The sequence below is a fragment of the Amblyomma mixtum genome, chromosome 4 (assembly GCF_055824585.1).
Source record: "Amblyomma mixtum isolate Tamu chromosome 4, ASM5582458v1, whole genome shotgun sequence".
In the NCBI taxonomy this organism is placed as follows: Eukaryota; Metazoa; Arthropoda; class Arachnida; order Ixodida; family Ixodidae; genus Amblyomma; species Amblyomma mixtum.
The window spans coordinates 2,715,166-2,787,254 of NC_143015.1; the positions used below are offsets into that span (position 1 = coordinate 2,715,166).

General features: G+C 48.4%; 2 pseudogenes; one reads left to right on the top strand and one right to left on the bottom strand.

Moving 5' to 3' along the window:
• The first annotated feature begins 27,536 nt into the window (after positions 1 to 27,536).
• Positions 27,537 to 37,592, top strand: LOC149345496 (uncharacterized; annotated as a pseudogene).
• A 19,934-nt stretch (positions 37,593 to 57,526) lies between these two features.
• Positions 57,527 to 63,041, bottom strand: LOC149345497 (uncharacterized; annotated as a pseudogene).
• Positions 63,042 to 72,089: the final 9,048 nt, after the last annotated feature.

The window sequence follows — 72,089 nt, forward strand, 5'->3', positions numbered from 1 at the left end:
AGCGTTAAGCCCGCTCTGTATCGGAAGGAAACCAATGTGGATTGGGATAAATTCAGACAGATTAGAGAACGAGAAGAAATTGGGGATATTGAGTGCATTCAAAATTGGGCGACCCAATGTAAACGAAGCCAGCGAAGAAATTAAATGCGATGCTCTGCTTGAGGCGATGGATGGAAGACTATTCGGAATGCTCAAAAAGAAAGAAGAGCTAACGAAGGTGCTCAAAAAGCACAAGTGAAACCGAAATCTCAGGATAGATATAGCCAGACACAACGTCAAAATAGAAAAATACGCCCGGAAACTCGAGTCGCCACGTTGCGATAACAAATGGGACAAGATGGAGGGCACCAAGAATGGGGCCAAGACCTGGTAAGTGCTCAGGTTCCTGATAGACCCCAGTAAGTCCAAAACGGCTGCCAGCATAGAACAGGTGAAGGCGAGGAATAACTTTAAAGGTGCGGACAAACAGCTCATCGAGAAGCTCATGTTAACGTAGCTCCCACCGCCACAGCGCATTACAGAGATTGCCAAGGACCGGCTAACAGCGAGCTTGACGTGCCCACAACAGTGGCAGAAGTCAGAGCGGAGCTGCACGGGCCTAAAAAGACGATCGGCCCCCGGGCCGGACCTCGTTAATAAAAAGATGCTCGGCAATCTGTACGACGATGCGATCAGTGCCCTAACCAGATATGTAAATCAGGTGTAGGAGAGTGGTGAAGTACCCCAAGAGTGGAAGAGGGCTAGATCACCCTAGTCCACAAGCAGGGAAAAACACTTGGCTTAGAGAATGTCCCCCCAATTTCACTAAGCTCCTGCGTAGGCAAATTACTAGAGAAAGTCATTCTGAGGAGGCTAACGAAATACACTCAGGAGAATGATGCGTGGCCGGCTGAATTGGTCGGATTCAGGCCCGGCCTCTGTACGCAAGATACCATGCTCAGACTACATAACGATGTAGTCAAAGACTTCTGGAAAAAAATACGAAAGCCATTCTGGGCTTAGATCTCAAGAAAGCTTTCGACAACGTCAGCCACGACGCCATTCTCGACGGACTTGCTTAGCTTAGAGTAGGCGAAAGAACCTGCAACTACATTAGATCATTCCTGCGAGACAGGACAGCAATCATCAGCTTTCAGGGCTTAAAATCGGTGGAATTCCCGCTGGGTAACAGGTGCACTCCGCAGAGGGCTGTGCTATCACCCTTCCTTTTTAAAATCGGAATGAGGAAGCTCCCCCTTAAGCTTGGGCATCTCGATGACTTAAAACTAAACATCTACGCGGACGATGTGACCGTCTGGATCTGCGAACGGAACGACTGGTACATGACATCCAGGCTCCAAGAGGCAGCAGATATTATCAGCAAACATGCTGAGGACGTAGGTCTATTCTGTTCGGCAGAAAAATTGGAGCTCCTGGTAATGACCAGCAGTAGCGGGAAGATAACTCCAGATATCAAAATTAAAGTCAACGGGAACGGAGTCCCGAAAGTAGACGACATTAAAATATTAGGTATGATTATCAACCACAGGAGTAGTAACAAAAGCCTGATTAAGAAATTAAAAGACCAGGCAGAGCTCGTAGTCAGAGTATTTAAGAAGCCGTCCAACAGAAGGCACACCTTGAGAAAAACAGCGCTTGCAGACAAAGGACCAGAACAAGAAGGACACACAACAAAGAAGGAAGTAAGCAAAAAGACAGCAAATTCGCCGGTACTAAAGATATTCAGATATGTCGATGATTATCTAATTTTTCTCGACTGTCCAGGCAATGCTTTCATGACCGAAGTTTCCAAGGTAGCTGTAATACCCTACATCCACCAAGTGTCCCACAATCTAAAAAGAATTGGAAAAAGGGCAGGGGTAGACGTTATTTTCTCTGCTCCTCACCGTCTTTCTAGACTCTGTAGGAGGGTCAATGGCTCTGGGGAAAATATCCCAGACTGCACAGTTAAGCATCGGGATCCGTTCGTAGCATGCTCGTCGGGTGTTGTCTATTCGATTCCTTTACCCTGCGGCAGGAAGTACATTGGCCAAACAGGCCGATGTAGTAACAAGCGGTTACTAGAGCATAAAGCTAATGCTGAGGATAAAAGGTCCGGTAATTTGGCCATCCACTGCCGTGATTGCAGTCCTTGCCGACGCATCTCCCCCACTTTCAAGGAAACAGATATTCTGGCGAAAAACTTAAATCAACTTACCCGAGAAATCAATGAAGCAGCCATTATTACCAAGCTAAAAGATGAGTGGGTTAGCACACCGTCAGTTGCCCTTTTAGACAAAAAGTGTGCATTCCTCTCTGCTTCGATTTGATTCAGTGCATTCTTTTGGTTTCATCCCGTGATGTTGAGTTGGCGCCCACTTTTTACGATGTTTTCCATCTTAAACTTTTCTGTAAAAACTTCTCTTATCTCACCTTAAGTTTTATCGCCCACACGTTTTTACGATTCATTGCTTGTTTTTAGAGATCTGTTGTCTATTCAATTTCATTTTTTAGTGACCACCTTTCCTGCTTGTTTTTATTCTCATCGGCTTCTCAGGTTGTTGATGTTATCTGTTTTAACGCTTTTAACTCCGTCATCTTCTAGCCGTGCCGGTTTTATACATCTTCCGCAGGCTTTTCCTGCACCTTTTATGCTTCAGTCTGTTCAGTTTTTAGTGCCTTCTACTTTGTCACCTTTCATCGTCTTTCGTTTAGCCGTTCTAAAGCAGCGCAGTTGTGTGTCCTTCTTGTTCTGGTCCTTTGTCTGCAAGCGCTGTTTTTCTCAAGATGTACCCCAACCAACTCGCCCAGCAACACACCTTGCTCAACAGAAGGCGTGGCCTCATGGAGGCTAGTAGACTCAGACTCGTAGAAGCTTTTGTCACAAGCAGAATCTGCTACGCGACTCCATTCCTAAATATCGACAAGACCGAAGAACGGGAAATAAACACCATAATTAAGAGATGCACGAAATGGGCTCCAGGGCTCCCCATAACTACTTCTAATGACATTATAGAGAAAATGGGGTTGCATAATGAGTGGAAAGAGCTAGCTGCGGTGGTCAGGATATCCCAGAGAGAGCGACTCGCAGAAACGGCGGCGGGTAGACAAATGCTCGACTGGGTAAACCTACTAGCTCCAGGGGAAGGCGGAAGTGTCATAGAAAGCATAGGACGAAAAATCAGAAAGCATCTATACGTCTCGCTTATACCGGAGAACATGCACCCCGTACACGATGAGGCGAGGAGGAAAAGCAGAGCTAAGCACCTCGCTAACAAATTGGACAAACTCCCGTCGGGATCGGTCGCCTACAACGATGCAGCGATCGGGAAAGAAGGCGACGTAACGTCGCTCGCCCTATTACACACCAGGATCGCCATAGGAATCGAAAGAAACCGAGATCTACCGCCGGTAGAGGCGAAGGAGATTGCAATAGCCATTTTCATTGCACGACCAGGCGTGAAACATGTCGTCAGTGATAGCAAAGCGGCGGTTAGGAATTTTAGCAGGGGTAGAGTTAGCAATCGTGCTGTCAAAATTCTGAACGAGTCATCTCTCGCAGAAAGCGTGACCATAATCTGGACCCCAGCACACGCCGGTCGCGCCGGCAACGAGGCTGCCAACATGGTTGCCCGCTCCTCGCTACCTCAGGGTGCTGCGGACGCCTCCGCAACATCTAAAAGCAAAGAAAGTATTGGGTACGTTTAGGGATGTAACCGACAATCTGAAGAAAGTCCAGAGGATATATCCGCCACCGGATAGATCCCTGAGTAAAAAGGAATCATGCTTTCATGCTTTGCAGTGTCATGCTTTGCATGCGTTTTATAGTAACCCCGGCGAAGTCCATGATAGGAATCTGTCTATTCAAGAAGCGAGGAAAAGGCGTTGGAGTGGGAAGATAGGCTTATCAGAGGAAGTGAGGTTCGGCGTCCGATACTATGAGGGACAGGCGAGATTGTAATTATTACGTAATGAGATGCATTCAAAAAACTTCAGAATGTAATTTTCTGTCTTGTCTTAGTCTATAACTAGTTAACTGATGATCAATAATTGAACGCTACCGTCAGAAATCTGTCTGATGGTGGTTATAGTGAAACCACCATAATGGTGGATTACTGTAGTGGTTAGCGTGGTTCCACCAACATGGTGGCCACATGGTGGATCTTGAATAAAGAGCGCGTACGAAGACGAGCACAAAAGACGAGAAAACGGACGACACAGCGCTGACTAACAACTGAGGGTTTATTGCTGAGGGTTTATTATAGGTTATTATATCACAAAACGTACTGCACAATTACGCGCTTCTGCCAACGTATTTTTACATACAGATAAAGGTGGACGATAACAACACACATGGTCTTGCGGACTTTCGCACTTAGAAGTTGGCAAATGGAGGTTAACTTCAAGAAAACGGTCAAAACGACCTTTACAAAAAAAAACAACCATTGCAATTCAAGTATGAAACTGCAGAACACACACGAGACCGCGTCCCCAAAAGCAGGTACCTTGGCGTAGCATTTTCGTCTAACCTAAAATGGCACAATACATGTTGATACCATACGCACGAAATCACTGCAAAAAATAGGGTACCTAAGAAGAAGTTTAAAAGGTGTGACTAAAGAATGCAAACTAAGAGCTTATAAATCACTGGTCAGGCCTTTTCTAGAATACACGTCAGTTGTGTGGTCACCTCATTTTGAGCGTGATCAAGTTGAGTCGGTGCAAAAAAAGGCAATAAGATTTATTTTTAGCCGCTATAATCGCAACTTTTCTCCTTCACAGCACTACCATGTGTAATCGCTAACTTCGCTAGACCATCGACAAAAGTGTCACCTACTTATCATGCTACACAAAATTGTGCATAAGTCCGTTTCTTTAGCAGCAGCCCTTTCATTTACAAGTCATTCTGCACGTGTGACCCGCCGGACCGATACTATTAACATTACACCATTCATGTCTTTTCTCGATTGTCATAAATTTTCTTTTTTCCCGCACACAGTTGAGATGTGGAATGAACTTGATGACTCGTTGCGATGCCTACCAACTGAACATTTTGTTAAACAAGTGCCTATTCATGTATTGTGATATTTTTCTATGTAACCATTCAGCAATGTCTCACGCTCAGATAGCAGTAGAGTCTAGCCCGGTTATAACGAAGTCGGCGGGAATCGGAAATCACTTCGCTATATCCGCTATTTCGTAATATGCGGACTGCGAAAAAAAATGCAAACATCGGCATGCCGATTTATTGGCGTTGAAAGAAGTCGTCCAGTGTCCCCTGGACACGTTTCGCGAGTGCGGACTTCGCTGAGGCGAAGCGGTCACGAAATATAAAAAGAAGCGGAACAAGACAGGAAACAGTGATGGCCTCAATGCGGGCGTCAATGCGGGCAGAAAACAAGTGACAATGGCGTCACGCGCTATCTCAGTAGCGTTCGCTGTGCTCCCAACCTGGAACAGTGCGACAATGCGCTCAGTTGTCCGTTCACCCGCTAGATCAAGTCGAATAACTCTGTCCTTATAAACCGCATACAACGATCCGCGATAACGATAAAAATGAGCCACGCTTCCAACATGCACAATGCTGCCGCGCTTTCTCCCTGCCTTGCGCACCGCGGCACCTACATAAAACAAAGCGCGCGCTGCCGCACCTCCTGCAGACTGCAGTCCAGCCGTGGCGCCGACTGCCTGGGAGAAATAGAGAACCGCGATTGGCCAAGACGGCCGCTCTCTGCGAGGTCATAGAAAAAAAAAATCGTCTCTGTTTTTTTTTTTACATTTTTCCCCTGCGCGGCGTGGTCTACCGCTCTACGCCGTGACGCCGCCGTTCAAGGACGGCGCAACACGAGACCGGCGTGCCACGCGATGCAGTGAAGCAACCGTTCGCTCCGCAGGAGAGCAGACGACGCCACGAAAAGACGCCGTCAGTGAATTTTGGTCTTATTTTCGCGGAAAAAAATCGCCTCAAGGACGCAAAAATGTGTTGATTGGCAGATTATTTTTCGGTTGGTATTAAATCTCCGTTATATCCTCGGACGCGCTCTTATTCACTTCGTTAAAACCGGACCCAAAATGTATTGAAAATGCAAACATGGGAATGGGAAATTGAAATCCCTTCGTTATAACCGCTATTTCGCTATAAGTGGCTTCGTTATAAACGGGCGAGACTGTATATGTAAATAAATAAATAAATAAATGATTATGAAAAGCTATATTAAATGCACAACAATGGCCTTCCCCTTATCGCTCACATTAATCCTGGCCTCAGCCAGGTGCGGCCAATTTACTGCTGCAAACTTTTCATTCCATCTGCCTAACTGACACTTGCCTTTTCTTAGAACCCATTCCGTCACCATGAGGAACCATTGGTTATCTTCTTTTCACATTATTACAAGATCTGACCATGCCCAAATTTTCTCCTCGGGTTCAGCTCAGATGTTGTGAACTCGCATTTGTTTCCTGACTCACTCCTGCTCTCTTTCTGTCTTTTGATGTTACATCTATCAGTGGGAAAAAAAATTAACAGGCCCTTTAATACACTACAAATTCAAGGGTTTTCTAGGACCCACAAAAATTCATGGACTCTCAAGGTCCTAGTAAAACAATTATGTTGTTCTAGTTCTTTTGGTTTGTTCTTTCTTCTTCTTCACTCGTTGTTGCTTGTAGTTTCTTCTTTCTTCTTAGTAGGTCCCGTTTCCCTGCTTCGCGCAATGAACCTCTCGATTCCGCCGGATTAACTGAGAACACTTATTTAATTAACACTTGATTGCAATAAAAAGGTACAGTACAGTTATAATGATGACAGCAGCATTGAAAAGAATAACCGAGCTGGGCCGCCCCTGGACTTAAGACAATCCGTCGTCCTAAGCGAGCATGCGGGAGGAAGTCCGTCTCCTACCCAGCTCCGACCCCAACTGCCGCCCGCTCAGAGCTCGCGGCCGTGGCTGGGCTGCTGCAAAAGCATGTATTCGTTCAGCGCTCTCATATTACCGAGGACGCTTTCCCCCGGATTCGGGGAATCCGTGTACCGCGGACGGGGCTGGGGCGCCGGCGCGTCTGGGCCTTGGTCCGCAAGGTTAGCATACCCATCCCCGCAGAGAAGCGCAAATTTACGACCAGTGGCTGCGACATACGGCAAGGAAAAACAACGCAAACCCAGGCACCTAACAGATGTGCGGGTGTGGTCTGTCGAAGGCGTCCGGAGCCCCGCACATGCGCGAAGCGGCGCCGTCTACGGGGACACACGGCGCCTTACATGTCGGTGCTAGAACGAGACCCAACTAAACCAGTTGCACACTCAGTGCTCACTCCACGCAAAGTGCGAGTTCACCCGCGGAAAGAAACATCTCAAATGCGGGTGATGAACGCGCGGTCCGTCCAGGGGGCCCGCTCCGCACGACAAACAACAGACAAACAAAAGGTCCGCCCCCGAAGGCACGCGGCACCCCGCCGACGCGTCTGTACGAAACACTGTACGAAACCACTGTACGAAACAGAACTCGAAAAAGCATACAAAAGACAAAAGTTTCCTCCCCGCCCGGGACGCCCGGCATCCCGGCGAAGCGGCTCGGGGCGTAACTGTATAAAAAACACAAGCAAAAGAAACGCGTACAAGCGGGTGCAAGCGACGACCTTACACGCCCCTTCTAAGATCGTTGCAACAACCTCACTGGTTGTTGCACACGATAAGTAACATACTAAAGGTCGTCGTCAACTCTACCCCACCGTCCAGCATGCAACTCTTATAACAAAACAATATAGGGCCTCCTGACATGATACACGACGATAGTCGCCACATGCGAGACGTATAACATCACATTATGCACCATCACACTAACATCACCATGCACTATGCACTCACACGAAAACAACCCTTGAAGTGGTCGCCATGCTTGCCCTCGGAAACCACAGGTGGGGACAGCTGTTTCCGGTGTTTAGCTCGATACTCGCTCCCCACGTGAGCGAGGCAAACGTGACAGCGCGTCAGCATTCGCATGAGCGGTTCCCTTCCGGTGGGTCACTGTCACATTGTATCGCTGCAGGGCCAACGCCCATCGGGCTAGTTTTGCGCCGGCTGGCTGGCTGGAGGTGAGATAGGCAAGGGGGTTGTGGTCGGACACCACATGCACGCGTGCCCCGTATACCCACGTGTCAAACCTGCGGAGCGCCCAGATCACAGCAAAAGCTTCCCGCTCGATGGTTGCCACCTCATTTGCGTTTCGTTGAACCGGTGGCTCGCAAAGGATATGGGCAACTCCCTGCCCGACTCGCTCATTTGCGCCAAGCAGGCTCCCGCTGCAAAAGCAGACGCATCCGCAAATAGCCAATACGGCTTCTCGGGGTCGGGGGTCGAGAGTATCGTCGCAGTGCAAAGCGCGGCCTTTAGCTTATTGAAAGCCTCATCTGCCTCTCGATTCCAGGGAATACAATTTGGCACTTTCTTTCCCGTCAGCGCGGTGAGGGGTCGAGCGATTTCCGCGTAGCTTTCGACGTAGTCTCTATAGTAACCGCAGAGTCCGAGAGCACTCCTCAGCTCGCGTTTTGTGCACGGTGTCGACAGCTCACTGATGGCGGCAACTTTTTCGGGGTCAGGTCCGTGCTGTCCCGATCCCACGGCGTGCCCCAGGTATCTGATGTGCGGCGCCGCAACCTGGCATTTTTGTAGGTTCGCTTTGAATTCCGCCTTGCGCAGAGCGCTGAGCACCGTTCTGAGGTTATCAAGGTGTTCCTCCCATGTTTTGGAGAAAACTGCTATATCGTCCAAGTATGCGCAAGTATACTCTTGATGTACTCTTAGCAGGTCGTTCATGGCTCTTTGAAATGTCGCGGCGGCGTTCTTCAGCCCAAACGGCATGACGCGCCATGCAAACTGCCCCATATGGGTAACAAAGGCTGTTTTCTCCTGGCTTTCTTCGGCTAGTGGGATCTGCCAATATCCTCGTTTGAAGTCTATTAGGGTAATGAATTCTGCACCACCTACGCGAAAGATTAGTTCCTGTTGACGTGCCATAGGGAAAGCGTCGTCTACAGTTCCAGCGTTTAAGGCCCTGTAGTCCACACAAAGCCTGAGTGAGCCGTCCTTCTTAGTGACACACACGACGGGGTGAGCGAAAGCACTCGAGGCTGGATATATGAGCCCTAAATCTAGGAGTTCATCCACCTGTCTAGCTACCTCCTTTTTAAGGAGTTCTGGCACGCGATACGCATAGCACTTTTTCGGGCTGCAACCCTCCCTGAGTACTATCTTATGTTCTCCGATGCGCGCCCTTCCGGGCCGCCCCTGAAACACATCATCGTACGAATGAAACAGCTCACGTATCTCCCGATCTCTGGTCGCGGTCAAATGCTGTGTCGCACTGGCCGGTAGACCACTACTGAGCTGTTTCTCAGGCTGTGGCGCACACTCAACTTCTCCGAACTCAGTATCCTCACCAAAAATAACGCTTGTGTGGCCTACCCTTGCGTGATAGGGGCGAAGATGGTTGGCATGCACAACCTTCCGCTTGCCGTCTTCCACCATTATCTCGTACGAATTTTGGCGTGGTTTCGAACTGACCTTATAGGGGCCGCACCACCTTGCGTCGAGCTTTCCATGGCTGTCCGTGCGAAACAAAATTACCTCATCGCCGACGTTGAACGTTTTTGCACGCGCACGGCGGTTGTAGTGCGTGGCGTAGGATCCCTGCTTCTCGGTGGCGGTCAGACCTGCCACTTCAGCCGCCGATTGCAACTGTTCCCGCAGTTTCTCCAAGTATCGGGCTGCCGGTTCTCTCAAACTGTTGGGAATATCTACCTCTCCTGCCCACGTTTTCTTTAGTATAGACAGGGGTCCGGTTGGGCGTCTCCCGTAGAGCATTTGGAATGGAGAAACTCCCGTCGTGTCATGCGGTACCTCCCTGTATGCCCAGAGCAGGAAAGGTATGCATTTGTCCCAGTTGCGCCTGTCTCTGTCGATTACATGATACAGCATGTTTTTGAAAACGCGGTTCCATCTCTCTATGGAACCGTTGCTCTCGGGGTGCTCCGCAGTAGGGAACCGCGGCGAGCTGCCGATTCTCTCACAGAACAATTGCGTCATCTGCGCCGCAAAATTAGTACCCTGGTCACTGCATATCGTCTCTGGCACGCCAGTGCGTGAGAAAATCTCGAGCAGCGCGTCACACGTTTTCCGTGCTGTAAGCGACGTCAGGCACACTACCTCTGGCCATCGTGTGTGAAGGTCAGTAACGCAAAGTGCGTATTTGTGTCCCCTTGCTGATGGGGGACTCAGCGGCCCGACCACATCGACGTTCACTACCTGAAAGGGGTACGTAGGCCGCGTGAGCGGTGTGATAGGAACTCGGTCTATAGTTCGGCGGTCGGATCTCATCTGGCACCCGTGACAGGTTCGGCAATGCTCGCTGATATCCGCATTGACTCCTGGCCAGTGGAAGCTCATCTTAATTCTGTTTGCTGCTTTCCTCTTCCCGAGGTGCCCTCCCCACGGGGACTCATGCGCCAGAATCAGTACTTCTTTCCTCCTTTCTCTCGGCAGCACTAGCTGTTCGTACACTAAGCCGGCAATTTTGTCTTTGTGGTAGAGCAGCCCATCCCGCACGAACATCCCGTGGCTACCCGCTTTGGCCTGGCGCCAGGCATCAGCCAGGCTCTCGTCCGACCGCTGCGCGTCGCGGAACACCTCATTCTCTTGTGCTCTTGTTTCCTCGGGGAGCAGCTCGCTCGCGGCCACTAGTACTTCCTCCGTTGCCAGCTCCGTCTCGGCGCTTGCCGACGACGGAGGGTCTTCGTCCCCCCAGCTATCCGCGCACCGCGTGTCGGCAATCTCCATTCTCTCCCCGGGCATCTCGTAAGCGTTGTTACGTGCCTGTTGAAGCATCTGCCAAGCCTCGGCGGAGAGCAAACAGTCTGCCTCTTTGGACGCCAGCTCCTTCGTCACAGCGCACAGCAGTGACGCGCTTTCTCTAACATGCCGATCCTTGCCTGCTGCTATGCTGAGTGGCACCCGAGCTAGTTTAGCTACTACTCTAGCACCAAAAGCGGCGACGAGCGTGACGTTTCCTACCTCCTCCGTTAGGTAGCTCGGTATAGCGCCCTCCTTGATCACAGTTATTTCAGCACCTGTGTCTATTAGTGCCCTCAGAATCACCTCGCCGCATCTCAAGTCGACGCACTCCAGAGAGGCTGGTCCCTCCGTCCTCGGATGCTCCGCGCCAGCCTGAATGTCCACGGCAGCACTCTGCTCGACCGTATTCATACCTGCGTCTCCATAGTTGTCAGCGTCGTTATACTTGCCCTGAGCTACCCTGTTTACGCTTTTCTTGTGGGTGTTACTAGTGGCCTGGTTTTTAGGGCACGACCGCGCAAAGTGTGGGCCACTGCAAATAAAGCACGCCGGAGACCTCGAAGGAGGCGGTTTTTCCCGCGAAGCTAAGGTCGCCTTTTTCGAAGATGCTGGCTGGTGGGCGCCTGAGGGGCTTTTGGCCGCGAATATTTGCCTCTTCCCCGAGCCTTTCCCCTCGCAATCCTCGAACGCCTCCACCAGCTTCGCTATCTCGTGAGGCTTTACCCAGCTATCCCCTTCCTCACGCTTGACATATTTGTATGCCTCGGTGCTCAATGCCTGCTTTATCTGATCTGCCACGTTCAGGGCAGCGAGGTCCTCGAGAGTCTTAATTCCCCGCGCCGACATGTAAAAGGCGTGGTAGCTCTCAATTCGCGAAGCAAATTGTTGCCAAGTCTCGTTTGGCGCCGGCAGCGCACTACGGAACTACCTGAGGTAGTCACCTGGGGACAGTCGGAGCTCGGCTAGAACGGTCTGTTTTACCCGATCGTAGCTGTCGAGCTCTTCGGTAGAGAGCTTGGAGAAAAGGTGTGGGATCCGCCCACTTACAAGAGGCAAAAGTAAGTGGCTCTTAACCTCGTCCGGCACCTTATATGAGCGAAAAATGCCCTCGATCTCCTCAAGCCATACCGGCACTTCTGGATCTTTTGGAATCTTGGTCAGCAATCTCTTTAGACGCTTAGCAAAATATGCAAGCGTCTCTTCGCGCGTTTGCCGCCCGCCCGCTTGCGAGCCCTGGGCTGAACCGGTTTGCAGCTCCAACTGCCGGGTTCTCTCTCGCTCGATAAGCAGCGTAGTTTTTTTCAACTCCAATTCCATCTCCATCTCCAGCCGCCGCATGGCCACATCCGAATCTGATGAATTACCTGCCCCCTTCGCTACTCCCATCACACTTTCTGTCCCCGTCAATTGATCTATGCTAGACTCTGTGGTGTTACTACCACTTTCATCTGTATTCATTTTTGCAACCACTGCACCGCTACGTAGGATCATACAAAGGACCTGTGACTCGCCTTAACGCCTCAACTCCGCGTCAGTGGGTTCCGAGGACCAGCAGAAAGACCACTCACCTTCCTACAGGAATTGCATGCCCTGTCGTCCCCGAGACCCCGCGTCTGTTGATCTTGCGTCTCTCCCTCCGGTCGAGTTTAGGCACAGTCTCCGTCCCTTGCCGCCCGTAGCTCTCGCTGCTTTCCGTTGTCGCTCTCGATGTGAGGCACGGCGAACGCGAAAGCACACCGCTAGTCCGTCAGCGGCCGATGTGCCTCTTGTGGTTTAATGGCACCGCTGGCTCAATCCGTTGTCCGTCGAGCCGGAACTCAGCGGCTGCTGTAACGCTAGTCCGTCAGCGCTAATGTGTCGGTCCGTCGACACACACTCAGAGCCGGTTGTTCCGTCCGTCGACCGCTGCGCTGGGAGTCGACGGCTGCTGCGTCGTCAGTCACTCAGCGCTGATCTGTTTTTCCCTTGAACCTTGAAGCGCTCAGTACCGCTGGCTCGGTCCGTTGGCCGCAGTGCTGGACGCCTCTTGTTGCTGCGTCGCTAGTAGTTCAGCAGTCCATGTGCCGGTCCGTCGGCACGGCAAGCACAGCTGGCTCGGTCCATTGGCCACTATGCTGTGATAATTCTTCAGCTGCTGTCCTCTTTCCGGCGGAGACGTTTCTCAGGCACGGTCCGTCGGCCCGATCGTCTTCGTCCTCGAAAGGCCTGATGTTCGCCGAAGTCTGACAGGAAACGGCGATCCTGTCGCAGGCTGCGCCAGTAAAACAATTATGTTGTTCTAGTTCTTTTGGTTTGTTCTTTCTTCTTCTTCACTCGTTGTTGCTTGTAGTTTCTTCTTTCTTCTTAGTAGGTCCCGTTTCCCTGCTTCGCCCAATGAACCTCTCGATTCCGCCGGATTAACTGAGAACACTTATTTAATTAACACTTGATTGCAATAAAAAGGTACAGTACAGTTATAATGATGACAGCAGCATTGAAAAGAATAACCGAGCTGGGCCGCCCCTGGACTTAAGACAATCCGTCGTCCTAAGCGAGCATGCGGGAGGAAGTCCGTCTCCTACCCAGCTCCGACCCCAACTGCCGCCCGCTCAGAGCTCGCGGCCGTGGCTGGGCTGCTACAAAAGCATGTATTCGTTCAGCGCTCTCATATTACCGAGGACGCTTTCCCCCGGATTCGGGGAATCCATGTACCGCGGACGGGGCTGGGGCGCCGGCGCGTCTGGGCCTTGGTCCGCAAGGTTAGGATACCCATCCCCGCAGAGAAGCGCAAATTTACGACCAGTGGCTGCGACACACGGCAAGGAAAAACAACGCAAACCCAGGCACCTAACAGATGTGCGGGTGTGGTCTGTCGAAGGCGTCCGGAGCCCCGCACATGCGCGAAGCGGCGCCGTCTACGGGGACACACGGCGCCTTACATGTCGGTGCTAGAACGAGACCCAACTAAACCAGTTGCACACTCAATGCTCACTCCACGCAAAGTGCGAGTTCACCCGCGGAAACAAACATCTCAAATGCGGGTGATGAACGCGCGGTCCGTCCAGGGGGCCCGCTCCGCACGACAAACAACAGACAAACAAAAGGTCCGCCCCCGAAGGCACGCGGCACCCCGCCGACGCGGCTCGGGGGTACCACTGCACAAAACAGAACTCGAAAAAGCATACAAAAGACAAAAGTTTCCTCCCCGCCCGGGACGCCCGGCATCCCGGCGAAGCGGCTCGGGGCGTAACTGTATAAAAAAACACAAGCAAAAGAAACGCGTACAAGCGGGTGCAAGCGACGACCTTACAGTCCTTAAGGGGGGACACTGGTCTTGAAAGGAAAATTTTATTAATTTAGTCATAGTTATTAAATTTACAGGGCACATGTATTTTTGTGCGCTGATTGTAGGTATTCATTTAATTTCATGTGAAACAATTCCTTGAGCACTTATGCACATTTTATGCAACTATTTTTCGGAGAATTTTCAAGAAAATTTGCTGCAGGAAACTCTCTGAAATGTATGCCATTGGGTTCTCTTGCAACCAAGGAACACAATGAGTGTAAAATTATAATCCTGGCTCTCATAGAACTCGACTAATAGGGTACTACTGAAGCTGCCACTTCAGAAACAGGAATACACACTTTCCTTCTCATTTCTGAAGCGACAACTTCAAAGCTCTATAACTTAAGTTCTATGATAGCCAGGAAGACATTTTCCCCCTTAATGTATTCCTTGGTATCAAGAGAACATAATGGCATACATTTCAGCGAGTTTCCCACAGCAAATTTTCTTCAAAACTTTCCATTAAATCCTAGCATAAGTGCTCAAGGAATTGTTTTACATGAAATTAAATGACATTTAGAATCAGCACACAAAAATACATATTCCATGAAGATTTCATAACTGTGAATTCATTAATAATTTTTTTTTCAAGACCAGTGTCCCCCCTTAAAAAAGAATGTTTACTGTCTAAGGATTTTCAGGGGCCTGAACATCCTCTGCCGTTGCCTTCTTGCGTTTGCCGTGGCGGCCAGCCTCAATGAAAAAACGCCGCAAGTTCTGGCGAAATGCGGCCAGCCTTGCTTGTTTTGGCACATCCGCTTTGGGGTGGGCGTCAATGTACCTCTGCAAAAAGTCTGAAAGAAAAAAAGAATAACATATATGTCCTCTACTTCTTTGTAAGTAGATGCAATGCATGAATAGTTCTTGTATAATAGCACAGAAAACAAATATAGCTGTAACAGCACAGGAAACACATAGCTCCTCCGTTTTTCTGCAGTACCAATTTCTTTTGTCAGAAAATCCGACAGTTCGGCATTTTACTGAGGATAATGTTACCATTTTTTTTCGTCAGTAAAATTTCGTAGTGCGGCATTTCGCGGCACTGCTGCCACTTCTCCGGCAGCAAAAGGTGCATTTATTGTTCACAGATTTGGATTCAAAGTTGCAAACCTTTCTCCCACCACTCTGATTCAAACTCGGGACTCTCTGATGACGAAATAGGAGAAAAATGTTGTAACCTTGGAGAAGTGCGGACTCCGTAATCGCTGGTGGCGAGCACTGGGATGCCGCCCAGCAGGAGCCAAATCAAAACTACCACCGGCAAGATCTTAAAGCCTCTATCAGTCGCCATTGCTTCATTTACGTTTGCATCAAAATTACGATGAATCCCGTACTCAGTTCTAACAATAAAATTCTCGCAAAGAGCAACAGCTCACAACACGTCAGCGACCTGTTCTCTGCACAATGTGCGATGCTTTTGAGGCATAAGGTGGCAGGTCTGGCAAGATAATCCAAGCGCTGAGGATTCCGCAGCAATGCAGACCATCATGACTGATGTGTAGAGATTGGTACATGCGGCCACATTTAAAACCTCTTATGACAGTCTTCATAGAGCTGGTTGTGGTATGTTGATGAAGCGAACACACCGAGTGGTGTGTTTGCTAACATGGAGGCGCATGGAACATTAGCTATCTACAGTTGTTTTCCTCGTCGCAGGTGCATACCATTGCATGAACTTCTTCCGACGAGCACTTAGGCACTTTGCGGTTGGTGTGGAAAGCACATAGCCACAAGGCACCAGAAAACATACCAAAACTCAGGTGGTCACCTGCTGCACTACCAATTACTGGTTTTCTATGGCTTTTAACATTCAGGCTGTCTTTGGCTTTTCTTCGCTCTTCTTCATGTGACAAAAAAGCACTAGTGGTTTCAAAACAAGATCTCTAGTACTTTTCAATACTTAAGAAACATGTAACCTTCATGCATGTTTTTCGGCGTCAGATTTGTGGCTGTGGAATCTTTTTGCCTATTTTGCCATCACACATGGACACGTGTACTTGCGAGACTGGTCTGTGGCAGCAATACATTTATTTTAGTTTGTGCTCTTGTCCAACTTACGCAAGCCTTGTTTCCAGTAAGAGTGGTGTTTTTGTGATCAGGCAGCGGTATTCTATCTATACATGCCAACTTCAATTTCTCTTCAATGTACTTTTAAGTTTGCTTGTATCTGTAGAATACCGGTTCCTATTCACAAAAAGACAACCCTTACTGAAAACAAGGCTGTAATAAGGGAAAAAAGAGAAACCAATAATACAGGTATCGCCATCACAGGTCAAACTCGAAAGCCCAAGTGTGATGATGAAAACAGTCCAAAGCCATGATGACACTGTGGGGTTGAGAAATGGTGCTTGAAGATTACACATCTGAATACTGCATTATAAGGTTTGTTTTGTAACTGCTAGTGCATTTTTTAAACATAAGAAGGTCAGAAAAAAAATGACAACCTTAATGTTCGAAACAGAAAAAAAAGAAACCTATATTTGAAGCTGCACACAGCTGGCCAGTTTCATTTCAGTATGTTGCAGCGCTCGGTGGCTTCGACACCTATGCGTGCCCACGTCATTTCATTTTTGACACGCTTTGGTAAGCAAGTGCTGAGCAGGAGAGAAAATACCATATTTACACGTAAATAACGTAACAACGAATATAACGCGAGAAGGGACTTTGCAGCCAGAAGAAAAAGAAAAAAAATTAAAGTTATAAAAACTAAAATACTTCATTACACTGACGTACATTACACCGAAATTTGACTATTTTTTAGTGATACCATGAAAGCTGAAGCCAATCCCAGGCGGAAAAAAAGCACACATTTCTAGCTGGATTAACTGAACTCGTAGACATCGTTTTCTAGCAAGAAACCGTGCCTTTCTAGCTGACAACCTTCCATTCCAGCTGCGATGACATTAAACCGAAAATCAATTCCAGCTGGAAAGTCATCTGGAAAAGTACTTTTCCACATGAAATGGGTACTCCTGACTAAAGTCTGCTTAGTCGCCAATTTAATTTGAGATTACATTAGTTTCAATTACTGGAACTGTAATCAGTATACCGTAATTGGACACAACTCAAGCGCCAACCGGCAAATGCCCCTCAAAGGAGCCCCACCAACCAATGGCGTGGTCCGATTCCATCTCCCTTTGACTGATCTCCCCCTTGACTGATCCCTTTGGACCTGGCAGCATGAAATCGCAGTGTGTGGCAAATGAAAGGGGAATAATAATGGCTTAAATGAATTAACGCTGCATTATGAAAACTGGTCAATTCTACTGTCTTGAGGGCCTCCTTTAAGCTGCATTGCTGCTTCATCCTTGAGTTGTATCTGCGACATAACATTATTGCTACTATTAAAATTCGCTTACTTTTCAATATGTCCACCTTTTCCGGAGTAGCGGGCACCTTGGTTGAGGAGCTAGGCACGCTGCGGCAGGCTTGGCCAGTTAGGCTACGAACAGCAGCCTCTTCGTGATTCCACAGCATCCTGGCTGCCTCCAGAGTGAATTTCGTGTCAGTCGAGTTCCTCAGTAAGAACATCCACTTTTCTTCTGGGATGGATAATCCTGGCCCCAGTTGCACCTGCAGTTATTAAAATTGGTCTGAAGCATTTTTCAAGAATAATAAAACCCTAAAAGCTGGAATATGTGGAATATTTTGTCAGACTGGTTGGCATAATTTGTAAGACATGACAAAATTTTGCAAAAAGAACGCACATAAGACAGGCAAGAGGATGCACATAAATCACATACTCTCGTCCATGCGCGTGTTTTTTTTGGCTAACTTTGTCATGTCTTCAATATCCAGGTATAGTGCACAAGGAGCTGCCACTTCTGAGGGAAGCTAAAAACATTGTCTTGCTCGTATCTTTAGCGTTAATTTTTTTTTTTGCTTTCGGCACATGTGTTCTGAATCTCTGTCGCGCTGTCCGTGTACTCATTCACGACCTCGCGGATATAAATCTTTAGCTGTCAGTGCTATGTCAGTACTGTTTGTCATCCTGCTGCGTGTATTGCAGTACACTGTTCACTTCATGGTGCTCAAGAAAAAGGTCCGTCAGCCGACGTTTCAACTGAACAATTCAATAGGGAGAATGACTTCAGCTCAACTAATTGCCATTGACAGTTTAACAGCTGTTGGCATCGACATGTCAAATTGCTTTCATGTCATGCTTACCTGCCCACCAACGTCGATGTTCCCTGCAACAGCAGCCATTGACCCGGCATGTGCTTGTGATGGGAGGACAGCAACTGCACCTTGATATGATTCTGCTGCAGGTCCACTGAACTGATCTGTAAAGATAACAAGATCAGAATAAATAAAAGTATACTGCAATGCTAGTGCATGATCTGCACCTTGAACAGTACCAGAGTTAGCAAAATTTAAGGTGGTTGAGACACCTAATTCCGAGGCTATAAAAACTTATTACATGCCTCCATTGCATGAATGTTTACTCACAGCTATGCATTGGACCAATCAAATATTTGAAAGATATTTAATTGCACTCTAAACAATCGCTAAATGCTGTTTCTCACAATGAAAATCCATAGCGAACGCAACACTTAATAAAGAGCAAACGTTGGAATTACTTTAGTGGCCACTCGTGATGTCACAGCACAGCAATGTGGCATTGTATCAATGGGAACGTGCCACGCTGGGCTGATCGGCAAAGGCCGCCACTCGTACATCGGCAGTCATGCAAGACCTTTCAAAATTCTAGAGGCCCGTGTGCTGTGCGATGTCAGTGCACGTTAAATGACCCCAGGTGGTCGAAATTTCCGGAGCCCTCCACTACGGCGCCCCTCATAGCCTGAGTTGCTTTGAGACGCTAAACCCCACAAAGCAACCAACCAGCAAGACCTTTGCACTGATGAGACAGCTGCACTTGTCTCTACTTTATCCCCGTCAAGAGTAAACGGAACAAGAGACTATATTTTACATGTTCCCAATGGATCTTCATTTTAGTCGATGTCGAAACCGTGCCACAAGTAGGTCTTTCCATAACAAGCTGGATACAACGGCAGTAACTAAATTTCACCGACATACCTGAAACAGTCCCAAGCTCTAAAGAGGTCCTTTCTGGAGGGAGGCCTGTAAACGTAAACATGACTAGATTACAGTCTGCACTAACGGATAACAGAAGTTTGAAGTTTGAAAGTTTGAAAAGTATTTATTTGAAGTGTGTCTCATACACTTCAGGAAGGAGGCCAAAAGGCGTGGTGCCTGACGAGGGCCTTCCTGCCTGGGGGTAAGCAAACTGCATTCCGCAAATACACAAAATATACAAATACAATAAATGTAGCGGTCGCCATTACACTTGCTGGCATGTTAAAAGAAAAAAAAAACTGTACAACAATGTTAAGGTATCTTCAAAGTTGTTAAGATGCATGCTGTTGGGTTACAGGGAATTATAAAAAGGAAAAAATATATACAATCATGTTAACTGTTATCAATTTACAATATGTCACAGGATGTACCGGTTAGTCATGTAGTCAACAGTGCAATCACTCTTCTCTTGTATATTTTTTGAGTTCTGCATCGATGGAGGAGGTCATAAAAATTTCTGTTTTCATTCATAAAGGTAGTCATTTGATAACTAATCGTTTGGAATCGGTAATTTGTTCTTGCTTTTTGTGCTCTTATTGTCATGTGTCGAAGGGGATATTGGTTTTGTGGTAGTTCTGGTGTTGCAAAAAAAATAGTTTCAAGATGAAATCTGTATATGTTTCAAGCGCTAGCCGAAGAGTTTTTAACTGAAAAATTGTCAGTAACCCCAAGCTGTTCCACCTCAAGTTCGTGCTATCCAAGTAGCCTAGATTAGCAATTGCTCGTATGGCCTTTTTCTGTAGTAAAAACAAAGCATTTAAATTAGTCTGTGTTGAGCCTCCCCATATCAGTAAACAATAGTGAAGATGTGAATGAATTAAACTGAAATAAAGTTGCTTTTTGAGCCATACTGGTAATAGAAGCCTAAATTTATTTAGAAGGCCCACTGATCGCGAAATTTTTTTTTCTCACTTGATTAATATGGTGTCCACAGCATGTATTCATTAAATATAACTCCAAGGAATTTTATTGACTGCACTCGTTGTAAAAATTTGAATTGTATAATATGATTGGCTCATTATCTATGACTTTATTTTTAGCGCTGAATATTACATACTTCGTCTACGTGATGTTTTGTTCTAACCTGTTGGCCCTCAACCATAATACAAGGTTTTCTAACCAGAGATTTGCTCTAAATTCAGTTGCTTGTAAACTCGCGTCATGAAAGAAAATATTTGTGTCGTCAGCGTATAAAACTGTTTCGGAGGAAGGAAGAATATTAACAATGTCATTTATGTGAACTAGGCCGCCGCGGTGGCTCAGTGGCTATGGTGCTCGGCTGCTGACCCGAAAGACGCGGGTTCGATCCCAGCCGCGGCAGCTGGAATTTCTTTGGAGGAGAAATTCTAGAGGCCCGTGTACTGTGCGATGTCAGTGCACGTTAAAGAACCCCAGGTGGTCGAAATTTCCGGAGCCCTTCACTACGGCGTCTCTCATAGCCTCAGTCGCTTTGGGACGTTAAACCCCATAAACCAACCAAACCATTTATGTGAACTAGGAATAGAATAGGACCCAGTATTGAGCCCTCTGGCACACCAGTGCGTATAAGGCCGTGGCTTGAAGGTATGTCGTTAATCATTGTGAATTGTACTCTGGATGATAAGTAGCTCTGAATAAGATTAAGTGCGGAACCTCGTATCCCATAGAATTGTAATTCGCGCAGTAAAATTTCGTGACAGACCGAGTCGAAGGCTTTTCTAAAGTCTAAGAATAGCCCGTGGGTAAAAATTCCGTTTTCTATATTGTTAATTACTTTATCCTTTATGTGAAGTAAAGCTTTTTCCGTACATTTCTTTTTCTGAAAGCCATATTGTTCTTTCGCAATAGCTCCGGTCTTAATGAAGTACGAAGTAAGGCGGGTATTGATGACTTGTGCAGCAACTTTTGAGAAGACCGGCAAAACGGATATTGGGCGATAATTGTTAGGATCATTATAGCTTGCGGTCTTATGTATCACACCAACTCTTGCAATCTTTAATTTATCTGGACACCTGCCTTCTTTGAGCATTTGGTTGCATATATGGGACAACAAAGGTGCGATAATATCAGATACGGCTTTCACTACCTCACCCTTGATGTTATGAGCTCCAACGGAACAGTTATTTTTTAGACGCATTATATACGAAGAGATTTCGACTGTAGTTGTTGGGGAAAGAAATGTCGAAGGCTTTGGTCTGCCTTTTAGATATGACATTGGATCAGTGCATGTTGTTTGCGCAGACTGATTTGCACCAACCGTCAGGAAGTGTTCGTTAAACATGTCTGATAAGGGACGGATGGATGGATGGATGGATGGATAGGAGCGCCCCCTTTGAAACGGGGTGGTGGCAATTGCCACCATGCTCAGCTTTTCTTTATTTATTATTTTTTTTGTTTACTGTGTTGGCAATTCTCATTAAGATTTTCCATCACCTTTGCCTACGGTTTCCTACAATTGTAACCTTATGCCACATCTCTGCTTTTCAGCCACCAATCCTCCAATCGCTTTTTGCTGACTTCCACTGCACATTTATTTACATGACCATTGTTATCTTTAAACCCTAAGGCCTCAGAAAGAGTGACTGTGCCTGCATCGACATCCAGATGGATACCATCACATTTGATTATGAGGTGTTCAATTGTTTCCACAGATCTACCACATACTGCACATGTGTCATCTTCTTCGTTAAATTTCTTTTTGTAGCTGCGCGTTCTAAGACACCCTGATCTAGCTTCAAAAAGTAGGGCACTGCCTCTTGAGTTATCATAGAAATATTCTTTCCTGATCTGCCTTTTCCAGAATCGATATAGTTCTACACTATGTTTCTTTTCCATTGAATTCATCCAATTTTTAACTCCCGCGTTTTTAACCTGTCGTTTAATGCTCTTTCTTTCTCCGTCCTCATGACCGGCATACTTACTGGTTAGTTTTCTAGTTCTTTTCCGCCACTGTGAGTCAACGTTCTTTCTGTATAAATATTTAAATACCTTAGCTGCCCATCTGTTATCGTCCAATTTCCTCAGGCGTTCTTCATATAGTATTTTACTCTTAGGACGACCTCTGAGTGGAGCGCCATCTACCACAATCTCTACTGGAGTTGGCTCGGTTCGTTTTGATACTAAATTGTTGTATGACCTCCATATCTGATTAGAAGCAAGTTTATTAGCGAACGCTTTTGCGCAATATTCCTGTTTTGCGGTTTTTAGATCAGTGTTGAGCTTATTCCTTACAGCTTTATGCAAGTTTAGTGTATTTATGTCCTTGTGCTTCAAAAAATCAGCAAAGAGATTGTGTTTTTGCCTTATTCTTTTGTACAACTCTTTCGCAGCCCACGGTTTCTTAGACTTTTTGTACCTAGAGCGGCAGACTAGAGGAAAGGCTTCATAATAGGAATCTTGAAATTTTTTTTCAAAGACATCGTAACAGCGACTAGGAGCTTCTTCATTAAAAACGAGTTACCAGTCCACCTCTGAAATCATGCATCGAAAGCAATTTATAGTTTCGTCATTCATTTTTCGATAGAAAGTATTAGCTGCGCTATTAGAAAAAGTTTTCCTTGAATGGGGCAAAAAGACAAAAAGTGGAAGATGGTCGCTAACATCGCAGGCCATCACACCCGACTGGACATCATTTGGTAAGAAATCAGTGAAACATAAATCGAGAGCAGTTCTGGTACTTGTGGGAATTCTTGTTGGCAGGTTTATAACATTTGCACAGCTGTAGGTAGACAATAGAAATTTCCGGAGCCCTCCACTACGGCGTCTCTCATAGCCTTAGTCGCTTTGGGACGTTAAACCCCATAAACCTAACCATAAACCTAACATCATACCAATAAAACTCTTAGAAACTGTACTCTCAGTCAATATATATATGTTGAAATCACCCAGCACGACAACAGATTGGCTATGTCCTGTACACGAGTGAAGTGCTCTGTCAAGGTAGGAAAAAAAGCGTTTAAGTTTACCAGACGGGGGTCTACAAACAAGAATTATAATAACACCACAAGACTCGGCAACACGTACCTCAAAATCACAATCAACAACGGAAAACGACTCTAGGGAGGCGTGTGATACGCCATCACGAAAATACAGAGAGACACCACCCCCTTTTTTGTTGTCTCTGAACAAAGACACATGAGAATAGTCTTCAAATTGAGCAACGTCAGATGAATCAGTGAACCAGGTTTCTGTAAATGCTAGAACATCAAATTTATGGTGAAGTTCAGATAAGCGCCAACGGCATCTCCTTTGTTTCGAAGACTTTGTGAGTTTAAACAAAACAAAGAAAAAGGCTTATTTGAATGTGAAGGTAATCCCATTACTGTATCGTTAAATTCATGTATCGCGTAGTAACTGCGGTTTTGTGAAGCTGCTTCGTAATCGACACTGCTAGAAGAGATAAAAAAAAACAGAAGAAAACTGAGTTGATGGACGCTCACGCCTCCGAATCATCACTTTCAGCCTGCTTAGTTTCCTTGATATTACACAGATCTGCCTCACATGAAATCCGCAGAATTGGTTCTCCTGGGCCCTTGCGGACCATCACCTTTCCATTCTTCTGCCACGTGAAGCAATAACCCACCTGCTGTGCCCTTGTGCGTGCCAGCCACAAAAGATGCTTTTTTCGACTGGTAAGGTTATCATAGAAGCGGACTTCAGATTCACTGTCAACCAGTTGCTTACTCTTGCTCTTCCAGTTCTTTTTTGTTTTTCGAGAAACGAACTGCACTAGAATGGGAGCCTTTCGCCCTTTTCTTGTGGAAAGACGGTGAATGCCATCAATGTCGTCTTCAACAAGCGAACGAAGGACAAGGGAAGCAGCCAACTCATTGATTTTAGACAAAAGGTTTTCATTTTCTTCCCATTTGACCCCATGAATCTCGAGATTCTGCCGTCTACCATACTGTTCAAGTTCGTTAACTTGATCCATTAAATCAGAAATCTCCTTCGCACTGACGGAGTCTTCCACTGCTGTAATACGCTCCTTGATGTCTGTTAGTTCGCGGTCCTGCTTCGTTAGGCGCTGTAGCACTTCATCATACTTATCCGACATGTGTTGGACAGACACTTGTACATCAGTCACTATTTGCTTTAACTCGGGAAGTGCATTCATCGCCTCAACTAAAGGCATCAGAAGGCATAGCTTTTTTGCATATCTGTCACGATGCCCATTAGTGCCTGTTGAGAGAGCTGCTGCTGTTCGTTATATGAACAGCTATGCGCAGGGGAGGAGCCACGTGAGCGACATTGATCGCTGGACGGTCGTGAAGTGCGCTCTGACGCCACTACACATGTCCGACATTTCCACTGCGCAATGCTGCTATCGGCCTTTTTGCTTTTGTAGCTTCTGGCTGTTAGACCTGAAGTTGAATTCGCACGCTACACAGGTTACAAATGGGTCACCGGGCGGGATAGCAGCATGGCAGGAAAGACAAGGGTCAGGCTCGTCTTGAGCCGTATGATTGGGCATGGCTATCACTAGCAACAGCACCCGGCAGCAGCAGCAGCAGACGATGCAATAAAAAAAAAATAAAGCAAGCAAAGCCACCGACCTGCGAAGTGGAAGAAAAGCGTCAAGCGCCTTTCAAGACAAGCGTCGACGATGTGCTACTGCTGCTACTGCCGAATGCAAATGCGGAGCAATGATTCCCAGTATCGCCGAAGAAACCTCGGTAGTTCGAACGTGGTTGCTGGGGCCAATGGGAGCAGGCCAGGTTTCCGGATGATAAGAGGAGATACGGTCCGCAATCTTCGAAACCGTGCGTCGTTGTCAGCAGGAAATTCTTCAGATGCAGCGCAGCCGCAGTGGAGCCATGCGCCAAAGGTTGTACTTGAACGGAGGCCCAGCCGTAAAACTGCGAAGTGGAAGAAAAGCGTCAAGCGCCTTTCAAGACAAGCGTCGACGATGTGCTACTGCTGCTACTGCCGAATGCAAATGCGGAGCAATGATTCCCAGTATCGCCGAAGAAACCTCGGTAGTTCGAACGTGTTTGCTGGGGCCAATGGGAGCAGGCCAGGTTTCCGGATGATAAGAGGAGATACGGTCCGCAATCTTCGAAACCGTGCGTCGTTGTCAGCAGGAAATTCTTCAGATGCAGCGCAGCCGCAGTGGAGCCATGCGCCAAAGGTTGGACTTGAACGGAGGCCCAGCCGTAAAACTGCGAAGTGGAAGAAAAGCGTCAAGCGCCTTCCAAGACAAGCGTCGACGATGTGCTACTGCTGCTACTGCCGAATGCAAGAGCAACACTACAGTGAATATCACTTTTTTTGCTATGTTTGATTGGTTTCAGTCCCATATTTACTTCCTATGGTAAAACAAGGATGCAATGACAATAACTACCATTTACCTACATACCTGGCACAGTTCCAACTTCTGAGGTAGCCATTTCTGGTGGCAGGCCTGTGGATGTAAGCACGAGACTAGACTACAGTTTGCACAGCGGGATGAAAACGAGGGCAGTATCAGACTAGATTTCATTTTTTTTTTGGCTGTGTTTAAACAGTTTTTACCCCGTAATTGCAAGCCCTGGCAAAGCTAGGATGCCATGGCAGTAACTACCATTCATGTACATACCTGGCACATCTCCGCGCTCCAACACCATCATTTGAGGTGGAAAGCCTGTGCCTGTAAACATATGGTCTCATTAAAGTTTGCACTATGGAATAACACGAATGCATAGCACATTTTTTTTCGCCAAGTTTGATTGGTGTTTAGTTTTATTTGCTTGCTCTGGCAAAACTAGGACTCAATAGCGGCAACTACCATTCTCCTACATACCTGGCGCACTTCCAATTTCTGAGGTGACGCTTTCAAGTGAAAGGTGTGTGTATGTAAGCATGAGATTAGTTCACATTACAGTTTAAAAAATGTAGGATGATAAGAAGGAAGTTCCATACTAATTTCCACTTTTTTTTCACTTCGCATACAGAACGGTATCACACATCTGTTACAAGCAGTAGACAGTCTTGAAGGACGCTGCCAGCCCACTACACACTATCAGAAGTTGCCAGTGAATCTCCACAATGCTAACATCCTCCCTTTGAAAAGTCCCATCCAGCACTGCCCTTGCTGGTCAGTTTCTATGCTGCTTGCTCAGCTACTGACATGCACAAGAATCAACTGCGCTAGCAACCGGAAAATGAAAACCTCCTATTGATGCTGCCATCTGCTTGTGGAACACAGCCCCTACTACTAATGACAGGTACAATGAACCATACGGCACACCATTAAGAGCAGGAGACACTAAGGTGTAAGTCAGTATGGTACAATCCTTGTACAGGGACACAGCAATACCTGAATCCGAAGAGGCCGGCATTTCATACTCAGCAATGACGGTGCCAGCTGGCTGTGGGCTTTTCTGGATGCTGGCAGCTATTTCATCTGCCGGAGACAGGATCAGGGGGAAAAAAACATATACGAGGATGAACTGTGCCGTTTGCGGTACCTGTGGTGTTTGCCTGATGTTTACTCCAGGGCCTGAGCGTTATGTGGTGCTAATAAAAAGCTACTGCTTCTTGTTAGTTCACATTTTTGCAAATAAAATTTTTTAACTTTACAAAGTGGTTGAACTCGCCCAAATTTTCCTTCTGTCCTCCTTAAAACTTCTTGTATCGAAACCACAGTGCTAAACTACTCTACTAATTGAGGAAAAAAATACATGCATTTCAATGGAAGCAAGAAACAAATGAAAAAGTTGATTGCAAATAGGTTTGTGGAGAAAACAACATATGTGCTCACCGATCTTTTCAAGAAGTGTAGGTGTTAGCCGATATTTTTTTTGACGGCATGCCTGCAGCTCCTCCCGGAGGCGTTTGATTTCCTTATCTTTTTTTTATGGAATCTTTGAGATGCTGTACAGTTGTCAGTTCCTAGAAATTGCAAAAAAAACACAAAACATTTACTAAAACAAAATGTTATACACTCCAAACTTTTTACATGAATGGGTCAGTGTGTGCACATTTGTATATACAAAATAAAGCACACACAACACCAAACGTTCATTCTTCCCTTCATGCTCTCTAATTATCTCTTCTTGAAGGGTACTGGAAGCCATTGTTTTCTTTTTCTTCACGTCTTTTGGTAGTGGCAAGCACTGCAAATTCGGAGAAGGTAGCATTATTCATTAGTAATCAAATAGAAATAACTCCTTAAAGGGAGCTATGGTCTTTCTTTATTAATATGAAACGCTGTTTAATACAGAAAGACCACAAGCCTAGGCACACAACGCCATATTGTGCAAGTGACATCAACAGCCGCGGGTTAGCTATCATTGGTTTCCCATGCCAAATTCTTTCAGATGTCACGCAGCTACCATGACCGTGGCCGCTCTGCGCGTGCCGGCAGCCGACAGAGGTATAGTGGGTAGGGCCGATGAAGGAGCACCGCCGGAAAGGTGCAAAGAAGTGGACGTTCAAATTTTTACTGCACATGTATATGTATATGTTATACGCATCACAGCTGTCCATAAAACACATGAAAAAAAATATTGTTGGAGGATATTTGTGAAGAAGTGTCCTTTAACATCCCAGACACGACACAATTTTCCTTCGACCTCCATATATTATTTATTCCTTTTCAATAGGATATAACGGCTTGTGGAAGGGTTAATTTACTGCAGTGATGTGGAATTGCGGCTGCCTTCATATTCATGCACGCTTTTGAAAGCACTTCCATTTGCACAAAGAATAGAATTAAGAGCTTTAATTCAACTTTCGCTGCTACTGCATATTGAGTGTGCAAGAGGCCTATGCCAACACGCTAGCCCGAGCAGACGAAACGGTACTTCTGTCACTCCCAAGTGCACATCCTTGCAGGCTATGAGGTGCAGGCATGTGATCCTCACAGAGTCCCCCCCCCCCTTTTTTTTTGATGGATGCAAAGCTTGTTGCACCCAAAGAGCAGTATATGTTGCTCGTGAAGCAAACTCCATAGCCAGGCACAAATGTTTCAAGCTAAAAAATGGTGTGCTTTTTTTGACTACTGTCAGATAGATGTCTGACTATAGGTTGTTACAACAGCACATGCTCCAGCTTGGGTTATCTAGGTGATTTGGCATCCGCTCATAAAATGTGAAAAATTATCTGACCCACTGAAAAGCACTGTTAGAGCCAACTACATTTCACTCTAATTGCCTGCTCGGAGTTCATTATCGGTGTTTCCTTAGTATTTCAAATTTTGCTTTACTGTCCCTTTAATTCTACAGTGATTGCACTTCATTAAAAGATATGGATTCACGCTCATGCTAGCCAATGGATGTACAGTGCAAGGCTCTAAAGCGACAGAGGTGGCGTGTTTCCTTGTCCTAATGTGCAGTGCACTTTGCCAGAAAAAGAGCTCTGGTGTAATTTCAAACCAACAGAAATGTTTTGCATTCATAGCTGGAACTAAAACTTAACGTTTTTTCTGGAAAAAGGGACATGTAGAGAATACTTGCCGTACTTTGGATAGCCCAGCTTGGCAGTCCTCTACGTTAATTAGGCGAGGGAAGGGCTCCCTCTGGGTTTTTGCTTTCTGTCGCAGCCCCTCTACTTCATCTGAAATGAATGACAAGCCTTTAACAGCTCTGCCAACGGATTCCGGTCTGAGTACAGGCAACACTGTGCAGTCTGCTAAAGGATGGCCTTATGTAGGCATAGAGCCATAATAAAATAAACGTGATCACTTCAGGGCAACGTTACTCTACTCGGAAAAGCGCCTTGCTGCAATGCACTCTGGCAGGGTTACTGAAAAAAAATTGATCTAATTAGTTGGATAACACATAGCGGGCTAGTTGGTTCATCACAAGGCAGAATAGCGCAACCTACACACGGACAAAAAAGTAGACGAGACACACACAGCGCTGTCTTACAACTGAAGGTTTATTTTTCCAGACACTTCGGTAAATACACAGCAGCATCAAGAAATACACAGCAGCATCAAGCTCTCCTGTGTGATTGCTGGTGGCTATGACTATTTATCAGACTCAGTTGCTTTTATTTTCTTGATGCTGCTGTGAATTTACCGAAGTGTCTGGAAAAATAAACCATCATTTGTAAGTCAGCACTGTGTGTGTTCGTCTACTTTCTTGTCCGTGTGTAGCTTGCGCTGTTCTGCCTTGTAATTAGTTGACTTCAGCCTTGTATCTCGCTGCCACTTTTGTGGGTCAGTCGAGAGCGCCTCATCGGAAAAAAAGTTACTGATTTGGTCGGCCATCCGGATCGAGAGCGATCAGCTTCAATGTTTACTTTGCCGCAGACAAAATCGCTTTTGTGTTAGCATTGCCGCTGGCACAAAGCAGGGAGACGAATATGGCCATGCAGCTCAATGCCATGTGATGCTGCTGTTTCGTCTCGTCGTTTGGTATCAGAAGCTACATTTGAAGAGTAACACTGGCAAGGCGCTAACATCGCCACGCGCTAGCACTCAAATGACTGATATGAGCTCACACGACCATGTAGACAAGAATGCACTCTTACGAGATCAGATGCAATTGCTCACGAGTTCTAAGTAACCACAGTATAACCACTACCGCAAAAACATAGCGATCACTGCAGGCTGCAGTGGAGAAATGCGACAGCATATGCTCCTTATCACCTTTTTTGAAAGTCACTGCATCATGTGACATTCACGACGTCATCAACTTTACTTTATCATGACATATTACACCACTGACTAATTTGTTACTTAATAACATTGCACTCATACCCACTCAAGCTCGGTGCGTGACATCACAAATGGTACCATTTACGATGAACACATTTTGCCTACAGACGACCTTGAACTGAGCCATATAATGCTTACGCATTAATAAATACGGTAACTCAACCTGTACGAAATAAGACGTACGTACCTGCGAGAGCAATGACGAAGGCCGGATAGTAACCCTCGACCTCTCCATCTTCGCTGCGCCAAAACGCCTGCAGCTTTTGCCCGGGGTTGAAGTCCCCCCTCGTTTTTGGGTGTAAACCCCTTTATGAGTTTTGCAAGCAAATTTGCCTTGAACTTGTCAAGGTATTTAACGTACGCGAACATGACGCACGACGAAATGCGGAATCGGTTTTGGCGGGAGCGCTGATGCAAGAAGTCGGCGGTTAGGCCAGTTTGGCTACAGCTTTGTCTGCAAACGACTACTAAGGCGCTTTTTTTTTGCACTGGTGATGATAGTGGTTTCGCTTTTGTTTCTGAACGGGCGGTGATGTATACAAGTCGGGAGTTGCGTTGGTGAAAAGTAAAGGAAATATATAGAAGCTGGCCCTTTAACAATTTATAGCCAGTAAGGACCTGTATCACATTGTCATTGCCTTGCTGCAGTCGAGACTACGGGAGCACGGCGTTGGCGCTCTGCGCGGAGCGCGGATCCGAAGCCCCGTGGGAAGGCGCAGGCACGCAGTTCTCCAGTAGGCGGCCTCAGGTTCTGCAGTAGGCGGCTCTTTCCGCGCCCTCTCTTCGCCGAGCAGCGAAGAAAGCTCTCACACTACAAAATACACCATTATTACTGTATTATACAAAGGTTTAAGATGTAAAGAAATCGTGTTATGTGCAAATGAGAAGTATTTCATGGTCAAAAGCGCGTTGGTCATATCAGCTGTAGCAGGTGGCGATACTTTGCATTTATGGAACAGACGTAATTTGCATGCCAACAGGCTAATCATTAAACTGCCTTTGTTACGAAGAGGAGAGAAATGCTGGTATCGATGGCCTGGCCTGCTCCAGACTAACAAGCTCGCTTACAAGCACGACTAAATCATGTGATGAATTAAGGCAACAAGCGAGGTAAGAAAAATATCCCCGGCAATTTATCCCGGGTCTGCTATCACGTTCAGTCCCCCATAGACAAGCCCCTTTCAGTATAGCTATCACATGTACATATATACGATTCCCGGGGCATCGAAGGTGATAGAGCGGCTATCATAGAAGAATTGCTTAAATAGCACCGAGAAAGACCTCTATAGCTTACTGTGCTCGCTGGAGAAGCGATCTGTCCATGATCCTCGACATCCGAATCCAAAACAATTCAACGAGAGTCGAGCAAGCGCGCAGTGGCAGACGACTCCGTCAGCTGCCGCGCGCGCTCCTCGGTTGCTGTAGAGGCGCGCGGCTGCGGACGTCTGTCACGTCGCGAGACGCGAGACGTTTACTTCTGCACGTGAAAATGAGATGAGGCGCGAGCTTTGGAGAGAATCACGCTTTTCATCGAGGCCAAATATTAGGTCTCGGCACAAGCTAGTATATGCCGACCGGCCGGCATGCAAAAAATGACCATTTTTCTTCTTTTTCAATATGTGCAGCACCAGCGATCTCTGAGGAAAAAAAAAAATGTAGTACTTCTCGGCAGACTCCAGCAAAGAAACTTGGGCAGAAGATAGGAAACGAGATCGCTTGGATTCAAGTGCTATCAAAACCCGAATTTTCGATTGTTTGAACATCCCGCGCTTCAAAAGTGCTAATTTTTTTCTTCGCATGTATCTCTTAGAACTCTTTATGCAGATTTTACTAGCTATGCCATCAAAGCACTAATAATATTAGCGCAAACAGGGGAAATGACATGCTGATACTGCATGCGTCGTACGTGACATTAGAGCGAGCCACTTCCGTTATTTCAAAGCCTTAATTTAAAACCAGAGCGAACAGCGAGGTTTTTGCGCATCGAAAATCCTGAGTAATCGCGTATATTGCTTACGTTTCTGAGGTGCAGTGTACATTAGACAATGCCTGGACCGCCTTCAAGAAAACGGCGCAAGAAGTGTTTGGAGCGTGGTGAAACCTTCGACGTACCGGCTTCGACATTTTACAAACGCCAAAAAGACCACGATACCCCATCGCCTGTCCTTCGAGAGCCGGCGCCCTAAGACCCCAGCAAAGTGTCAGCAGGTGTCAGCCGAGCGCTTCGTATGTAGAAGGCACCCGCCCACTCTACAATGACGCAACTGCCAACGAGGAGACTTCAAGCAGCTGTTGTCATGGTGGTGCGGCGGCCGACACAACGACCGACTAGGAGCTTTCAAGCGACCACAGTGATCATCATAATGACAGTGCGGGGTCCGAGTATGACATTTTCAGCGATTCAGCAGGAATCAGCGACAGCTGTTTCGACGACGACATTCCGAGTGACGACGAACGGGTCACAGCTGGGAGCGAAGATGACATGCCCTCCTTCATCTCTCAGTTCAGTAACGGAACGTTGCCACGCTCTCAGGTTACGAAGGCTGGCGCTATAGCAGCAGTCATGGCATTTGCCATTTCTCATGGGCTAACATGGGCTCCATTGAGAGATTTAACAAACTGATAAATTTCCTTTTTGGAGAAGATGTTCTGCCCACAAGCGCTTACACTTTCCGGAAGTCGTGGTGCAAGGAAACCCAGGATGTGGTGCACTACCACTATGTTTGAGAAACATGCATTGTTGAAATGAAAGTACAAGGAAAATCAGCTTGCTGCCCCAACTGCAAACATAGAGAACCCCTTCAAGCACTCAAAGACAGGGGTTCATTTTTTGTTCTTTTAGATTTACAAAAGCTGCTGCAGTTTCTTATTGAAAACACTAAGGAGGAACTGCACAACAACTTGCTCAAGCTTCAAGGGCCCGCACTGCACATTTCAGATGTAACCAGTGCTGAATGCCATGCAAGAATGCAGAAGGCTAGAAGTCTTGGCACGGACGACCTCACTCTTACAGTGAACACGGACGGAAGTCCAGTGTGGAGGTAATCAAAGACGTCCGTGTGGCCTCTGCAGTTTATCGTTAATGAACTGCCACCACACCTGCGTTTCAAGCGTCCGATTCTCGCTGGACTATGGTTGGGCAAAAGCCATCCGAATATGCAACTTTTCGTTTCAAAATTTGTGCATGAACTTAAATGCACCAAACCAATCAGGTGGCAGTAGTGGACTAGCAGACACATCCAGACCAGTTGTGTTGTGCTGGTCAGTTGATGCGCCGGCAAGAGCGGCTGTGCAGAACATGGTTACCTTCAATGGTTACTTTGGATGCCCATGGTGCTTCATCCGAGGAGAACATATAATAGGGGAGTATTTTTCGGCTTTTAGAGAACGAGCAGTGATTTGAAGATGATGACAAAAGAAACCATTACAGAAGCAGCGTCCCTTAAAGTGCATAAATTTGCATACTTCCTTACACTCTCTTCTCCTTCAGGGAGCATGCGATATGTCGCACAAGAGCAGCCAGAGGCTCGGACAACGAAGATGGTTGAGCGCGACAAATTGGCTAAAAAGCACGATGAAAATATCAATGGCTTCAAAGGGCCATCCGCACTGATGAACCTTAATGGTAAGCTGTTTTTACCTCCACGTCCTCTCCGGGCTTTGTGTGCTTTGCATTACTTTAACTGCTACTGGTAGACTTGGATATAAGAGCGATTATCACAGCTGACTGCAGGTCAGTATTGTAGCACAACACATTTCTTGAGCAGACTTAGGTCCATTTTACAGCTAGTGCCATGAACATTTACTTATATTCTCATGATGCAGGCCAACAAAGTACTGCTTCTAAGTGGAGAGCAGAGAATTGGTAGTGACTCATTACTGGTTGCTGCCACCACTGAGCTGTCAGACTGGTCCGCATATTGTGCACTATTGCTTCCAAGCTGTATTACGGACTGCAAAGCTGTGCCTTTTTCATCGTCACCTGATACGTATCATGCTTAATGGCTGAAAAATTTGAGATGAAGTTGTGTAGCCCTACACCATTATGTTGCTTGGTACTTCATCTGTTTTGTCATGCAGAAGCACTGAAAGGGTGTTGATTTTATTAAATAACTGCGTGCAGTTGTGACTGCAAACAGTCCTAGCAGCAGTATCAGGATTGCCTGCTGTAATGCTGATCCAAACATTTCTGCATGTGCCCCGCACTCAGCTGTACACATAATTTCATATATGTCAGCAGGATTCTCAGTATGCACAGCTGAGTCCTGAAACAGTCCATGTAAACACCGTGTTTTAAGACTGCAAGCCTCTAAAGACAGTTTTAGGGTATCGCACTACTGAAAACGCAACCTCAGTTGTACTTTCAGTAAAAAAAATGTAATGCAACTGTATATATGTTCCTAATAGCAGTTGCTTATGAAAGAGCCCCACTTGCAATCGTGACTTCTAACTTATTGCCCTGCTTATGTAGTTAGATATGTCGTCACTGTATGATGTATAGATATAAGTAATTACAATTATATTAGTGTGGATTATCGCCTAAGTCGCTTCGAGACGTTATACCCCATAAACTAACAACTGTGTTATTTTGAATACCTAGCATGGTGTTACAAAACACATGGTTACTCAGAGGCTGAAACTATTGGTGGGTTAAGCACATAGAAAATTTGGTACTGCTACAATGATGTATACTGCGGACTGAGTACTATTTCTGAAACAGCTACATGCAAAATAGTTGTAGTCAGCATGCATGCACTGTATTGAACAACATTTGCTGGTCTTGTTCATCTTTGTTATCTTGTAAGAGAACTTCTGTTGTGAATCAGTAGTTCAGTACTAGTACCGATATGACCGAAAATTCAGTTGTTGGGGCTTGATGGTAAGATCCAAAGGTACGCATCAAATGGTATAGTTCACGAATTGCAATCACTGTTCATTTAATTCATCAGTGTGTTATTACTTGTGTTGTTACGAAAAAAGGCCATTTTTTGAGGTTTGTACTTTTTTGATTGCTTCAGAAATTAAAGATGCTTAGAAGACCTTAATGAAATATATCTAGTTGCAGGCTCCTTACTCTCCTTGTGTTGAAAACAATGTGATTTTTCCGAGCATGTTTATAGTGTACGGTGTTCTCTCTTGATTCTGATAAAAAGCTAAGTGCCCTCTTCGTAAGATATGAGGCAGAAGATTTGTGGGTGCTTTATGATACATCTAAACCAGTAACTGGCTGCTTTTATGCTCGCTAGTAATGCCTGCTGTTTCAAGCAGAGTGAAACAGCGCATTTTTCACATTTTCACAGACAAGATGCCATTGATACCATTGCGCATCCATGAGAGGTACCACAGGGCTGAGCTGAGCATGTTATGTTTGCATACTTACTTCCATCATTCCTGCAGTTAACTCAGTACATTGGCAGAGGATTGGGGATACAACAGTCATGATATCTTTGTCAGCGAGGCGTGCGTAGCTACTTGCTCTCAATTGGTAGCTTTCATTGTCTTGTTTGCCTCAGGATGGCTGTGCAAGCTGTTTAATGCACTGCTACACTTTTTCAAGACAGCAAAGCAATTAGCACTTGGTGAGCTAGTGATGTGCAGGCATTGAGCTTTGTATTGTGAGGTGAAACAGTTGTCCAATTTTCGTATGTGTAAAAAACCACGCACAAATAAGGTTACCTTGTGTGCTGCTCAGCGCACCACTTTGAGCTGTGGGGAGTAGGTTGCTTTTATTTTGTTTACAGTACACCCAATTGTCATCACTTTTTTGAAGCATTGGCTAGTCCAGCTCTTTTTTATGCATAATTCCTGGCTTCTCACATGCATTTTTTTACAAGTTCAGGCTTAATATTCTGCAGCATTGCACTGTACTTTCCTTATAAATGTTGTGATTGTTTTTAGAGGTTTTGATCTTGTCAATGGGCAGAGTGTTGAATACATGCACTGCGTTTTTCAAGGAGTTGTGAGGCAACTCACTGAGACGATCCTCTCCACTTCAAACTGTGATCGACGTTTTTATGTCGGTAAGGCAATGCCCAGCCAGCGTTACTGCCAGTTTTTATTTCACAAAGTCTACAAGTTTCTCTAGTAATGCACCCTTCTATGATTGGTTTTGACGGTGATAGAGTTCACGCTTTCATGCGCCACTAGAATTTCATTCAGTTTAGTTTACTAACTACTTAATACGGATTAAATATGCTGTGTTGGATTTCTAATTTCTCCTACCATGTTTTTTTAACATGTGTGGTCTTTAGTTTTGTGTACTGTGTGATGTCTTTGCAGTAATTCGAAAAATGTTCAGACTTTTGAGTGGGTGAGAGATACCAAAATATCATTTAAAACTTTCTCTTTCTGGGTCCACATAAATACAAACTAAATGAACTCTTTCTTAGAAGGTATATTCCAGTTTACAAAAGGCTTTGCAGTCTCATCTCTTTTTACAAATAGTAGCACACACACACAACTCGATAAATATAGTGTGCAGGATGTTTGCTGTCTTGTCAAAGATCAATGCCGCTGAAGCTTCCAAACCGCTACATTTAGAACCATACCTTGTCAACCATACCTCTTTGTTCTCAGCATTAACTGTGCAAAAGTTGTGACCAGATGCTTATGTACCTCTGCATTTCACTGCACATTTTGCACAGATGGAACTTCTTGATTAATAGTCTCAAAATTGCAGCTGGTGTTACGATACTCTGGTTCCGACTGTATGTGTCCGTTTACAGTATTATACACTAGTTCTGTTCAACTGGGTTTATGTAAATGTATTGTTCAATTTCATCCTTGCAGGTGCCCCTTCTGCAGTACCAAATTAGAAGTGCGACTCTTGACCATCAAGCCTCCGCACTGTGCCACACGGTTGCCTCGACCACTCAGAGAGCGAGGCTACTGGAAGGCATCTGAATGGAGGCAGTGGCTGCTCTTCTAAGACCTCCCCTGTCTTGATGGCATCCTTCCTCCTGAGTACTGGGAAAACCTATTAAAACTGTCAGAAGGTGTTCACATACTTTTACAAGAGAAGCTCACCCCATCTGAAATTGACAAAGCTGGTAATGCATTACGTCAGTCATTGCAGTGTACTTCATACATACCAAGTCTGTCAACAATAATGTAACCTGCAGGTTTCGAGCATTTTGTACAACTGTGAGTTTGTGGAAAGCATATATGAATACAAAATTCACTGTAATGAAAGAACTTTTGTGAAAATCATTTTCATGAAGTGACCTTAATTAAAATTTGTGAAGCGTACGAACTGGCAACCATACAGATATTGTGAAAGTAAAACCCTGCATTTTCTAGACTTCTTTCACTCTTGTTCAAGTGCTTGCTCATATTTTATTTTACCTTTAGAGTACAAACTTATTTTGTCATTTTGCTCCTTTAATATGCTCTTTTAATAGTCTGCAAGTTTCTCTATAGTATTAAAAATTTCACTCTACGGTAGTGAAGAAGTGCTTCATATAGAGAAGTTAAAATCTGTTTTCAACAAGGGACTTGCAGAAAATGTCAAAGGAACAGCCTTGATGGAGTTGCTTTTTGGCTTGGTATTTCACCTAACCATCATTATTGTTTTTATTTTCAGAGTTGCTTCTGGAAAGCTTTGTTGTGCAGAGCAGGAGCCTGTATGGTGTTGCCTTCCTGACGTTTAACGTGCATGCCCTACTTCACCTGGCTAATTGCGCCCGTGCCCTAGGACCACTTTGGGCACACTGAGCCTTCGTTTTTGAAGGAGGCAATGGAAAGATCGTTCGCCAGCTTTCAGCCGCAAATGGTATTCCACTGCATATTGTAGAAAGGATAGTTATGAACCAGCAACTACAAAAATTGATTGACAGCAGCCAGCTCCCTGCACATGAAAAACAGCTGTGTAGAAAAATGGTTGGCTATCCCCATGTGCAGAATGCCAGGCACGTAGAGAACTTGTGCCTCTTGGGAAGGGGCAGGAGTGTTGCTTTGAGCGCAGAAGAGCAAGATGCTCAGCACCGTCACTGCGGAATCACAGCATCAGAAGCTGTTGAGTATGAGCGCTTCATTCAGGCAAGGCAGGTGTACCATAGCACGGCATAGAAGAGGCCATCACGGTTTGACACCACCTTCATTAGGACACTCAGCTCGAGCTACAAACGCGTTGAAAAAATTTTTTTCTTGAACGTAGTTAACACTGGCATCCTCTTATGCAGGCCAATAATAATTGCTGATGTGGTTGCAGCACCACCACACATAAAAGAGTGCTTTATTTCTTTTGAGAGAGCACTTGACGTGGTGCTTCCAGCTGAAGTGGCTGACTGCTGCTTGTTCATAGAGTTTCCTGAGGACGAAAAAAACCTTTATTTGTGATCTTCCTAACACAATTGAGAGGGACTGAGTCAAATAAGCATGGTGTATGTCACACTAAAGATACCTAAACTGGTTAAAACATCTAAAGCTGCATTAAGTTGATTGGTTTATGGAGTTTAACATCCCAAAGCAACTCAGACTATGAGGAACACTGTAAAGGAATTCGAGAATTTTGACCACCTGAGGTTCATTAACGTGCAATGACTTCACACACTACCCGAACCTCTAGCATTTTGCGTTCATCGAAATGCAACCACCATGGTCAGGGTCAACCTGTGTCTTTCAGGTCAGGAGCCGAGCATCATAACCATTGAGCCACGGCAGTGGCACAGATACTTTAAGCAGCGGTAAAATAGGTTATTCTATGTACAAAAAGTCAAGTCTCCCAGCGTATCTAGCTGCCGTTGCCTATGCTACACAAGAGGAGACTAGACTGTTCACCTTTGTTTTGCTTTGTTTGTTTGAGTGTGTATTCAGGCAGGATTTCAGGATCATTCATTGTGATTGCAAATGCTGCAAGGGAGCAGCAGCTCGTACTGGGAGCTTAAAAGCATGTGAAGGAAATTCATGCTTGAAATCTTTGTACAAGTGAACTGTATTGCATTGACATCCCAACCTGGGGACATTCTTTGGAGTACATTAAAAGTGGCACTGGTGCGGAAACTGGATTGCAAGAGACACTTATGAAATGTCAGTCCCCATTTCTGTATCCTTCATTTATACCATTCTCTACTTGTATTTGTATCTGTGAGAGAAACTGAAAATATAGTGTCAAGCTAAATGTATATATGTCGTTTTCTTCATAGGATTGCTGAATGTCTGTATTAATGATATCTGTGTCGCAAACTGCATTCTTTGTGTGTACTGAATAAATTTGTCTGCAAGTCTTCATATTTACGCATGCAGAAAACTGCAATGAGATGAGTAGTCAGGGTACTGCTTTTTGACATCTACAACCAGGTGCATCAAACTCTTAGTACTGTTATTTCATGCCTCGAGCCATAGTTCTTTCAGATGAACAGCTTAAACATCTGATCTAGAGTCATGTCTAATAGGTGTACGTTCAAATGCAAAAAAACATAATCCATCAGTGTTATGAAAATGACACTAGTGTCGCCGAGCCCCGCAAAGTGTGGCCCAGAGCTGTGTCTACATCCTTGCGCCTGCGACCACCGCACTGACGCCAACTCGCAGCTGATACCGCGGATGTACAAGGGCGTGCTTAACCCATTAGCGCCCAGCGTACTTTTAAAAGTACAGTTAAATATTTCATGATTTCGACATAAAAGATCTCATTTTTCTTTTCAAGTAGGTCATGCTTTTGTCACCAGTGGATCGGCGCACGCCCCTTAACTAAGAAGGGACGCTTCCTTCCCTCAGTATTTCAGCTTTCTACGGTGAAACTTCAGGATGTTTGTTTCCCACGAACTGTAGCGCTAGCCGTTCGGTTATAATTTTCTCGCGGCCGTGTTTATGTACATATTATGCTAGTTTCAAGAATACAGCTGCACGAAAGACGAAACTAAACAATGGATGCTTTGAATGTCCCGAACCTTTGGCTTTTTTTGCGCTATGATGAATTATGTGCTGCTGTACTTTCTATAGTACACTGGGTCTTCCCGTGTGCACAACGGCGCCCATCTATTCCAGGTCGTAGACCTTATGGTTCCCTGCAATTTTTCGGAAAAAAAAACACTTTGTCCGCTCAGCGAGGCCTCAAATACTCCTGTGCTTGTCGCTAGCAATCCGTAATATGATGATGGTGTGATTTTACCTGGTTATAATAAAGTTTTGGTTATCAGAACGTGGTGGTCTCCAGAGCAGAGAGTTGTTGTGATGCATTTCACACCTACTGAGGATTTAAGTCCTTGAGTTCGGAAAAGAAACTTTTGGAACTGCGTATTGCGCGGGTGTTGCCTGAGGTCTACGCTTAGTGACTATTTCGTCTTTTTTGGCAATTTGTTTTACTAGTCAAAATGTTCTTGTAATGCTCTGCCTGGGGGAATTTTCGGCTCCAGGAGCCTTTCGTCAAAACGGGTTTATGAAGTGTCCAATCGGCCTAGAGAAAGAAATGGAAAAGGAATAGCAAGGAAAAATTGGTTCTTGCTGCAATAATGTAGGTTACGTGCTTTTATTGAAGCCCAAGGACAACAGTGTAGTCACTATGGCCTGCAACTATAACAAAATGGAGCCTACATGTTTTGCAAAGCTGTGGTTGCCTAGAGCGCACGAAAAACTGGTCTTTTGTAAGCCAGTACACTTTTCAATTTACAACAGTAGTATGGCAGGTGTCAACCTTTCGGATGACGCGGTGAACTGCTACTACATCGGCATCAGGGACAAAAAGGGGGACTGGCTGTTGACATGAAAGCTCAACTTTGCAATTGTGAACGCCTGAACAATATGCCTAATTGCAAGAGACGAACTTGCTGACAATTTTTGCTTTGGTAAGAACATTAGTCGTCATTACCTACGTCTCTACATGCAGCAAGCAGCGGCTGACAGACACTCTGGCTCAATCGTGTCTGACACTTCTTTGAGAATGAGAAAGCTTACCGCGCAAATTAGAATAACTGCAGTGCCAGTATAGCCAGAAAAGATTCATGAGGGCCTGGAAGAAGTGTAATATCACCCTGCATAAAAATCACGGACATATTAGCAAAAATAACACCACCAAGTAGGAGTGGAGCGAAGTAGCCACTTGCGCTATGGGGAGCGCCCAGCGTACTATAAAAAGTACACCTCTGAAACTTCGGAACGAATGAAGCAATCCTGACGAAATTTCAGTAATCTGCTTTTCTTTATAAATGAGCATTATGTGCTAAAAATGAACAAAATCCCACCGTTAGATTTTCCTTCGTCCCTAATGGGTTAAGCGCCGAGTTTTAAAATCTTGTAATACATGCCGGGCGCAAGTCTGGGAGCTAGTTATAGGTTCGGACTTCCCACTTTTGATGGCTAGGTGCTCGTTTTCTGATCCTGGCACTAGCATCATTTGATAACATGACCACGCAGGCCTATCGCTATTCGCTCGAATGCCGCTTTGGAGTGCAATGCCACGTCTATGGAGTTCTTGAAAACGTAACGAAAATCTCGCAGACGCGGCTAGTCTGCCGTTATATCTGTAACTATTACAGCTAATTCCCATGCTGAACATATTTACAACAAATGCATACCGCGAATGTCGCCATTAATAACAATGAACAGCAAACATCGCCAGTTAAATACTTCAAAGTATTCACAATGATCTGCCATAGTTCGGACGTCAATTCTGTCGAAATTGTGATCACCGTTTGCCATATCAGAGCTTAATCAATGTTCCTGCAACACCATGATGACCTACCAAGAGCAGAACACCATGCACCACCTTACATTACACCATAAGTTCTCTCTTCGTCACTATGCGTGCCACTACGCACCATGACACTCCGACTGCCACTTTGGGTTCCACCTAGGGCACCATGTTTTGCAACTTTGCTACCGTGCTTCACACCATGAGCTGCACCATGTTTCACCTTGGCTACCATACTTCACACTATTGCGACCTTGGCCACCATTTTATGTACAATTGCCACCAACACGGCCACCAAGGACACCATATATCTCACCATGGCCTGCACCATGCTCCATTATTGCTACCATACTGTCCACTGTTGCCACCATATTTTGTACCTTGGCCACCATTTCTTGTACTATCGCCACCAACACGGCCACCTAGGACACCATGTTTATCACCATGGGCTGCACTATGTTCCACCTTTGCCATCATATTTTCCGCCTTGACCGCCATATTTATTACTATCTACACCAACTTTGCCACCATATTTCATGGTGGGATTTTCGATGTGCCTACATATTGCTCACCTTGCGTAAAATTAACCTGTGCAGGCCGTCCCGACATAAGTTTGATTGTTACATTAGAATCAGTAAAAAAAATCCCTCCTTACATTCAAAAGGATGCGAATACCTAACTACCCTGCTGCGGCAAACATTCCAAAAAGAGTGCGGGCCTCCTGAACGGAAAGCTTAAATATGAAACTAGTTAAAAGGAAGTTAAGACTTTTGCCATAGTATTTATTTTTACTTTGCCTATATAGGATTTTAGTGAGTTCCATCTAGGAAGCGGCCATTGCCCACCACTGACAGGTAGCTGGCGTTTGGCCAATTTCGAAAGTATTCATTATGAGCCAAAAGCACGAACAAAGATGTCTGTCTTTTGTTTTGCTCTGCTGACACAAAATGAACACTGTTGCTGAAAAGTAAATGGCGGATGATATAGATATATCATAAGTCATGCTTTGAATGTTAACAGTCACGTGGGCAATATTCACTTTGATACCGGGGGAATAGAGGTCGACGGCTGAGATATCCTGACACGGCGAGTCCAGGAAGGTCAAAGCACCTGCCCTGACATTTAATAAGCTTTGTTAGCGGCCTTCATCACTCAGTCTTGGGAAAGGGCTTTATTCCGTCCTTGGTACTGTTAGCGGACATTCAGTGGATGTTTAAAAACTATTTATTGAGGTCGCTTAAGAAAATTTAGAGGGATGACAGTCCACGCTTTCGATGGAGAGGGCGCCGTGCGAACTGCGCTGCTCTCGTCGCGTTCTGTGTCGACTCTCCTGTTCCCTCTCGAGCGCTCGTCTCCCCGCGTGTCCTTCGGTCCGTTTCTCCCCCCCCCCCCCCCCCCAATCGCTCGCTTGATGTCCCTCCTCTTCCCTTCGGAGTACCGGAGACGTCGCGAGGTGCGCTTTCTTCCGGCTGTAAATTTGTAAAAAGTGCGTTCTGTCCGAAGGTCGAAGCAGTTAGCGAATTCTTGGAACTTCCTTGGGCTGGGCGAGAAATGTGCCCGTCGGCTGCATGCTGACAGTACCCTCCGACCAGGCGGCTGGTGAGCGCTCCTTGTCAAGCCAAAAAGGGATGATCCTCTCGCTGACGTCGCCGTGTCCCATGATGGGGTAACGACATGAATGGGTGGCTCCTTGCCGCCCCGACGAGGTTGAGCAACCACAGCTGAGTGGCACCGCCGCAGCTGTGGTCGCCGCACCAGAGCCAAGGCAAAACAACGATGGGGGTACGACAGGACCATGATACCTCGACAATTACTACGAATTGTATAAATACCAAACTGAAGAATGTAGAATTGCGTGAAATAAGACAGCCGCTAACACGGTGAACGTACAAAGCAGGGGACTGCTTGACTCATCACAGACGAAAAAGCTTTCCATTGCTACGTCAAAAATCACAACTTGCCCTGTGAGAGCCCGAAAACGGATGTCCGGGAAGATGTGCAAAGGCATTGGGGGGGTGGGGGGGGGGGGGGGGGGGCTACCGCTACCTCCGCCCCCACTTTAGGACCGCCACTGGTATATTATGTATTCCGGTATGTTGGAGTTGTTCCTGTTGTCATTTATATACACATGAAACAATAGAGAACCTAAAATGTTATTCTGTTGAACACCCGTTTTAATAAGAAAAACTTAGGCATGCTTTCTTATAATTACACAATGAAGGCCATCCTGCAAATGTGACGTTATAAGAGACAGAGTATTGCCACGGATACCTGCAAATTCCAATATTCCTAACAAACTGTGGTTCAGACTATCTTCAAAAGCACCAAAAATAATTTCCTGTTGCATAAACAGGGTGGTTTCAGTAGACTTTTCCTCAAAAACGCGGATTGGATGAAGGCGAGAATTTGGCGCTAAACTTCGTGAGTCTACTATGGATAACCTTTTCTCAACATTCAGAAAAAAACCGAGGGGATAGAGATGGGGCTATAATTAGACACCTTTTTTGAAATAGTACAATTACTTGAGATATGTGCATAAATTTGAGAAACTGCTCAAAAACACAAGCAAGGTTATATATGTAGGTAAGTGTAGGAGCTACGAGGCTGATAACATTTTTCACAGGTTCTATTTGAATTCCATCAATATTCCAAGCTATAATCTTTTTAAAGAAAGGATGACGTGCTGAAAATTTCATGCTCCTCAGTTGGTTCGAGAAAAAATACAATCAGTATTACGTCGTGTATCTAACCCCATAGTATAATATGAAGGCACAATACCGACAATGACTATGAAATGTTATTGAATGTTTCAGCCCGTTGCGAACCCTGTATGTGGTGCCCTCCATGAATTAGTCCGCTGAGAGGAGATGCAGGTTAAGGACTACTGAAGAAATGACGAAGTTTGTCCCAAACGTAGCAGCTTTACTTCTAGGGCTTCAAATTTGTTATGCGAAAATGTGTTTTCCACATAACAATGTTGCCCCAACAAGATGGCCGACGTCGCTATAAAGGAACTACGTGGGCTACAGGACAGGCGCTAAAGGTGTGGATAGAAAGTAAGAACCGTATTTTGGAAGAATCTAACAAAAAAAAACAGTCTTTCTTGCTTTGTTTCAGCTGGAAATACATGGTCAGCCATCTTGTTTGGGACAACTTTGTTATGCGGGAAAGCGCACTTGCGTAATTTTGAATATCCCCTATTCGCTGAGCCGTTCAAAGATATAGTAGTCTGAATTTTTTAAAACAAAAGCTATTTCCTTTTTATCACGTTTAAATGCCTTTTAGTATCAAGGGCTTACGATTCCTTCCTCTTACTTTTAAAATCTTTTCATCGTAATGTTCCTTATAAATCAGTTCAAATATAGCAATGAACGACTTTTAGGCTGCATCCGCGTCCTCGGAGTGGTACACATTATCCCAGTCTGTTTGCGATGCTTGCTAGGAATGCGTCAAATGTAGGGGCTTAATATTCTATATGGTAAAGGAAGGTTCGTCTTGTACTACTTTATGAGCCTTCTGTGAGCATGAAAATCAGAAAAGGGTCACTAATATCTCTGCAAAGGACAACCGAATGCACATGGTTTGCGTCAATATTAGATATTGCCACTCACCTAACGCGCCGCGCGGCCTCCGCGCTGAGTGGAAAACGACGACGAAGCGGCGGTGGTCTCTCGAGGCGCTTGCTCTGTTCTGTGTCCTAAAACGCGGCCCTACAATTAAAAGAAGGCTCCCAGTCTTGGGTTCTTCCCGACACCTATCTTAACGGCTCCTCTGGTCGTGACACTGGTGGAGGTGCGACCGATGCTCCCTACCCCTGCGGACGACTCGACGCGCCCGCCTCTTGTGACCACCCCTGTCCATCGTGCCAGCCGGAGGATCCGAGGCCTGTCCCCCGAGGCCCTCCCTTCTGTCGGAGCGCCCTCGACTACCACTCCACTCATGGCGAGGCCAATGCGCGCCCTGCCTACGACTGCCCCTTCAGCCAGCCCCACTTATCTCACCCTTCAGACCCCACGAACGCCCAAGCCCTTTCACGGTGACCTGTTTGAAGATGTCGAAGACTGGTTGGCTCACTACGAGCGGGTTGCGACATTTAACTGCTAGGACCACGCTACCAAGCTCCGTAACGCGTACTTCAGCCTTGAAGACTCTGCACGCACGTGGTTCAAGAACCGTGAGGCTACTTTCTCTACGTGGCCGGACTTTCGACGTCAACTCCTCACAACGTACGCCAACAGCGACCGCCGGGAGGGCGCGGAGCGTACTCCGACCTCCCGAATTTACCTTCACAATGAGGGTGTTGCCATGTACGTCGAGGATGTGACGCGCTTTCCGGCCATGCCTGAAGGAAAAATTCGCTGTGGCTTAGCTTGGTTAAGCCCGGTAATTGCGAAAGCAATGTCCGTACCTACGCCATGGTACAGCTGGTAGTGTAGTTGGTGGTGGTGCTTGTGGTTAGACTGGTGGTGATGCATCGGTTATACAATCTAATCCATTCTATTCCAACCCAATCCAATCCAATCCCATCCAATCCAATCCAATCCATTCTATTCCAATCCAACCCAATCCAATTCAATCCGCTCCAATCAACTCCACTCCATTCCAATCCAATCTAACCCAATCCAATTCAATCCACTTCAATCCAATCCAATAGAATCTTATATAATCTAATGTAATCTAATCTATTCCAATCCAATCTAGTCCAGTCCAATCCAATCTAATGTAATCCAATCTAATCCAATCTAATGCAATGAAGGTCAAATGAAGGTCAATGGTGGTCACCGCCGCGGCACGGCAAAGGCGTGAAAGTGCAAGTATTATTGGAGGTCAATGGTGGTCACGCCGCTGCACGATGGTGGTCACCGCCGCGGCACGGCAAAGGCGTGAAAGTGCAAGTGGTATTGCTTTCGCAATAAAAAGCTGCGGCACCTAATGAGCGGCGTAAAAGCCCAGCTCTTTTCCGGCCTCGTGCGGAGCCCGCTCAACACCGTCACGGAGTTCCCAGCCGATGCCGTGCACATGGAGAACTTGCTGCAGCAGATATCCAATCAGTACGCCCGGCAACTGCGTCCAGCGTCGACGCTGTCAACGTTGGACCGGTTCGATCATGATCCCAGGACGAATCCGGACTCCCTTCGCAAACTCATCCGTTCCGTGGTCCGCGAGAAGCGGCAGCGCCTTTAAGGCACCTTTGCCCCTCGTGTCGATTTCGTCACCAGCGTCATCCGCGAGGAAGTCCGGCAGGCACTCAGGGCACAAGGCGCTGCAGATGTGCCGGCGCCGCAACCGACACCATACGATCCCGCGCCGTACCCGACTCCTGTCCAGCCAATCACGTACGCGGACGTCGTGCGCCGCGCGGCCCCATCTCCTGGGCCTACGCCTTGCACCCCTCCACTGGTCGCCGTGCACTCTGCTCAACCGACTCCTTACTGGGCGGATCGGCGCCAGGCACCGCGGAAGACTGACCTCTGGCGCACTCCGGATCAACCACCGCTCTGCTAGCACTGAGGTAAGGCCGGCCATCTCTACCGGCGGTGCCCCTATCGCGAAATGGGACTACGCGGATTTTCTATCGACAGACCCCGTCCACGACCAGGACAGCGCACTCAGGACATCGCCGAGTATGTCACCTGCCAGCGTAGTTCCCCGTCTCCTCCGCGCCACGAGTCGCGATCGCCTTCTCCACGCCGGTCTACGCCGTCTGGGTCCCGTTTCGCCTCAGGACAACGTGCTTCTCGAGCTCTCATCGGGAAAACTAGCTCCGGCGGCCTTCGGGCATGTCGCAATGCGGTGGCAACGATTTACCACCCCTCGCGGGGGCAGTTGACTGCAGGCGACCCTGGAGGGTCAAGGCTACTCCGCCCCCTCCCCAAGATTATCGCCGGGAAGCGAGCGCTTTCACGAGGTACGGACGGGAAGCGGCCGGTTGAATGCCCTCGCCCCCTTTCCGACCTTCGTAGGGTGGACTTGCTTCTCGTTAGGACCGCGACTTTTCCTCGCGTCCCCTACAGTTTCTTCGCGTTTCATTTTCCCCCATTTCAACATCTGTAAATCGTTGGCGCGCTGGGCCTTGAGTTTTTGTTTGTTTGTTGGTTTGCCACGAGAACGCGGTGGCGGGAAAATCGCAAGCCGGGCAGTTGCCTTGGAGATTTCGGTGCGTGTGGACGTGTGTGAGGTCAGCCAGGGAAGTGGCCGGCAAGCGAGCTAAGGCGGGTGTCTGACGCATGGAGTGCGGCAACGGCGGCCCCGAAGACGCGTGGCCCAAGTTCGCCCGTAACCGCAACCCCCCATCAGCCCCGCGCGCCTCCACAGCCCGACGCTCCCTACGACCTGACCTTGCCACTACGCAGCTAAGCCTCCGTTTCTCCCCACTCGCTTTACTATTTTCTTTTCCTGTCACTCTTTCTTCTCGTAACCTTTTGTACAGTATTGCTTAATTGTTGTAACGGGCTTTATAGTAATCGCCCTGATGTTTCGTTCCATGTGTTAATTGTAGTGTTTGTGTTCTCATTCTGTGTTATTCGCGTCGCGCTCATGTATTGACGCTACTTTGTTGGGCGTAGTGTTGTAACTGGTTGTTTTTATCCGTTGCCTAAGTAAAGATTCTTGCTTGTTAAGAACTTGCCTACACCTCATGCCTCCGGTCAACGGCTAATCAGGCGTGGCCCCTATCGCCGGTCAGCAGTCAAACCTCGTCTTTTGCACGTGGGCCGGAGAAGTTTGTCGCTCCTCCCCCTCCAAACTTACGGAGAATGCAGTGGTGGGCAGGTTGGCCCAATAATTTATAATTTCGGCGTCAACCCAACATCAAGCCGCCCACAATATCGTGATACCGCTGAACGCCGATCCGCCGCAAAGCTTCCACCGCCGCACGAACCGAATCGCCCCGACGTCACAGGCCGCATCGCCGAACAGTTTTCGCCGACGCGCCTTTAGAATCGCCGCGATCCCACAACCCCTTTCGCCGACCAGCTTCCGCCGCCGCACCGACCCAGTCGCCCCGCCGTCGAACGCCGCATCGCCGAAGAGTTTCCAGCAATGCGGCGCTTGAATCGCCCCGGCGACGCAACCCCAGTCGCCGACCAGCTTCCGCCGCCGCACCCACTGAGCCATCCCCAACAGCCATCGACGGGCCGCGCTGAAGGCAGGGTCTCATTGGATATTCCTGTTCTCGTCGACACGAAGGAGGCCAGCGCGTTGTTCGATACGGACGCACATTACTCTATCCTTAGCGGACGGCTTGCGACGACCCTGAAAAAAGTGACGAGACCCTGGGACGGTGCCGACATACGTACGGCCGGCGGACATGTTGTCGCACCACACGGTATATGTGCGGCCCGGGTTACGGTTCGAGGCTGCGCATTCGTTGCTGCTTTTCTCGTTCTGCGCGAATGTTCTCGCGATGTCATCCTTGGCATCGACTTTCTTCGCGAGCACGGTGCTATAATAGACCTCCCGAATCGCTTGGTGACGTTTGCTACCACAATGGCTACAGAAGAACCAACGCACCAGGGTTCTCGGTCCGCCCTGCGAGTCGCCTACGATAACTTTACGGTGCCACCACGTGGCAGCATTCTCGCTAGAGTTACCTGTGACGAGCCACATCGGGGACTCCGGGTTGTCCAGCCTAATGTCTCCCTCGTACTCACTAAGGGGGTTGCGGTGGAACGAGGCCTTGTATCCCTTCATGACGGTTGGACAGTGGTGCTTGTCACCAACTTCTGCAAATGAGCATCCACATCTGTTTCGTGGCACAGCCATCGCTTGCGTCGATCATGTTCAGGAAGTGGCCGAATGCTTTGCTTGCGAGGAGGGCACATCTGGAGCTGACGCCGAAGCGGTCACCAACGTAGACATAAATCCAGGCCTTCCACCCGCTGAAAAGAGACAACTCCAGGACCTCTTGCGGGAGTTTGGTGCCTGTTTCACGTCGTCGTATCAAGTGCCACAAACGTCGATAGTTAAACACCGCATTATCACGCATGAAGGAGCCCGACCCATACATCAGTAGCCCTATCGTGTGTCCCGTCGTGAGCGAGATGCTATACAAACGCAGGTCGAAGAGATGCTCGCAGACGGCGTCATCCAACCGTCCAGCAGTCCGTGGTCGTCTCCTGTCGCCCTCGTGAAACAGAAAGAGGCGGAACTACGATTCTGTGTCGACTACAGGAAGCTTAACAGTGTCACCAAGAAAGACGTGTATCCGCTGCAGCATATCGACGACTCCCTCGAACAACTTCGTCAAGCCAAGTACTTCTCTTCGGTCGACCTGAGGAGTGGTTATTCGCAGATAGACGTTAATGAGAGAGACCGTGAGAAAACCGCCTTCAATACACAGGACGGGCTGCACGAATTTCGCGTCCTCCCATTCGGGCTCTGCAGTGCTCCTGCCACATTGCAAACAATGATGAACACCGTCCTCGCAGGTCTGAAGCGGCAGACCTGTTTTGTTTGTCTTGATGATGTCATCATTTTTTCTGCAACTTTCACGGAACAATTGCACCGCCTCAGAACTGTCCTCGAAGCTATTCGATCCGCCAACCTCTCCCTAAAACTAGAAAAATGCCACTTTGGGTTCACCGAATCGAAGCTCCTCGCGCACGTCATTAGGTGGTGGTGAAGAGCATTTATTTAGTAATTTACAGAGAGGTGCTCGGGGAGAGGCCCCTAATGGGTCTCACCCCTTACAATACTAGGCGGAGTCCCTCATTCCGGGATCCCGTTGGTCAAGACCGCTACACAAGTCCGCCGAACCAGGGCCTGTTGGGCCGATAGTTCCTAGCAGCTGAGCAGGGCCGCCTCCCAGTACTCTCGGGTAGGGGAAGGGGTGATTGGGGGGAGAGAAGGATTTTTTCTGCATGCCCAAACCATATCGAAGGTGTCGGCCACCTCCCCACAGAATGAGCAGCGGCCGTCAAAAGAATGATTAAAGTGCTTGAGAACCGCCGGGCACAGCAGGGCGTTTGTAAAGAGCCTGAGGAGAATTCGTTCGCCAGCTTTACCCAGTCCATTCATAGGAACTGGGTATCGCCGGTGTTCGGCACGATAGCGCTCAGTAATTTCTTTAAAAGAAAGGGGAGGGCTGTGATCTGGGTCAAGCTCCTCCCAAGGGACGCCTGGTGCCCGGTGAGTGAGTGCGCGGGCTGCCTCATGGGCGGCTTCGTTACCTGGCATGCCTTGGTGGCCGGGGACCCATATGATTGAGCGATGAGTTGGAGCGCCGTCACGAGTACTGCGGTATAAAATTTGGTGAGCGAGTGGAGTGATCCAACCGAACTCAAAGTTACGACAGGCTCCGCGAGAGTCTGTGAGGATGAATTTAGAGTCGGGATGGGAGGCTGCGATGGCGATCGCCACCTCCACCGCATGCGTTGAGTTGGGCGCTCTGAACGAGAGGCCGTCCACCTGTTTTCCCTCGTGTATGACTGCAGCCGTGTACCATTCCCCCCTGGAGCGGTAGGAGCCTGCAATGTCGACGTAGAAGACGTGTTTCTTTGAGCCATAGTGGCGGTGCAGGGCATTCGCCCGCGCCTGGCGCCGGCCATTATGGTCCTCCTTGTTCATCTTAGTCGGAAGGGGTCGAACGTAGAGGGCGCTTCTCCACAGTTCTGGCACTCGAACCCGTTCCATGGTATGGTGATCATGTCTGATATGTAACCGGTCCAAGAGGCGGCAACCGGACACGGTCGGGGCGAGACGCGTGTATTGGTTAACGAGATGCGCCTCGCGGAGTTCTCGATAGGTGTTCACCACCCCTCAACGAGAGGAGTCGCGCGTTGGAAGTGGATATCGGGAGTTCGAGGGCTCTCTTGAAAATTTTGCGGAGTGCAATCTCCAAGTTATCTTCGTCATGTTTCCGTAAGCGGAGGTAAGGAGTCGAGTGCAGTACTCGACTAGTTACGAAGGCATGCGCGAGCCGCATCGCATCCTTACTTCGCAACCCTCCTCGCTTGTTGGAAACGCGGCGAACCATTCGGCCCACCTGGTCGCCGACTTTGCGGAGTTTGGCAAGAGTTGTGTCTGCCTTACGATGTTGATTAATGAAGAGACCGAGTATTCGTAGCTCCTTCGCTTCACGGATGGGGCCGCTTGCGAGAGAAAGCTGAACGTAGATTGTGCATTTCGGAGAAGATCGAATATGCACAAATTCAGACTTGGACGGGGAGCACTGGAGGCCGCAGTACGTGGCATAATGGTCAACTATGCTCGCCGCTGATTGCAGGCACTCCTCCATCTCTCCTTTGTTTCCCGTAGTGGCCCAGATGGTGATGTCATCGGCGTACAGCGCATGCTGAACACCGCCGACAGCCGCCAGCTGTGCCGGGAGGTACATCATAGCAATGTTAGAGAAGCGGGGACAACACAGCGCCTTGTGGTGTACCCCGCGTTCCCATCTAAAGGGGCCGTACTCGGTATCTTGTATACGTATATAGGCCAAGCGGTCTGTTAAGAAATCTTAGATGTAATTGAATGTACGAGGACCACAGTTGGTCTCGCTAAGGTGCTTTAGTATGACGCTGTGTTTTACATTGTCAAACGCACCCTTGAGATCGAGTGCTAGGACTATTTTGTCTGTGTGGGTGTTCTATGGGTTCGAGAACCTCGTGATGAAGCTGTAAGAGGATGTCTTGTGCAGACTTACTGGGTCGGAAACCGAACATGGTGTCGGAAAATGAGCTCTTGCTCTCGAGATATTCTGAGAGGCGGTCACGGACCATCGTTTCCATTAGTTTTCTTACGCATGAAGTCAGGGAGATGGGCCGGAGGTTGTCTGTGTTTACCGGTTTCCCCGCCTTTGGGATAAAGGTTACCAATGATGTCTTCCAATCCGGTGGCAACGAAGTGTCCCCGGTCCAAATGGCGTTAATATATTCGAGTAGGGTTTCGTATGCCCGATCAGGAAGGTTCGCCAATAATTTGACTGTCACTTTATCCCTCCCGGGCGTCGTCCCCCTGCGCATTTTGGCAAGAACCGTGCGAAGGTCGTGAAGCTGGAAAAGTTGATCTAGTTCCGGATTATCGCAGCCTGCGTACGAATAATCCTGCCCGCGCGGGTCTTGATTCTGATTGAGGTATTGTGAGCGCAAGGTGTTCGCTAGCTGCTTCGTGTTTCCTTGAAAGTTGTGTATCGCGTGATTGATGTGTTTCTGGGTCTCCGAGCGTGTTTGTGTGGGGTCTATGAGACTCCTGAAGAGCCGCCAAGTGTTGCGGCTGGACATCTGTCTTGCTGCGCTGTTGCATCGATCTACCCAGTTTGTCTGCGAGCTGGGCAGCATACACGGAAGCTTGCTGGGTGAGGTCAGAGATGCGAGCGCGGAGTTTACGGTTGTGTTTCTGCCGCCGCCATCGCTTAGTGAGGCTGCGGCGAGCTTCCCAGAGATGCCTTAGGTGGTTATCCACGTCAGGTGCACGCTCCGTAAGCTGGATATGCTTTTCTTGTGAACGGAGTGTTTGCATGAGTCCGTGTGCCCAAGTGGAGTAGTCCTGTTCCATGAGAGAAGTTACTGGGAGGGCCTGGCGGAAAGCGTTCCAGTTGGGAAGTTTGGCTTGCGCAAGGGGGCGACGTAAGGGCCGAGTGTAAATGATAGTGTTCAATATGCAGTGGTCGCTACCGAGGGTGTCCTCGGTGTTGATCCACTCTGCGTGTTGGATGTGTTTCACGAGGGTAAGGTCGGGGCAGCCCGAATGACGGAGTTCCCTACACGTGTTGGGTGGACCGGGTCGGTTAGAAGAGTGATGCCCAGCGTAGATATAAGTTCTGCCAACTTACGATCACGCGTCTCTTCCTTGCAATAACCCCACATGAGACAAGGCGCGTTAAAATCGCCCACTATCATGAGGGGGTCGCGACCCGCGATCCTTAGCGCTGCGCTAAAGATGTTAGAAAAAGTGATGTTTTTGAGTTTCGGGGGGCAGTAGATATTAAGTATGTGTGCGGGGCTATCTGTTCGCCGCAGGGGGAGGACAGAGACCATCACGTACGAATATTCCAGATTTAGGTCGCGATCAACCTCCTGCGCTGTGTAACCCTTATGGACTAGGATACAGGTGAACGGGTCTCGTTGAAAAGTGTTATAGCCCGTGAGCTTAACCGCATCTCCGGTTTCTTGCAACGCAACGACTGCGGTGGGGTGTTCGAGGTTGTCAATGTACGCCCTTAAGCGCGCGCGTTTAGTCCTGTTTTTGAAACCCCGATAATTCCATTGCACAAGGGAAAAAACTTGCTGTCTTTGCGGGGGGCGGCGCCCATTAGGGTGCTGGTTGGGAGGGGACGCAGCCATGTTGATTTCTCCTAACATGATTTGAAGAAAGACTGCCTTGGAGAGCCGGCACAGGTTCCGTCACCTGCGGCTGGATCGGTTCCGGCTCTCCTTTTTATTTCGGTTAGATCGATGGGGCGGTTGAATATTGATGGGCGGTTTGCGTCTTTGAGGGGCCCCATTCGGCGTAGAAGCCTGGGGTTTGACTCCAACCACGTCTCAATATTGGCCGTCACGGTGGCCGTAACCGTGGCCGTGACTGACTTGAACAGGTTGTCTTGAATTTGGCCGAAATTTGACATCTGAGTCGCTAATGCGGCAAGGGCGTTTTCGAGGGCGGTGAAACGCGCGTCAGAGCTAGATGGCGTCGGCTCCACCGGCACTTGTTGCATCGGTTCCGGAGCTACCTGGGCAATAGGCGGGGAGGACCGAACCGTTTCTAGCGCATGAATTTTGGCATGGAGTTGAGCATTTTGAGCCCGGAGAGTCTCGAGCTCACGGCGGAGGTCCGCAACCTCAGAGTTAAGGGGGGGGAGGAGGAAGGGTTGGTGGGGAAGAACGTAGGGGAGTGCGGGGGGACGGAGGAGGCCCGTCTCGGCTGCCTACCTTTGGCTGTGATGTCTTCTTTGGTGTGCCAAGCGGACGGCCCTCGAGAGGCGGAAAATCCCCGTTCTGGAATACGGGTGCGCCTGGATCATGTGACGACTTTTGGCTTGTTGATGGAGAGGACTTGGAGACACGCCCGGGCAACGCGCCCGCCGGTGGCGCTGGTCCGGATGTGCCTTGCACCAGATTGTTGCCAGTCGGGGAAACTTTTGGAGTGGTGTCAGTTCCCGGGGGCACTGCACACTGACGTTGCTTCCGTTGACCGGTTGGGTTTCCCGGTCGTTGCAGCCGCCGGAATTTTGCCTTGCAGTCTTGCGAGCCCGTAAGGTGGCCGCCACGGCAGACGATGCAGGAAGGAGTGCACTCGTGGGTCTCCAAGTTGCCGTCTTCGAGGACTGCGACCGTTTGGCCGCAGTGTCTGCAGCGATTGCGTTGAGGATCCGGGCATAAGTCCACACGGTGGCCGATGGTGCCGCATCGGAAACACGCGGGAATAGTCCGCTTGTATTCGCGTACCAAGGTCACCACACTGATATAGTGCACGTAACGTGGCACTTTATGCCCCACGAAGGTGAGCAGGGCAATCGTCGACTTCCCCAGCTTGCGGATGAAGGCTATCTCTCCTCCGCGCCACTGGACTTTCGATTTCAGGGTGGTAGAAGTTTCCTGCTCATGGACGGTAATGATCCCCCTGCAGACTTCACCGTTGACTTTGGCGTGACCGACTATCGGGATGGAGCCTTTGGAAGCTTTCAGAGTAAATTCGCGAGCGAACGCGTTCGCCGCGTTCACGTCTTGAGTGGTGGCGATAAGGATATTCTGGTCCCGGATGGGCCAGATACTAAGAGTGTCCACCGAAGAGGCATTAACATAGGCGGAGAGCAAAGCACCAAGCTCACCTTTCTGCAGAACCGTCTTCAGGGAGACCGTCATTCTGGGCTTGAGGACGATCGTGAAGTCTTCTTTGCGGAGTCGAGGCATAGCGGCAGGCCGCCATTTCGTCGATCCCGCTGTTGGCGAGAGCTGATGGTTGGAACTTGAATTATTTGGATGCACAGAAGCAGGGGCACTCACGGAGGGTCCGTTCACTGCCCAGTTGTTCAGACGCTGCTTGCGTTTGCGAAGTGCCACCAACGAGAAGAGGCCTTCATCCACGATCTCCTGCGTCGGAGTGGAGGTTTCAGGAGAAGACGGGGCTTCTGTGGCGACTTCAGTCCATGCCATCGTCTCGGGATCGTACCCGCGGCGAGCGGAGGCCGCCATGGCGTCCGCGGAGAACGCTGGAGACTGGCTGCTTGGCTTTAGGCCTGGCTGGGGCTCCCACGGGATGAAGACATAAATGGGCCTAAAAGGCCCAAAAATTGGCCCACCCGGTCGAGAGCGATGTCTTCGGGTGCCGGGTGATGTTAACCGTCGAGTACAAGCAAATTTTTTGCGGTCGTAGGGAATTTTTCGGCAATCCGGACGAAAATTGTCGGAGCCGAAATGAGGCGCGTCCGCTCGAGACGCGGCCGGCCGTCTACCCACGTCATTAGCGTTGACAGAATCCGAGATGACCCAGAGAAGCTTGCTGCCGTTGCTGCCTTTCCGGACTCCGCCCACAAAAAAAAGCCGTCCGACGTTTTCTGGGCCTGTGTTCCTATCACCGCTTCATTAGAAACTTCGGCCAGGTCGCCAGCCCTCTCACGCTCCTAACCCGTGATGACGCGTCATTTTCCTGGGGCAACGAATAGTAGACTGCTTTGAACGAGTTACGACGCTGACTCCAATCGCCGCCCATCATGACACATTTCGACGAAGACGCTGACACGGAGGTACGCATGGGTGCGAGCAACGTCAGTCTTGGCGCCGTTCTAGTTCAGCGGCAAAACGGTGTCGACAAAGTAATTGCCTACGCCAGCCGCTCACTGCTGCGCGCTGAGTTGAACTACTCTACCACCGATAAGGAATGTTTGACGGTAGTCTGGGCTGCCGCTAAGTTCCGCCCATCCCTGTATGGCAGAACGTTTCGTATCGTCACAGACCACCACTCGCTGTGCCGGCTGAAAAATCTAAAGGACCCTTGCGGCCACCTAGCACGTTGGGCCTTACGCCTGCAGGAATTTGATTTCACCGTCACCTATAATTCAGGCCGGAAACACAACGACGCTGTTAGCTTGTCACGCGCTCCCGTCTAACCTCCTCCACAAGACACCACCGACGACGATAGCTTTCTTGGAGCTGTCGGCACGTCTGAGCTCGTTCCCAGACAGCGTGCCGACGCCGACCTGCGTCTGCTGAACGAACATCTCGAAAGTGGGCGCCCTGAAATACCATGATACCTAGCTCTTGGACTATTATCGTTCTGCCTGCGGAGAGGGGTGCTTTATAAAAAGAACTCTACTTCCAGTCCGACAACTTACCTGCTCGTCATAACATCTGATCTACGGGATGAAGTCGTCCTTGCCTGCCGTGATGAACCGACCTCCGGCCACCTTACGCACCTTATCCCGAATCCGACTGAACTATTACTGGCCCCACCTCACTTCGAGTGTCAGGCATTATGTCCGGACATGCCGGCAGTGCCAGCGGTGAAAAAAACCCGCGCTCAAGCCTCCTGGACTGCTTCAATGCGTTGAGCCGCCTCAAATACCATTCGACCTAGTCGTCATGGACTTTCTGGGGCGGTTTCCTCTCTCGTCTACCGGCTACAAGTGGATCATAGTCGCCACAGACTGCTTGACCCGGTACGCTGAAACGGAGGCCCTTGCGCGAGGTAATGCCGCTGAAGTTGCCCGCTTCTTTATCCACGACATCGTGCTTAGACACGGCGCCCCATCGGCCATCATTACTGACGCGAGGCCAGCTGTTTACGGCCCGGCTCCTATGTGACCTCTTAACGCTTAGCCAACAATCGCTATCGCTAACGCTTAGACAACAATGCTTATCGACCAACAACAGCGTATGATCCCCAAACCAATGGTGTAACGGGACGGCTCAACAAAACATTGGCGGACGTGATCTCGATGTACGTCGACGTTGAACACAAAACCTGGGATGAGGTCTTGCCGTACGTCCCCTTCGCCCATAATACCGCGACGCAGGAAACCACCCAGTTCACCCCATTCCGTCTCTTGTATGGCAGGGAGGTCCGCATGATGTTAGTCGCCATGCTCCCGTACGGCTACTCAGAGCTCCCCCTGAAGCAGGCCACTTCGTGGAACAAGCAGAGCAGGACCGTCACCTGTACCGCCTGCACATCAAGGACCAGCAATCCGCCGATGCCCGACACAATAACTTTCGGCACAGGTACGTTCACTATGAGCCGGGTGACCAGGTGTGGGTGTGGACACCTGTGCGCCGCAAGGGGCTGTGCGATAAGCATATCAGTAAGTATTGTCGCCCGTACAGAGTCCTGCCTCACCTGAACAGCGTCAACTACGAAGTTGTGCACTATGGAACTGTGATCGTCGGCCCTCAGCGTCAACGGCCTGAAATCGTGCTTGTAGTGGGCTTAAAGCCGTACTTTTCGCGGGACTGAGCGCTGTAATCAAGCTGTGTTCCGTACCTTTATCCCCTTACCCCACGTGCGAACTTAATTCTTCCCCCATCTCAACTAGCGCGAATTGTATGGTTCACCTCACCCCTATTCTTTTTTTTGCTCCTACTTCTCTCCCTGTACATATCCCATTCACATCGAGACGATGTTTACTTTAGCGGGGGGGGGGGGGGGGAGGGGTAATGCCACGCGCTGAACGCACCGCGCGGCCTCCGCGCTGAGTCGAAAATGATGACGAAGCGGCGGTTGTCTCTCGAGGCGCTTGCTCTGTTCTGTGTCCTAGAACCCGTTCCTACAATTTAAAGAAGGCTTCCAGTCTTGGGTTCTTCCCGACTCCTACCTCCATGGCTCCTCTGGTCGTGACAATATAAATAAATCAAAGTTTCTGTGCGAACAGTGCAGCATGACACAGTGTCAGTCAAAACAGTGCGGGTATTTGTCTCTTGGTTCGAAAAGAACTGTGCTTGAGCGTGCGGGGGTTGAAGGTCATCAATGTTAAAATCTCCTCTAAGAATAAGTTTGAAATTGTTTCCGTTCATGGATTCCAGGGTATTGTCAAGGCGAAAAGAGAAATTGTTTAAATTAGAATCACGAGGCCGGCAAATTACACAGCACATGTAACTTAAAGATTTCAAAGTTAGACACTCAATATCTGCATTAACGATGGTGAAAGCTGCTTAACTACCAGGTCGATATGCGCATCTTTCACGCCTTCTGAAGCAATTCGCCACGTTTGGAGCGGTGTCGTAATTTCACAACAATGTTGGGCACACCATCTGAGTTCTTTGTTTGTACACAATGACAAATCTCAATGTCACCATCAGCAATGGGCACGTGCGGCAGTTCCCCAATGCTGTGAACACCCTTAGGAACATGCTCGTTCTGTTGTTGAGGTACACCTTTTAACTGAAGGTTACGGACCCTAGAATACTGCTCGGCTACCGTTATCCATTGCTCATGCAAGTTTGTAACTTTTTTCACTTGCTGGCATTCAGGTTGCAGTTGTTCATTTTGCTCTTTGAGTGTCTTGTTCTCGCCCAGAAGGGTGTTGTTTTGATCGCTTAGAAACGAAAGACTTATCCTAAACTCCCCTATTTCTTTACATCTCGTTCAATCGTAGCTTTGAATTCTCGCATCTCTTTTTCAAATCTTCATGGAGTTGGGCCAGCTCAGCCATGTCGAGTAGTTTCTGCTGGCACGTGCAGGAAAGCAGAGACGATGCGAGAGGATTGGAGTGTCGGTGCGAACTGTTTTATTTATTTGTATGCCAGCCCTTTTTCGGGAGATTTGACGCATTTCAACGCCTGCCACTGCGTGTGGGGTAGCTGTCATTCTCATGAGTGGGTGTGGGTTCTGCCGCGGTAAAATCCGCTGTCGTGGTACTGGGCGCTTTTGTACGTGTTTGAGGCGACGAATTGCAGGTGGGCGTCGTGAACTGGAATTATATGTGCGCAGGTTTCAGTCTGTTCCGCGAAACAACTTCCCGCCGGCCTCGCATCTCGATAGTGAACGTCTTCCGCCCACGACGGAGAACCTTGAATGATCCGTCACACGGTACTTGCAGTGTTCGTCGTACGGCGTCATTTCGCACGTGGCAGCATGTCTCAAGCATCTTGCACACGTGTGCTCTCCTAACTATGGGCTGGTGCGGAGGTGTAGCGAGGATCTTCTTCATGATGCCACACAAGCGAGCCGAGTAGTCGCCGGCGGAAATGCGGATTTGCTGTTGGTCAGAAGAAAAAAAACCATCCGGGCAGACGCAGCATCGTGCCGTAGACGAGCTCCCTGGCATTGCAGCGGTTGTCTCCCTTGAAAGCCGTGCGTATGTCCAAGAGCACGATGGGCAGCGCTTCCACACAAGAGTGCTGCACACTTGCCATGAGTGCTGCTTTCAGCTGTCGGTGAAATATCTCGACCATTCCATTGCCCATCGGGTGGTAGGCCGTAGTCCTGATGCGCGAGATGCAGACGAGTTTTGTCAGACTGCGAAGTACGCACACTGAAATAGGCCTCTTATGTCAATTGTATTGGAGGAAGGCGCGCGAAAACGACATAGCCAGTTGCTGCTGAAAAAGCGAGCAACAGTTTTGAATAAAATGTCTGGAATGGGAATATGTTCTGCCCAACGCGTGAAACGGTCGACACAAGTCCGCAATTACGTTTGCCCTTGGCAAGGTGCGAATAGTCTGACAATGTATGAGTGTGGTCGAATCGAGCATCTGGTCCTGGAAATGTCTTCAACTGTGTCACAGTGTGACACTGAACCTTGGAACGCTGACACGCAAGACATTCGCGAGTCCCATGTCGGGAATCGTTCCTGACTCCGGTGTTACAAAACGTGTCGTGAGAAGCTTTTTATGTTGCTCGGATTGCTGGGTGTGACAGCTCGTCTAGCGATCCGTATACTTCACGACAACGCCAGGCAGGCATAAATGGTCGAGGGTTACCTGTAGACGTGTCACAACAAATGTCTCCCGCTCCAGGCTAAGGGAAGCACTGCAGAATGAGTGTCGTCGATGCTTCCTGCAAACTCCGCAATTCGTCATCCACACGTTCCGCTGCCGCCAGTTTTCCGAGGTCTGTTCCAGAGGGACAAGTAATGGCGCTTACAGGGCTGTGCGACATAGAATCGGCGACTGCGTTGTCGACTCCCCTGTTGTGCCGATGGTCTGTGGTGAATTCCGTTATGTATGACATCTGACACAGCTCGCGGGCAGTGTGAGCGCCGCCATCGTAACTGAGGGAGTGTAAGGCGTACGTAAGCGGCTTTTGATCTGTCAATGCAAAGAATTCACTGCCTTCCAAGTAATGGAAATGCCGGATTGCTGCCCACACAGCCAACAGCTCAGGCCCGAAACTGCTGTAACGCTGCTCGGTGGGTGTCAGTTTCCGAGAAAAGAAAGCGATCGGCCGCTATACTCCTTTGGTGAGTTGTTTTAGGACTGCACCCGCAGCTGCGTCCGAAGCGTCGACCATGACGCACTGCGGATTTTCAGGTTGGGGGTACCTAAGAAGGGCGGCATCAGCGAGGCGTTTCTTGATCCCCTGAAGAGCCGCTACGGCGTCGTCCGTCTAGAGTAGCTCCTTACCTGCACCTTCTTGTGTCCACAGCAGGAGATGGAGAGGGAGCCGAATGGCCGCCAGCTCAGGTACAAAACTGCGGCAGTAGTTGACGAGACCAAGGAACTCACGGATCTGACGCTTAGGTGGGTAGTGCAAACTTCTGGACAGCTGTAACCTAATATGGGTGACGTTGAATGCCGGAGCTTGAAACAAGGGCAAGAAAAGTTAGCGTCTGGGCAGCCAGCTCACACTTGTCCGTATTCACCAAGATGACGGAGCTCGGCCAGGCGCCTGAAATGTGGCTCGCAGATGCGCCTCATGCTAGTCCGGTGGCTTGCTTGTGACGAGTAGGCCGTCAAGATACGCATGACAGAAGTCGAGCCCGTGCAAACCGCCATTGATGATACGCTGGAATGTTTGTCCATAATTTCGCAGGCCGAACTGCATTCGGAGGAACTTGAACAGGCCGAAGGGCGTTGCTATCTCCATCTTCGAGACGTCCTCTGGAGGCATTGATATCTGATGGTAGGCCCGCACAAGGTCGATTTTGGAGAAAATTGTCACACCATATAGGCTGGCATTCACATCATGAATGTGGGGTACGGGGTAGCGGTCGGGCACTTTTGTTCGATTAAGGGCTCCATAATCCCCGCAGGGTCACCAATCTTCTGGTGTAGACTTCCGTACCATGTGCAGTGGGGACGCCTAAGAACTAGCGGACGGGCGGATTATGCCGAGCTCGAAAATGTGGCCAAATTCCTCCCGTGCTGCTTGCAGCTTTTGTGGGGATAGGGGGCGTGGGCGTGCGTAAACCGATGGACATGTCGTGACCATGTGATGGCATACTTTGTGTTTGGAGGCCGTGCCGGCCTGTGGTGGCCGCGCCAGCTCGGGGAAATCGCGGATGATGCTCATCAATCAGGCAGCGCCTGTAGGAGCCACGAGCGTGGGGCTGAGGGGCGGATGGCTTTGCGCGCACCTCTTCTTGTGAGAGAGGATTTTGTAAACGGCGATATCGGGCATCTACAAACAGTCCGAAGCTGCCAAAAAGTCTGCTCTTAAGATAGCAAATATTACGTCCGGCACAACAACTCACCGAAATTTCCTCTTGAGTCCCAAGTCCAACGAGAAAGCATTGCGCGTACGTCGCCATTGTCGTGTTGTTGACGCCTTGCAACGGCGATGAACATGGTTGTTTGCGATAGGCTGGCGACGTCGTCTCTGCACTGACCTCCGCCCCTGTTTCGACTAGGAAACAAGTGCCCCTCTCTCGAACGTTGTGAAAGAAAACTGATGGACGACTTTCCAGCAAGGCTGAGGCACTGGTAGTTTCCTCAACTTTCGTAGGGTGGTCTGCAGATCCCTGCCGAGCTCCCGAACTTGCGGTGGTACCAGCACACTCAGAATGGCGGTTTCGGTGCGGTGCACTGCTGTGGACAATGGTTGCCTCTCGATTGCAGCCCCGCGATGATGTCGGTGAGGCGAGAAATTTAGTCTCGTACCTCTTGCAGGGAGTTGACGGTGACAGGCGTTCTATCTGGATGAATTGACGTGACTGTCTGCGTGACGACAGCCATCAATTTCTCGGCGAGCTCGGCCAACTTAGTCAGGTCTGCCTCTAGCAATACAGTGAGGCTAATCCGAACGTTAACGGGTAGTCTTTGCATGAACAGTTCCCGCACTAAGCGGCTGTTGACGCTTTCCGTGCTGCCGGCCAGTTGGTGCATGTGTCGCAACACTTGACTAGGTCGGCGGTCGCCCAGTTCAGCCTCCCGCAGTAGGTGCTGGAAATGCTCCGACTCCGAAGGTTTGACGCGACGGATCACCGTCTCCTTGAGCGTACCGTAGGCGTTCTCTGAGGGAGGCGAGAGAAGTAAGTTCTGTACCTCGCTTACCGTCGAAGGCAGGAGACTGCTAACCATGTGGTGGTATTTGTTGCTGTCGGCGGTGATGTGGCCCGGAGTGAACTGTAACTCGACTTGTACGAACCAAATTTCCGGGCCGCCAGTCCAAAAGGGAGGCACTTTACGTCCAGTACGGCTACGGTAGAGCTAGCGGCGTTGTTTTGCTAGGCCATGGCTGGCACGACCGGGCCACCACTTGTTGGCACGTGCGAGGAAAGCAGACACGATGTGAGAGGCTTGGAGTCCAGGTGTCAACTGGCTTTATTATTTTTGTATGCCAGCCCATTCTGGGTTGGCCGGTTGACTACGGTCCACTGTGCTCGACTACACTCACGCGCTGGCAGAGCCACTGCTTGGCCTCGGCATATTTTGTGCTCACCGCACTGCCTCAGTAGCTCATATACAATACAACACAGGATTTTCGCAGCACACATGGCGGCAATTAACACCGAGTTTGATTCAGTAATATAAAAAATGTATTCGCAGCCGCCAAGTTTTGCAAGACAAATCCGCCACACGATCCGTCCGTGCCGCACGCGCTGCTGCTAAGTGGCCGAGACACCGTCCTTCAGCTGCTGTTACAGCAGCTTCTCCTTTTGGGTGTGTTACATTTGCGCAGGTATCTTGGCCGTTTGTGATCTGCACACCAAACCGTCGAAGCATTTTTGGAACGCGGCGTGTCGACAGTGGAGCATCGGGCATTAGAGCGACGCGCGTGCCAGCCCCGCGTTGCGCGTGTGCACGTGCGAATGAAGAGCTGACATGTAAGTAAACTGAGGTGTAGAGGAACACACCGCAGCGCAAGTCTAGCCATTCAAGCGTGGAGGTGGCAGCCGTCTCGACGTTGGGTCCGTGCTGCCGTGGGCTTCCCTTGGACATCCAACGCAGGCCTACTGCGTCCCGTCCCAGTTCGGAAGTGGCAGCAGGAGGACTGAGGGTCCCTGCTGCCGAGCCTTCTTTGGGTGGGCTGCATAAGCCTACAGTGTTTTGAGACGCCGTCGACGGGACCTGGCTACAGTTTTCCTGCTGCAGCTTCCAAGTTCGTGGGGGCGGCTGACAGGAGTTTATCAGCGTCTCCTATGTTCACGTCCGCTCTTTACCACCTTGCTCTCTACCACCACTTTCTTCAACGCAACGCCAGCGACGAAACGCAAGTCATCACCCCGCGTGTTTGCTGCCTGCAAGGCATTCCCGCTTTACAAGGGACGCTCTCTATCTGGTGAACTCTTTCCTTTTATCTGCAGTGTTTTACGCGTGTCGAGTGTGTCCTTTTCTTGTTGTTCTCGCATGTTTTATTGGCTCATTTCCTTTAAAGTATAAGCACGGCTTCGTTTTGTTTTGTTTAATTTGTTTGTTTTCTTCTTCGAACCTGCACTTGAAAGCGCTCCCTTTCACCAATCGGCGACGCGTCACTCAATTCGCGACACCGTTATCTTCTTAACGGGCGTCGGAAGTTCGCGCTGACGCAGGGCAGATTGTAGACTCATGTTCTTTGGAGCGAAGTCCATCACTGAGACAGCGATGATAGCATTTCACCATTCTTGCAGCCGGCGTGTACTCAAGATTGCGTTATCGTCTTCGATCGTGGATTGAGCAATGAAACACGAAGCAATGCACAAAGAAATGTATCACAATATGTCAAGGAGGACTAGTGAGTGTTAGCGCGTGTTTTCCGAGCTGCCTTCGTCACCTCACACTAACCCAACCTCCAGCAAGAAAAACCTGTCCCAAGGCAACGCGACAAAAGCGGCGAGTACTTCTGAACGACGTCAACGCGGAGTGACCGGACGCAAAGAACAAGTAGAAACCTGAGCCTACTCGCCACTTCATGGACGCGTCGCGTGGGAGGGTAGGCAGAGAGGGGGGCGGGCGGAGGGGTGTCGGCATAAAATGTTCGATAGTGGCGATAGTGGGCTTCTGAGTGAGCATGTCCTTGCCGTTTGGGAGAAAGGGTGGGAGGGACAGGACAGAGATAGGGAGTCGCTCCTGAGGGAGGAACAAAGACCGACAGAAAACCCGGGGTGATCCGATTTTTTATGCGAAGCATAGTACTAGAGCTACACTACAGCCCGTCGAGCGCGGCAGTGGAGCTACCATTGACCTTTAGCGTGACCACGTGATACCACGTGACATGACGTCATAGCAGAGGAGAGATGGGCTGCCGGCTCGCGCGGTCGGCCGCGGTGGTGGAGGCTCCACATCAGAGGCGCTGCAGCTGACCACGCGACGCTACAGCAGCGGTATAAAGCTGAGCTTGCCTCGCTCTCCGGGCACTTACGAGGCGGCCAGGTGTTGGGATGCCGCCTAGAAGCAGGGCTGATTTCAACGACAAGCGAAAGCTTCAGCGTGCCACAGAGACCGATGAAGAGCGGGATGAACGTCAACCAAGGAAAGCCATGTATTACCAAGCCTAGCCATCAATATGCTTCGCATCTGACTAGGCTTAAGCTTAGCTAAGCCTCAGCCATTTTTTTTGCGAATACACCATGTAAAAGCAGGGAAATCCGTGAATGGCTTAAAGAGAAAAGCTTGAAAAACATAACTTCCTAAGACATGCTATTCATGTAATGTAATATTTCTAATGTTTTTTTTTTCGTTTTTGTTCTCTTGTGGATTGTACCTTTTCGCTAGCCGAAAGCGCCGCTCATTAGGGAACACCTCAAGCTGCCGGCTCCACTGAGTTTGCAAGGGTGGAAGAGTGGGCTATTTAGTAGTTCATCTTGAGGAAAAACACAACACTCCTAAAACACGGACAAAGAAAGGCAAGACGATACAGCGCTGTAAAGGCAAGACGATACAGCGCTGTATCGTCTTGCCTTTCTTTGTCCGTGTCTTAGGAGTGCGCTGTGTTTTTCCACTGAGTTAGCCTGTTCTCGTTTGTCGATAGAAAGGTTCTGGGCGATTTCTGATTAGAATGTCTTCATTGTAGGGTGAATGGCTGGTCAGTTTTCGACAGCGCATGTTATCTGCACTTCGATAAGTTGCGTTATCAATGGGCGATCAGCTGGCGAAGAAGCGGAACAAATGGCTGACACAAATGAAAAGAATTTGCTGTGTGTTCATTGACACGTGGCAACAAGTGGCGGCTTGAGGTGGTTAAGGGAACCGCTGCCATGAACGACGAGACTAGCAAAGATTCTGCGGCCTCTGCCGCAGTCGCCGGATGCTCGCCGTGTTCGGTTTGGTTTATGGGGGTTTAACGTCCCAAAGGGACTCGGGCGACGAGGGATGCCGCAGTGAAGCCGTCCGGAAATTTCGACGAGCTGGGATTCTTTAACGTGCACTGACATCGCACAATACAAGAGCCTCTAGAATTTAGCCTCCATCGAAATTTGGCCTCCGCGGCCGGAACCGAACCCGCGTCTTTTGGGTGATCAGCCAAGTGCCATAACCATTGAGCCACCACGGCGGCCTGCTCGCTGTGCTCATCAAGCAGTCTGTAAGGCCATGTGCCCTTTGTTGCGCGGAAATGACGAAAGCGCCTGTAGTACTGCCTTAATTTAGTCATCTAAACAAGCAAGAAAAGTTATGGTTGGTTGCGTTGACCTAGGAGAGTAATAAAAATTCAGGGCGATATGTGCAACATCACCTCGAAGAGGTCCTAGGTAAATGAGCGTTTTTTTTTTTGTTATTAGGTCGTTGAAACTGTAGCTTTTGACAAAACTGAAATACGGACGATCTTGCTATATGTGCACGGATAACTCTTCTACATCCATGTAAGATATATAGGCAGGCTAAATGCGATAATATCAACTCTTCTCATTTACAGCTAATGTAGGTGGCACTGTCTACAGGTGTCGCTTGGCAACTCGGTAATGGCGCGTAACGTTTCTGCTCTGTGAAGCCCAGATTAATTTACGCAGGAATTGCAAGGGCTGCCGGCGGAACTAGAGTAGCTGTTTGGCCACACAGCCGCCTTGGCTTTGTTTGGGGGCTGCAAGACAATTTTTGTTGCGGTTTCCCGTCTTTCATGCACACACTGCATGTTGTGCCACTGCGCAACCGTCGCTTCGCCCTTTTCCGCGTATATGCGATATGTATATACACAGGCGGGGAAGATGTGAGAACGGCAAATGTTCCATGCTCAGCCCATGTATTTTCTAAGCAGAACCAATGCAGGCAGGAGGCAGGAATACAAGGTATTGTCCCACACACAAATCCACGCACCAAACTCTTCCCACCCCATGCAAAGGGCTGGGGAAGGACAACGAGCGGGTACTCCTGCGCCTGCTCACCAACACGATGTTGTGCCCGGCAATTCTAAAGCATTTCGATCCTAAATTCGACGGGTGGTGCTCACACTGTGGGGAGGTGTCTGACACCTACCACATGGTGTGGGCCTGCCAGCAGAACCCATCCCTACCCCCTATCCCGAACCCCACCCGAGAGGACTGGGAGGCGACCCTGTCCGGTTGCTGCACCCTCGAGGCCCAAAGGGCCTTAACGCAGCGCGCCCGGGCTGCGGCAAACGCCAATGGTGTGCCTGACTAGGCATCCCACCTAGTGGTTGTAAGGGCGTGACCCTCCAGGTCACGACCCCCAACACCTCTCTCTATGATTAATAAATGTTTTCACCACCACCACCACCACACAGCCCTCTTGGCTCCGTCAAGGTGCTGTACGGGCAGTTTCTATTGGGGGGGCCCTGCACTTCACCATCATGCACCTCAATCTTTTTTGCTCATGAACTGCATGTAGCACATGCTTAACACTCTCAAACTCGATTTAGGATACAGGCAGGGATGACATGTGAATGGAAAATGTGCCAATACCTAGCCAATGCGTCACCGTCGCAGGTGTTGCTCAAGCAGCCCAAACTGCATGCCCATGACTGATGCTTATAACGGGAGTCTCATTGAAAAGTTACTCTCTCTTCACCATAACATAGCTTGCATTTTTGCCCGCATGTCTCTGTAGTGAGACCTTGGTGGGCTGTCCAGTCTGTTTAAGCCTTTGCATAGCTGAAGAGGGGCCCACTCAGTCATAAAATTGGCAGGCCAAGCGCTTTTTCCGCCCTCGCGGGACCCTTGTAGGTTTATTGCAAGCAGCCACCAGCCCTCATTGTCCATGTCAGACCCTCCTGGCTTGTCACCTTGCGCTACTGGGTCGCCAACAAATCTGGAAGCACGCACACCGATGCGGACAACCTATCTGGAGCCCTTGTCGATAAGGCGCCAGAAGATGGTGGTGCCGACGCTTTTTTGGGGCAGACAAGCTATACCGACTAGTGGCAACACGATCGCCTGGACACCGACCTACAGCGATTCGTTCAATATCTGGAGAGCAATGCTTCTTCACCCTCCGCTCGTTCAAGTTCGGTTTGTTCCTTTCTGGATTTCTTAATGGGGATTTAACGTCCTAAAGCGGCCCAGGCGTTGAGGGACGTCGTAGCGAAGCGCTGTGGAAATTTCGACTAACTGGGGTTCTTTAACGTGCACCGACATCGCACAATAAAAGGTCCTTTAACCTTAGCCCACATCGAAATCTGTACACCGCGGCCAGGATTAAACCCGCGTCATTCTGTTCAGCCGCCGAGCGCCATAACTACTGAGCCAATATGAAAAAATGGCAGTCTCTGAAAGAACTTCGCTCTCAACAAGACCACTTACTTCCTCACTGTTTGCTACTGCTTACGAGTATGAATTATGCAGGCATCTTACAACCGACCAACAGCAGGCCACATCGGATTAGCCCGCACCGTACACTGTATTCAAGATAAATACTCCAGACCACGACTCTTTTCCGCTGTCGCACGGTATATCAAAACATGCAGTGAGTGTCAAGGATGAAAGATGCCACGGATCCGGCAAGCTGGACTTTTGAAGCCCCTTCGCCACCGAGGAAGCCCTTTCAACGGAATAGAACGGAATACCTCGGCTACTTCTGAACGTCAACATCGGGCAACAAGTGTATCACCCTGGTGACTGGCTACTTTACCCGCGACACCGCAGCAAACGCCCCGCCGAGTGGCGCTGAAGCGGCAGTCGCAAAATTTTTCTTCCAACATATTGCGCTTCTTCGCTACACAGATTATCATCACGGATAGGAGAACAGCATTTACAGTCGAGCTCATGTACAATTCTGGCTACAGCCACACTAGCTACCGGTGAACTACTGCATATCATCCGCAGGCCAACGGGCTTATGAATCGTCTGAACAAAACTATCGCCGATTCGCTCGCCACATATGCGGACGACGAAGAAAATTCGTGAGATGCCATCCCCTCTTACGTCGTCTTTGCGTACAGCACTCCTGCGCAGGGGATAATTCAGATGAAACCTTTCAGGATTGTCTACGGCAGAGAAGTAACCGTCACACACTACTTCATGCTCCCAAACGTCAGAAATGAAGACATTATTTACGTCGCCGCCCATCTTCAGCACGCAGGAGCCGACGTCTTGCCAGTTACCAGTCAAATAACACCAGCGGACAGACGCCAGATGGAGAACCTACGAAGACGCAACGCGAAATATAAGCCAGGAGATACAGTCCGGCTTTGGACGCCTATTCGCCGCCTCGGATTGAGTGAAAAAATTTTGGCCCCTCATTCGGTCCATACAAGGTTCTTCGTCGACTAGGTAAACTGGACTATGAAGTCCAATGTAGTGCAAATTACAACCGCGCAAAACGATTGGGGACGAAGAGAGCAAAGCACAGGACAAGACGCGGAACTTTCGTTAAAGTTTACTACAGCAAAACCACATTTGTACAGGATTCGTAATCACACCTGAATAACAGCCGACACCATCACATTACACAAGCACGTTGGCGCGCGTGGCACAAGTTAGCATCTAGATAGTTGAATTCTTTCTTGGATAAAGATACTGAAGTGGAGCTGATGCAACGGTCATTTTCTTTTTTTATGCAGTAGGCTTCAAAACTTCCCTGCTAAGCTGGGTGGTCAATTTTTACAAGACAATTGTGTAGCGGAACCTGGGCGTGCAGTTACGACACTGGCGACAATGTTTTGCCAGTTCCCCCCCCCCCTCCCCGCCAATGATTCAACGGCTCCGCGATGCTCCTCAGGCAACGTCCAGTTTGCCCTTTGTAGCTATTCCAACATCTGAGAGGTATTTTGTACACCACCCCAGTTTTGCAGGGAACGAACCTGTCTACGCGCTTAGTGCGGCACTCATTCTTTTTTCCACTTCCCTGCCCCATATTGCAAATGCCCGAAAGCTTTCTGGGCGCCGTGAAGACCACCAGGACCATTTCATGGCCACTTTTTCGAGGCGATGGGAGATCTGGCAGAAGTACGGCATAGCCACGGGTCTACGGCGTTGCGGTTCTTCACTTGGGCTATGCTTCGGTGTACATCGAGCTTGCTTGACAAAGGCTTCTATCACCGAGGTGACCACCTCTCGAGGAAAGCCAGCACTAGTCAGACGTTTTAACTGAAATCGCACGGTATCCTGCATTTCATGTGGGCAAGAGTTATCAAGAGCAGCGCGCAGGCAGTTTTTTTGCTATTCCCCTTTTAATAAGCTTTGAATGAGCTGACTGGTGGTTTAAAATACATTTTTTGAGCGAGGCTGGTACCTACAAAACACATGGGTTCCACTAGTGCTAGTGACAATATATATGTCCAGAAACTGCAAGCATCCCTGCGGTGGCAACTCATAGGTGAAGTTCAACCGAAGGGCACACTCACAGAAGATTTTAAGGATTCGGTTGTCACGCCCACATGAAATGCAGGATAGCGTGCGATTTTAGTTACAACGTCTGAGTAGTTCTGGTTTTCCTCGAGACATGGCCACCTCGGTGACAGAAGCCCTTGCCAAAGAACCTCGATGCCCACCGAAGCACAGCCCAGGTAAAGAACCGCAACGCCGGAGACCCGTGGCTATGCCATACTTCCACCAGATCTCCCATCACCTCATAAAAGCAGCCATGAATTATGATGTCCCGGTGGCCTTCAGGGCGCCCAAAACGCTTTCGGGCATGTGCAATATGGTGCAGGGAAGTGGCAAAAAGAATGAGTGCCGCACTAAGCACGTAGACAGGTTCGTTCCCTGCAAAACTGGGGTGGTGTACAAAATACCCCTCACATGTGGGAATTGCACCATAGGGCAAACTGGACGTTCCCTGAATGTTAGACTTCAGGAGCAACGCGCAACAGTTGAATCATTGACGGGGGGCGGGGAACTGGCAAAACATTGTCGCCATTATCGTAACTGCACGGCCCGGTTCCGAGACACAATTGTCTTGAAACAATTGACGACCCAGCTTAGCAGGAAAATTTTTGAAGACTACTGCATTAAAAAAAAGAAAATGACCTTTCCATCAGCTCCACTTCACTATCGTTATCCAAGAAATAATTCAACTATCTAGATGCTAACTTGTGCCACGCGCACCCACGTGCCTGTATAATGTGGTGGTGTGGGCTGTTTATCAGGTGTGATTAAGAATCCTGTATCAAAGTGGTTTTCAAATCAAAACAAATCAAATCAAATCAAATCTTTATTTCCATCGGTGCTACAGATAGAGGGCAACGGAAAAAAAGCGGCCACTTGGCAGCTTGACGAGTGCGCAGCCCCATATATAAGGCAGCGTCTAGACAGCACCTGATAATGAACAAACGATAAACAAATCAAGACAATTCCTCACTGCAGAATAAAGGAAAAAAGTCCTGAGCTAGGTAAAGAAAACATCAGAATAGATGAAATCAGGTTAGTCAATCGGCAAACATGTCTCTAAGTTTAACAGTGGAACAACTAAATAAATCAAAAATCAGTGGCTGATAGTAGTTTAAAAGAGATGGAAGAGAGTAACACAATCGCTCCATACCAGAATTCAAGCATGGTACAGCAACCTTCCAGTTTTCTCCATGTCTAGTCTGATAAAATTTCGTATTTTTATCTAGATGTGCCAAGGCATCCAGGCTATGAATATTTTTTTTCACTTCATATTTAAACCGAGCAATCAAACGGTAACGGTATAGCTTGTGGGCTGTGATAACATGGGCACTGTGAAAAAATTCCGCAGTGGTTGCATTGTAGCCAGCATTGTACACGTGACGTAGACACCGTTTTTACATATGGAATATTTTTTGTGTGGTAGAGAATGTAGTTGTGCCCCGACAAGCTGGCAATAGTTGATGTGTGAACAGAAAAGAGAATTATAGACCAATATTTTTGTTTTAGTAGAAAGCATATATCAGAGACGACCAACTACACCGGTTATTCGAGCAAGTTTCACTAATACAAAATTCACATGTGATT